General features: G+C 44.3%; 3 protein-coding genes across 3 annotated transcripts; all 3 read right to left on the bottom strand.

Moving 5' to 3' along the window:
• Positions 1 to 565: 565 nt before the first annotated feature.
• On the bottom strand, positions 566 to 3,804 carry sumo3b (small ubiquitin like modifier 3b). The gene is made up of 4 exons (XM_068746011.1): positions 3,693 to 3,804; positions 2,900 to 3,028; positions 2,713 to 2,784; positions 566 to 1,559 (listed from the first exon to the last, which is right to left on the bottom strand). Exons 1-4 carry the CDS (start codon positions 3,711 to 3,713, stop codon positions 1,494 to 1,496), a joined length of 288 nt encoding a protein of 95 aa, XP_068602112.1. The 5' UTR covers positions 3,714 to 3,804; the 3' UTR covers positions 566 to 1,493.
• Positions 3,805 to 8,403: 4,599 nt separating this feature from the next.
• Positions 8,404 to 11,199, bottom strand: pttg1ipb (PTTG1 interacting protein b). Its single transcript, XM_068746407.1, has 7 exons — positions 11,076 to 11,199; positions 10,745 to 10,800; positions 10,555 to 10,663; positions 10,116 to 10,218; positions 9,665 to 9,730; positions 9,308 to 9,354; positions 8,404 to 9,018 (listed from the first exon to the last, which is right to left on the bottom strand). Exons 1-7 carry the CDS (start codon positions 11,182 to 11,184, stop codon positions 8,975 to 8,977), a joined length of 534 nt encoding a protein of 177 aa, XP_068602508.1. The 5' UTR covers positions 11,185 to 11,199; the 3' UTR covers positions 8,404 to 8,974.
• Positions 11,200 to 13,185: 1,986 nt separating this feature from the next.
• Positions 13,186 to 57,193, bottom strand: myo10l3 (myosin X, like 3). The gene is made up of 41 exons (XM_068746500.1): positions 57,173 to 57,193; positions 46,000 to 46,098; positions 38,906 to 39,064; positions 38,008 to 38,195; positions 37,777 to 37,911; positions 37,464 to 37,588; positions 37,345 to 37,358; positions 37,138 to 37,222; positions 36,729 to 36,835; positions 36,364 to 36,493; positions 35,731 to 35,849; positions 33,620 to 33,766; positions 32,702 to 32,802; positions 32,351 to 32,417; positions 31,756 to 31,848; positions 29,098 to 29,166; positions 28,264 to 28,346; positions 28,059 to 28,167; positions 26,985 to 27,065; positions 25,229 to 25,353; positions 25,020 to 25,134; positions 22,305 to 22,411; positions 20,829 to 21,212; positions 20,714 to 20,744; positions 19,813 to 20,640; positions 19,081 to 19,204; positions 18,515 to 18,758; positions 18,326 to 18,421; positions 18,045 to 18,138; positions 17,710 to 17,765; positions 17,474 to 17,616; positions 17,191 to 17,385; positions 16,928 to 17,085; positions 16,342 to 16,465; positions 15,177 to 15,474; positions 14,896 to 15,103; positions 14,688 to 14,824; positions 14,430 to 14,553; positions 13,890 to 14,345; positions 13,617 to 13,808; positions 13,186 to 13,377 (listed from the first exon to the last, which is right to left on the bottom strand). Exons 1-41 carry the CDS (start codon positions 57,191 to 57,193, stop codon positions 13,273 to 13,275), a joined length of 6,276 nt encoding a protein of 2,091 aa, XP_068602601.1. The 3' UTR covers positions 13,186 to 13,272.
• Positions 57,194 to 58,621: the final 1,428 nt, after the last annotated feature.

A 58,621-nucleotide genomic window follows, 5' to 3' on the forward strand; every position in this document is an offset into this window, starting at 1 on the left:
TATCCAGCCCTGAAAATCCACCTTTCAGGGGGGCAGAAACGGAGATGGTCATCACGACTCTCTCCGGATCAACCCCCCACCCTCTTTTTTGTCCACCTATGTTGTACATATTACGTGTCTTTTTAATTTGTTATTTTGCATCTGTGGAGTAATTTATTTTTATTTTATTGGTATTGTTAAATGTTTATGTACTAAGGACTTTCAACGGAAACAAGACCGCAAGGACTTTTTTGAAATGCTCCTCTTAAGACAGGATGTTTGACTTTATTTGTACTGTAATACATGCTACTGTTTGACTGTACTTGTACTCTAACATTGTATCTAATAAATATATCCATCATCAAGACACTCTCTATTGCATCACTAATATAAAATGGTAAAGCAGAATGTTTATTTTCACCTTAAATTAAATCACACCACCATTTGGTGACCATCTCAACATGAAGCGAGACGCTGATCGCTTAACCTTTCAGCTGCAAGTCCTTTCATGTCAAAGATGCAGCCGTGCAGCTCAACTTAATTTCATCACAGGCCCACACACACACGCAACTCAACAGGATGAGTATCAAACTATATTTTATTGTATTCAGTATAGGGACAACAAATGTACAGAAGAACTGGAATACCGGTTAACTGGAATCACCTTGCGCATGAAGATGTCAATTTTTTTCCCAAATGGAGATTCTCACTGAACGAGACGTTTACCGACACCCAGGAGTAAAAAAACAAAACATCTGTTGATTCCGTTTGGATAAACAAGTTAAAATTAAGCCCCCACTACACAGAAATAAAGGCATCAACCCGGTTATCAAAGGACGCCATTCATTGGGCTTCTTGGGCCGAACACATTGCTGTATTTTATTTGCTATTCTGCTTGAGGGAGACCGCATGGAGGTAAACATTGTGTGGACCTCATCACAAGAATTATTTCATTGCAAATGTTGAAAGTAAAATCAGAATGGATAGATTTTTTTAAACCATTTTATTTAGAATAAAAAAGGAAAACCTACACGAGAAATATATGGAAGCATCCTTCCTGTCTAAAAATAGCACGGGCTCCGCTCCTACTCGCAATCATATCCAGTATATGAATTATAAATCGCTGATTCCATCCTGAATTTCAATTTTTACAACAGTTTGGAAAGCATCGACAGAAAGAGAAATAAAGATTTTGGCATGTATTTCAGGTTTGTGAGACATGTAGGAGATCCTCTCAACAACAAGAACGCAGCGTTTGTGTTTCCATTAAGAGCCGTGTTTATTCAGAGACGCGTCCCTGACCTGGACAATTAAAATCATGCACGTGTGAGATTTTCTTTTGAGTTATCAAAGGCCCCAAATGAAAAAAAAAACCTCTGCCTTCTTTAATGTTGTGAGGAGCATGTGATTAAGCACGGAGAGAGAGAGAGCGAGAGAGAGAGAGAGAGAAAAAGTAAAAACAGAAACAAACAAACATCATGAATGCGTGGATGTTCTTCTGATTCACATCCCACTTAGGAACAGCCTCCTCCTGTCTGTTGTTGAAATACATCGATAGTGTCCTCGTCCTCCATCTCCAGCTGCAACGACATCATCTCAGCGTTAGCCAGTTAACAACAAACACATTTATTCAACAGGAAGCCGACACGTTTCCCCACCGGGGCAGAGCCGAGCACCAAACCCCAAACACCTTTTGGTACTTTCTGCTCCTTCCTCCACCGAGCAGTTCCTAATCAGCGAGACGCTTTGTTTGACACACGTCCTCCAGTAACACGGGGGACATGTGACCGGTGTGCTGCTCTGTGTTTCCCCGTCTGCGTGTCTTGGAAGGAAGGTAGCTCAAAGTTTGGAACAATCCAATTGAAACTATAAGAAAGGGCCGAGCCTTCCTTCCCTGGAGACGGAACAGACGAGTACGAGGCTTATTCGGATGGAATTTATAAAGAAAGGAAGTCCCATGATGATTCTGTGCCCCCCCCCCCCCCCTTTCAGATAATCGACAGCAACAACCGCTCTGTGCCTACGACGCACGCGGGTGTGCTCGACTGCGTCCTCCATCAGCCATCGATGGGAGCATCGCCTAAAGCCCACCGTCGGCAGTGACCTCTGTTAAACCTGCTCCTATTCAAGCACCGCTGGAAGCAAAGGAAGACGCGACACGCTCGGAGTTTAAATAAAGCTTCTTCACCTGCTTATGCTGAGCAGCAGACCAGAGACCCAAGTTAGCCGCTAGCATGACGACCTTCTAGGATGAAAAGTGACCCAACACGCCGCCTCATAACAAGTTCTAATTGTGTTGTCCATTTGAAACGTGTACAAGAAAGCTAACTTACAATCTGCATGATGTTATGCTAATGCTAATGTGGTGAAATACCTTCAGAAGGTCCTCCGCCTGCATTAAAGGAACAAATCCACACCTTAAAGGCACCATAATCCCATAATCCGCTCAGCATAAAACTCGGTTTGCGTTGCTTTCAATCACTTTAAATGAGTGACAAGTACCCAAGTACTGCGTGTACACAAGTCACAGGCGTCGGCAGCTCTGTGCAATACTTAGAGGGATCAATATAATTAGCATACGCTGATTTTAATACTGCATTATTGCTCATTAACACATTTTCATGTTATAAATCAAATCTCTTATATCCCAACACACCAGACAAAATAACACGAAGTGAAATAAAAAGTAATTATTTTGTACACAACTACATTAAACATGAATCTACGACCAACCTGCGCAGGTGTGTCCGTTTCATTGATCGGTTGTCCATCAAACCTAAATCTTATCTGACGAATCGCAAACCCCTGAAAAACAAACAAACAAACAAACAAAGTGACGTTTTCCATCCAGGTCGCGTCAACAGAACAAGCAAGCCGCGTAATGAGTACCGAGACGCGTACTATTACTGCATTGCCGTACCTGTCTTTCGCAGTACGCCTTCATGAGTTTGTGCAGGGCGGTGTGTCTCTTGATTTTGAACTGGACGACGGAGCCATCCTGCCCGGCCACCTTCAGGTTGATGTGGTCGTTCTCCGTCTTCACTCCTTCCTGCAACGGAAGCGAGAGCGTGACGCGGTGCGGGGCTCCAGCCGCGGCTAGCGCCCGCCCGGGGAGCGTTAGCATCAGCGTGGAGCTAAGCGCTCCTGCGCCGCCACACAGGAGGACCAGGTGGGGAACGGCTAGCGCAGCAACCCGCTCTCTTCCCGTTCCCGAATCCGACCACCGGGTCCCCGTTAAACGCAGCCGGGCAGCGAACTTCATTTAGCGGACACAAACCGCGTCCCCGCACCCCCGCCCAAAGCGCCGCTAACGCCAACACTCCATGGTGCCCTTTTCCCAGGTTAGCATTTTAAGCTAACATTTGGTCCATGTTCAAACTGGCGCAGAAAGAAGCCCCACAATGGCGCAAACGGAAGGAGGAATAAATCATTCATTTTACGGGTTAGCGCTCACACCGATGATAACAAACCCGACCTGATTAAAGTGTAAACTCAAGGGAAGCTGTTGCGGATATTGGTACCGGCGGGGGGCACGGAAACCACGAAAGTGTGCGGCTAAAGGAAAAAGATCCGCAAACTGGTCAACCTTTGTTTCTCCGTCGACCCGCTCAAATGCGCTATCTGTAGCCTGGAAGCGGAGCTAGTTTAGCCGAACGTGCTAACCGTAACTCGCGCAGCACGAGCAGCTAGCGCTAAAGAAGCGCGGCACCGACCTTTGGCTTATCCTCCGACATTGCGCTCCTTTCCTGGGGATTTATTCGTAGCGTGGAAATAGCCTCGCAGCGAAGGGTTCTCAGCTCCTCCGGCTTTCACGATTGGACCGCGAGCGCGCACTGAAGTTTAAAACGTAATTCGATCAAATCGGTCACGTGCTCACTTTTTATTCGCGGGCGCGGTTACGTGCGCGCACCAGGTGCTTTGCGCGTGTCCGCGCAAAGTATCCTTTTTGTTCAGGAAGAGATGGTCTTGACTTCCATTACTCTGATTGGGCTTTGATGCCAGTTCAATATCAGATAATCTGATAAATACATACAGAGAGACATTACTCACATGATAAATACATACAGAGACATTACTCACGTGATCAATACATACAGAGACACTACTCACATGATAAATACATACAGAGACACTACTCACATGATAAATACATACAGAGAGACATTACTCACATAAATACATACAGAGAGACATTACTCACATGATAAATATATACAGAGACACTACTCACACGATAAATACATACAGAGAGACATTACTCACATAAATACATACAGAGAGACATTACTCACATGATAAATACATACAGAGACATTACTCACATGATAAATACATACAGAGACATTACTCACATGATAAATACATACAGAGACATTACTCACATGATAAATACATACAGAGAGACATTACTCACGTGATAAATACATACAGAGAGACATTACTCACGTGATAAATACATACAGAGAGACATTACTCACATGATAAATACATACAGAGACACTACTCACATGATAAATACATACAGAGACACTACTCACATGATAAATACATACAGAGACATTACTCACATGATCAATACATACAGAGAGACATTACTCATGATAAATACATACAGAGACATTACGCACATAAATATATACAGAGAGACACTACTCACATGATAAATATATACAGAGAGGCATTACTCACATGATAAATACATACAGAGACACTACTCACATGATAAATACATACAGAGACATTACTCACATGATAAATACATACAGAGAGACATTACTCACGTGATAAATATATACAGAGAGACATTACTCACATGATAAATACATACAGAGACACTACTCACATGATAAATACGTACAGAGACACTACTCACATGATAAATACATACAGAGACATTACTCACATGATCAATACATACAGAGAGACATTACTCATGATAAATACATACAGAGACATTACGCACATAAATATATACAGAGACATTGCTCACATGATAAATATATACAGAGAGGCATTACTCACATGATAAATACATACAGAGACACTACTCACATGATAAATACATACAGAGACATTACTCACATGATAAATACATAGAGAGACATTACTCACATAAATATATACAGAGACATTACTCACATAAATACATACAGAGAGACACTACTCACATGATAAATATATACAGAGAGACACTACTCACATGATAAATACATACAGAGAGACATTACTCACATGATAAATATATACAGAGAGACACTACTCACATGATAAATACATACAGAGACACTACTCACATGATAAATACATACAGAGACATTACTCACGTGATCAATACATACAGAGAGACATTACTCATGATAAATACATACAGAGACATTACGCACATAAATATATACAGAGAGACATTACTCACATGATAAATATATACAGAGACATTACGCACATAAATATATACAGAGAGACATTACTCACATGATAAATATATACAGAGAGCCATACTCACATGAAATATATACAGAGAGACATTACTCACTTGATAAATATATACAGAGAGACATTACTCACATGATAAATATATACAGAGACATTACTCACATGATAAATATATACAGAGACATTACTCACATGATAAATATATACAGAGACATTACTCACATGATAAATATATACAGAGACATTACTCACATGATAAATATATACGGAGACATTACTCACATGATAAATACATACAGAGACACTACTCACATGATAAATATATACAGAGACATTACTCACATGATAAATATATACGGAGACATTACTCACATAAATACATACAGAGAGACATTACTCACATGATAAATATATACAGAGACACTATTTTTTTTTTTCATTTTCTAACCGCTTATTCCGCTATCGGGTCGCGGGCCAAGCTGGAGCCAATCCCAGCAGTCAATGGGCGAGAGGCAGGGGACACCCTGGACAAGCCGCCAGTTCATCGCAGGGCAACACAGAGACAGACAACCAGCCACACACACACTCACACCTACGGGCAATTTAGTGGCACCAATCAGCCTAGGCTGCATGTCTTTGGAGGCGGGAGGAAGCCGGAGAACCCGGAGAGAACCCACGCAGACACGGGGAGAACATGCAAACTCCTCACAGAATGTACAGAGACACTACTCACATAAATATATACAGAGACATTACTCACATAAATACATACAGAGAGACACTACTCACATGATAAATACATACAGAGAGACATTACTCACATGATAAATACATACAGAGAGACATTACTCACATGATAAATACATACAGAGAGACATTACTCACATGATAAATACATACAGAGAGACATTACTCACATGATAAATATATACAGAGACACTACTCACATGATAAATACATACAGAGAGACATTACTCACATGATAAATACATAACATAGAGAGACATTACTCACATAAATATATACAGAGACATTACTCACATAAATACATACAGAGAGACACTACTCACATGATAAATACATACAGAGAGACATTACTCACATGATAAATATATACAGAGACATTACTCACATGATAAATACATACAGAGACATTACTCATGATAAATACATACAGAGACACTACTCACATGATAAATACATACAGAGACATTACTCACATGATAAATACATACAGAGAGACATTACTCACATGATAAATACATACAGAGACATTACTCATGATAAATACATACAGAGACACTACTCACATGATAAATACATACAGAGAGACACTACTCACATGATAAATACATACAGAGAGACATTACTCACATGATAAATACATACAGAGAGACATTACTCACATGATAAATACATACAGAGAGACATTACTCACATGATAAATACATACAGAGAGACATTACTCACATGATAAATATATACAGAGACACTACTCACATGATAAATACATACAGAGAGACATTACTCACATGATAAATACATAACATAGAGAGACATTACTCACATAAATATATACAGAGACATTACTCACATAAATACATACAGAGAGACACTACTCACATGATAAATACATACAGAGAGACATTACTCACATGATAAATATATACAGAGACATTACTCACATGATAAATACATACAGAGACATTACTCATGATAAATACATACAGAGACACTACTCACATGATAAATACATACAGAGAGACATTACTCACATGATAAATACATACAGAGACATTACTCATGATAAATACATACAGAGACACTACTCACATGATAAATACATACAGAGACACTACTCACATGATAAATACATACAGAGACATTACTCACATGATAAATACATACAGAGAGACACTACTCACATGATAAATACATACAGAGAGACATTACTCACATGATAAATACATACAGAGACATTACTCACATGATAAATACATACAGAGAGACATTACTCACATGATAAATACATACAGAGAGACACTACTCACATGATAAATACATACAGAGAGACATTACTCACATGATAAATACATAGAGAGACATTACTCACATAAATATATACAGAGACATTACTCACATAAATACATACAGAGAGACACTACTCACATGATAAATACATACAGAGAGACACTACTCACATGATAAATACATACAGAGAGACATTACTCACATGATAAATATATACAGAGACATTACTCACATGATAAATACATACAGAGACATTACTCACATGATAAATATATACAGAGACATTACTCACATGATAAATACATACAGAGACATTACTCACATGATAAATATATACAGAGACATTACTCACATGATAAATACATACAGAGACATTACTCACATGATAAATATATACAGAGACATTACTCACATGATAAATACATACAGACATTACTCACATGATAAATACATACAGAGAGACATTACTCACATGATAAATATATACGGAGACATTACTCACATGATAAATACATACAGAGACATTACTCACATGATAAATATATACAGAGACATTACTCACATGATAAATACATACAGAGACATTACTCACATGATAAATATATACAGAGACATTACTCACATGATAAATACATACAGACATTACTCACATGATAAATACATACAGACATTACTCACATGATAAATATATACGGAGAGACATTACTCACATCACAAGTCTGGTAAAAGCTCCTGAGGAAATGGTGCCTCAGGTTCCCCCGTGTGTGTGAGGGCAGCCAGATGTTCCCGGCACACATTGTGTGATATGTAAATACACCACATGTTACGTATAATATGTATGTGCGTATATATATATGTCAGCAACAATCTGTCAAACATTCACACATTTGGTGATGAAAACAGTAAATATACGAGTTGATCCAAGCGAGGGTGAAGAACGTGAGCTTCTAGAGACATAAAAACATTCACATTCATTTTTTTATTTTGAAATTGACAATATTTAATCAACAGAATCGAATGTGTCGAGTTTGTTCTTCTCATTGTAAACAACATATAAAATAGCAAGAAATTGGAATGTGCATTAATGTACCGCAGACATGATTACTAAAACTGTACATATTAGAATATAGTATAAAAAATGAAACAAGATACAATAACGATCCATCAGAATTTTTTTTACATTTTACAATATGCATTATAAACAAAACAATAGCATTGTGTTTAGAAATTAGGGTGGATCATTTGTTTTGACAGATTTGCACTTGCAACTAGTTTTCAGCATGAACAGACAAAAGTAGCACAACATCCTCATAATCATTTAAATCAGAATTAAAGAATAGGAATAGATATTAATCTATCAGAGACAAACATGTAGGAAATGAAATGTTTAAATTTCAATGTGAAAATGATTTACAAACATCGTGACAACACACAAATCCAGACAGATAATCACAATCCGTATGTGTATCATGTATAACATTAGTAAGATCATCTGAAGGGGTTTTGTAAGGGACCACGGCTGATATTCTTCTTATTGGCCATCCATACGGGCATACGGATTGTTCTTTGTCAAACCTAAAAAGAAAATGAAGAGGAAATTCAGTGGCGCAAGAAAGTCCCAAATCCTCATCTCTGATGACCGAGGGCAGAGTTTGTGTAATATACATGTGTCCACCAGATGGTGCTACTGAATCAAAATTGCTTTGGGTTTTCCCCCCCTCTTCTTAATTAAGACTTTCATGCCGTTTCTTCGTTTCACAGCTAATTTCTTCATTGGCTTTAGCTCATCTTCCTCCCAAATGTTGTGTTCAGTCATTTCATCTTTATTTGAGTGAAAACAAGCACCGCGGCTTTTTCAACCCACCGTATTTCTGCCTGATTTCATCGTGTCTCATCTGCATTTCTGTTCTCCTGTTGGGCAAGAAACAAAGACAAATGTGTTTGACGCCAGAGAACACTGGAAGCACTCGCGCCTTCAGTGTCTGAACCCGAGCGGAGTTCTGCTGGTACACGACTACACGTTATCCATCACAAGAAAGCTAACGAGAACTAATTAGTTCAAAAGGGGGTCGATCATTTAAATTGATAATCTACATTAAAATGACGCTGCTTTGCCATCCTCAATACATTTGACGAGCTTGGATCTATCTTTACTAAGCGACTGAAACTCGTCTTGATACTTTGTTATCTCTAATATGCATGAATTAAAATGGACACTGACCTCTCCTTCTGACGAGCATTTCTCAAACGGGTTTGCCGCTCCACCTTCGCATCCTCTCTCTTGTTCCTGGAACACCCACGTGCTTTACCATTAGATTTTGAATCATATTAATAGTATTGTATACTATTTGTGTATGTTTACATTGCAGTAGGAATGGCAGCAGTGATACTTTGGTTTAAGCAGAAGTAATCATTCTATTATGACTGAATTGATCCCCGTCGCCTTCTCAAATGTTCAATATTACTAAACCAAAGGATCTCAAGAGCCCGGATCTTGTTTTGGCAGCATTATTTTTAAAGTTAAACTGTGCTCACACACACACCGGCAGGTTTTTGGAGAACTTGGTATCAGCCTCGCTTTGCACAAAAACAAGCCGTTGCGTTTTCATCCGCCGTCTCCTCCCCGCTGAACCGGTTTCCGCCGGCAACGCTTCACGCGACTTGGAACGTACCCGATTCGTTCACACTTGCAGCAGCAGCAGCAGCAAACAAGAATCCCAATGATGATGATGCCAGCCAGCACCGACATGGTGATGATCAAAACCTGGAAGTTCACTGAAAGACAAAGGCAGAGGGAGGCGTGGAGGACGCTGCTGAACGAGGACAAGATTCTTTATTTGGTGCCAGTTCAGCAAGTCATAAACCATTATGGCCACTCAGCGGGGAATGATCCACATAATCAATCAGTAACTCGTCACGTTAAAGGATTGATTCTACATTACTTTAGCTACAAAATAACAGAGTAAATAGCAAACAGACCGAAAGTGAAGACTTTAAATATTCACACTATCTTAAGAAAAAAGAAGAAAACTAAAGTATCTGCAACTGGAAAAAGGTTTTAGAAGCTAAAACTCAGCTGACGCTTCATTGTTGAGCCCTTTCCGGTCTTACCCCAACACACCCCCCACCGTGCATCATTCAGGGGACACACACTTTTGGGGGGCAGGATCTTCCCTCCTGGGTAGTCGGTGCATAATTTGGATGGTTCGCACCACAAACACTGCAACAAACGAACAAGAACAAACACCCAGCAGCGCTAAGTTGCTGTTTCTAGCGACACATGACGTCACTGAAGACTCACCGCCACGTCCCGCAGGCATTCATCACAGCTGGAGTTCGATCTCAGCGCACAAGGACCTGCAACGGACACGACTTATTGCGTCACTGGGGCGTGACATGACGTCATCAGAAAGAAGATTAAGTCCTAATTTTCCTCCAACAGTTTTAAGAGTGAAGCCGAGCGGCGGGCGTCGCTGGAAGAAAAGCTTTCCCCGCTTTTTAACCCCTCGAACACTCATCACGGCGACAGGCCGCTAACTCTGATAACGTAATTAGCTGCTGTCACGTGACCCGCCTCCTGACTCCGACCGGACAAAACAACTCGGAGCAGCTGAAGCTTAATGGAGACGTACGCGGAGCTGGAGCTGGAGAAGGAGTCTGCGCCTCTGTGGTCAGAGAAAGGCCGAGGAAGAGGAAGAGGAAGAGGAAAGCCGCCGCCGAAGCTCCGCCGCCGCCCGACATCGTGAGACGGTGAACCCGACGGGCTTCGAGGAATACGGAACAAAGTCACACTCAGGGGGCGGGACCCCGAGGTTACGACGGGTGACGTCACCAACTCAGGGGGCGGGACCCCGAGGTTACGACGCGTGACGTCACCGACTCCCGACGCTGGTCGCGAGCGAAGCTCCGTTGGAATGTTCAGGTCTTCTTTTGGAAAGAGTTCGAGAAGTAAAGTTGAAACTTCCGTTTGTAATTAAAATGTTAAATGTAACATTAAAAAGTCAACACCTAGAAATCTATGTCGGTTCGCTGATGATATGCTTCAAAATGTAATCCGATTCTCCTCCTAATTCAATGGGACTCTTTGGTGTAATCCTGCTGGCAACCCAAATATTTTGATCTATTATATATATACATATTATAGAATGTTTTCTTGGAAAGATTCTACACACAAATAAGAGGTCTTCCTATCCCTCCCATTCCTCTGACTTTGCATCAATGCAGCAGAAAATGTGCAGATCTGAAGAAGACTAATCAAACAACAAGCACACAAAAGAATGATGACTATACGTTCTAATGGATGCAGCAAAAACATTGCCTGGTTTAATCAAGAACAATAAGTACACATTTCTGAGTCGTTGTGTGTAGATTAATTGTCACAACTTTATCTCCAAGGTTTTCCCTGTGGATTATGTGAGTATGAGGCAGACACAAGAGACACAGAGAGGTTTTGAAATACAATAATTTATTAAAGCCTCTTTAAAGTCTGATATAAAACAATATCTGATTTTTTTCTTCTTCTTCTTCAAAACAATCAGAGATGTCAGAAACACAGTCATCGTCAAAGCGAGACCAGTCTCTGGTGCGGCCGCCGGCAGCTGACCAGATGGCATAAGTGAGTACGACTGGAGAGCAATGGAAGACGGTGATGCAGTGAGGTAACTATTAAGCTCAGTGGCGAATGCTAGACTGCTGTGATCATTTACAGTGGAGGAGGGGGGGCAGCAGGATAATACAAGGAGATGAGCATGGATGGTGTAGAGGGGGGAAAACTGAAGAAGAAAATGAGAACATTCTGAAATGTGTCTATTTTTGGGGAAACATTCTGTCATGAAAGACTCAAATAAAAACAACATAAATGCTTAAATCATTTCCAGCACACTCGTCTCCTTGTTTAATAAGCTTCTCCTAAGTCATTAATACATCAATAAATAAATACATCATCGCCACATGGCATTTGACACAACCTAAAAAAAAACATGGCAGACAGAGACAGACAGATAAGCAGAACAAGCAGCATCCGGCTTATCTGTCGCATCGCAAAGGCCTCAAAGGAGAACGCCGTTAAACAGCTGAAGGTTTCCGTTTCCTTGTGGAGGAGAAGTGCGTTTCTTGTGATTCCTCGTGACTGCGTTGCTTTGGCTAAATGCTGGACTGCAGTGGTTCAAGCATTGCATCTCTAGCAATACGGTCTCTGTCCATGTTTCATTTAGTTTATTTGGTGCGTTTAATTGACATTTTAATTGGCTGAAATCGATGACCGCTGGCCTCGGTACAAAACACTAAAATGTATGTTTCGTTCCTGAAAAGCTGCATCGGCACGAGCCCAGACTGGCTGAATAAAAGATGGAGTAAGGCGAGATTTAGGAGATAAACTCCACGGGACAGGTGCGTATTAACCTGAGGGAATCTCCATCCAGGAGAACATTCATTATGATATCTGTAGAAATAGCACTTTAACTATTACGCTATTGAACTGAGTTCTGTTTTAAACTGGGAGCCATGGGTTTGGTGGGAACAGAGAATGCAAGTTTATCTGGGTTTCCTGAAAATACAAAAAAAGATTCTATGAAAAGATACCTGAAGCACATCTCGAGTACGGCGTGAGAAATGACCGGCGTAGCTGATGGGGGACGAAGACATGCTAGTGGACGGTTTGAAGGGAAGCGACACTGGAAACAGCTGTAAAGCTTAAACTGGTGCAGAAAAGAACCCTTCTGGACATTGCTTGTTTGTGTTGCCAGTCAAACGCTCCTCTCTCTGCAGCTTCTCTCTGGGCACCGTCAGGTGAACGGATCGATGATATATCTGCGTGTCCTGATGAGACAATCACCTGATCCAGTTAGTTCCATAACTGGACACAGACTTCACGCTACAGCGCTTCTTCACGATCATGTTTATGTATGCTTTCATGATCTTTGCGATTTCTCCAACCTGGCAACGCACAGACAAAATGCACTGTCAGCGCAGAAGTGAGGAGAAGTAAAGGTGTGCAGATGTGTGAAAAGTTTTTTGTTTTTTTCCTTAAACAAATTCCAGATAAATGCACAACAATCAACCAATATTTAGATCAATTTGTTGATCATTTTTTGTGTCTTATTTTCAGATATCTGACAGAGAAAATGAACCCATGTGTTCAACATATCAGCCAAATGACAAGAGAATGACGGTACCTGCGGCGTTTCAAAGAACATTTCTCTCTCATCCACAGTTATCTTGTAGGTGCAGGCCTGGGGGGCACCGAAGAAGATGATGTGCTCGTAGGGGAAGGTCTCCAGAGGTTTGGGCTCGCCTCTCTTGTAGACAGACACATTTTCAGCGCTCACACTCAGCCAGAGGTCATGAGGAAAGCCTCCCTCTTTGCACTGGAGAGATGTGCATGCAGGAACATGTGGACATCACCGTGTGATGGATTCAGATTAAATACAGATCCTTCCTGAACTTACCTCCACATCAAACAACGTGGATCCATAACCAGGCCACTCCTTGATGACGGTCATGTATTTGAGCATGGCCTGGTGCTGGTCCAGACCTTTGAGGCGGGACCACTTCTCCGCGACGCTCGCCCTGGTGGCAGACATCTCCTCCTTCACCCACATCTCCAGCATCTGCTCCTCCTCCATTCGCTGCTTCTTCATCGAGCCCGTTTTCAACCCCCGTCGGAGAGTCCCGTCCAGGAAGCTGGTCCTCCGACGCTCCAGGGTTTGGCCGGAGCCAGAAGCTCCACCCACTTTAGTAAACTGAAGGATGCGAGTCCGAAGCCGGCCCACGGGGTAGACGCTTTCCAAACTCCACGGGACCCGTGCTTTGTCTCCATGCAGAAACTGCAGGCGAAGGGCGGCGAGGTGCTGCAGGGTTTCTTCTCGGGCGGGGAAGTGGCCGCGGGTCAAACTCTCATGGGCCTGAAGAAAGAGCAAACCAACAGTAACATCATCACGTCATCAAGAACGCTCTCAGGAAAATGCAAGTAAAGTGAGGAAACCCACCTGCTCAAACATGAAGGCAAACTCCACCCCTTCCTTCGGCATGCTCTCCACATCCAGGAAGCAGTAGAGTTTGAAATAGAGCTTCCATCGGCCATCATCTTCACCTTCCTCACTGCCAGCCATTCTGGTGGGGAAAGACAAAAGACTGTCAGCCACATATTGATGTTGAACCTCACCGCTGGTGAGCCTCAGCCGATATCTGGTAGACTGGACCCTGAATGTTATTAGAATACTATCAACTGTAGAAGCAGAACTTGCCTTTCAAACTTAGCCAAGACGTCTGCCACAAGGACTCTGCTCTCCACAGCTTTGTCAACGGTGTCGTTGTGTTCAAAGAGCGCAAACATGTTCCTGCTGTCCTCCATCGCCAGACCTCTGATCAGCTTCTCCACCACCTGGACAAGACATCCCTGAGTGTGTCGAAAGCTCTTCCTCTTGTGGCGTAAGACTAGACACTGCAGCTTACCTCTCCAGCAGTGGTGTGTGAGTTGATGGAGATTTTGCAGGAGCCTCCTCCATGGCAATAAACTGTGGTGGTCATTTCCTGTCTGGTAAGGAGCGCCGTTATTTCCTCTTGAGAGGGAACAAATTCTCTTGCCTTGGTCTTCTTCAGAGACTCGCCAACGAAATGGGCGAACATTTCGATCTCCGTACCAGGGAACAGTTCCCTAATCCTGAAAAAAAAAAAGATTCAGTTCCACCCAGTAGTTTTAAGAATGGTTGCATGCTCCCAAAAATGGCGTCTACCTCTTGAGGTGAAATTTGAGGTAGCGCAGGATGCCTCGGCTGGGCAGGAAGGTGCAGCTCATGCATGTTAGGAGATGCCAGTGGGCACGGTTGGCAGGACTGTTGGGATGTGGGACGTGATTGGTTTGTTTGATCAGCTGACAGTAAACCTCATCTCTTAAAGATCTCAAGTCCTGACATGTCTGGAGGATTCCCTGGATGATGGGTACAGGGTCTGATACTGCCTCCATCTCCTGCAGAGAGTTGAAAATCTTCACGGCTTCGTCCTGCAGGCTGGTGTAACCCTTTTCCCTTCGCACTGGGGCAGAAAGGCAGAGAAGGGATTTTCAAGGGAAAGCATGTTTAAACTGACATGCTAATCTATGGGATGCTTTTATTTTGAAGTTCTTCCGTGTAATAGCACAGCTATAGGTTTTATTGCTGATGAAATCTAGCCACACCTGTATTTTGTTTCTAAGCAATGTGATTTTTGCTAAACTGATATTACAAGAGATTTCACAACTTAAAGGAAAATAATAGTGATGTAAACACAAACGTTCATGCACCAAGACGGCGGTTCTCAAGTTGGGTCCCTTGAGGGGGGAGGGGGGGTAGCAAATAGGGGAATCATTTATTTCAAATAAGCATAAGCAGAAATGATGACAATAAATAAATAACAAAGGCAGAATGTAAGACTCGTACATTTATATTCCCTGTGCTAAAATAAAAGTTCTTTGCAGATGGGGGACCCAAAAAAGATCAGCAAAAAAAATTCTAATTTATGCCAGTTAGTAATTCATATGATGCGGATTCTTCGGAGGAGCCCTTCAAAGACCCTCTCTTGCTCCTTATCAACAGTTATAATTATTTATAATAATTTATGTTGTTTACAAGTTATTAAAGTTTTTATTTCCTGCTTTTTCACATGGCATTATGGGAAACGACTAATTATGTTTGCAGGATATTCAAGATATCAGTGTGTTTCCTTCAGTTTTTTTTAAATCAACTAGATAAGATATGGACTTGCCGCGCAGACCTCATCATTAGTCATAAGATAAAAGTTAAAATTAAAATAGCTGTGATATCGGTTTGAAGTAATGAAGTGTTCTTCTCTGATGACATCTTATAGGTCAAACTCAAAAATGTAACAGAAGCAATAGCAACAGCTTGGATTCGGAACACTCACGGTGAACGCTGACATCTCCATAGGGCAGGGGTAGAAGAGGGGAGTGCAAAGGATGCTGGGTATATCTCAGGATGGGGTTTCTCCAGTATGTCTGCTCCACCGCCTCCACATTCAAACTGCTTTCCTGGAGGGGTAGAAAACTGGATTAGTGATCTTAAAGCAAAGTCATGAATTAAGAAATCAAGCGCAGTTTTTCCTCAAATTGCATTAGCTAAAGGAAAGTTAATCAAGTCAGATTGGGGAAAGATAACAGATTAGACATGCTGGTAATCGACATTTGTGTTGCACTGAGGCAAGGAAACAGCTAAAGTGAGCAAAGGACGTAAACAAAAGTGTTCTGTGGCAGGAAAAGCCAAGAATTAAAGGTGACGGCACACACACACACACACACGCACAGTGAGTTCAAGTACCTCACTGAACTACAGTGTGTGTCCCTGCCAAAGGTTCGCATCACTAAAAAAAAAGAACATTAACAGCCATATGTTAATGACATGCAGGCAGGACAATTAGTGAAAGTGGGATACACGACACTGAACACAGACTAGCAGTTACAAGCAGCCTGGTCGGGACAGCGGGAGCTCAATACCTTGATGTCCCTGATGAGCTGTTGCGTTGGCGTTTCAATGGGAGCTTTGCTGTCTATCGCTCCTTGTATGGCATTGGTCCAGCGCATGGCTTCATTTAGCATTTTGGCGTAAAGGCGGTACGAGTGTTTGCGTCCATGGATGATTATGTTCCAGTAGCCTGCGAGAGTGAGCCAGAAAGAAATCCAAGACAAGAAGAAAGGTGAAGAATTCATGCAGAATTCTACTTTAATATGACTGAGGATGGTTTTGCTCCTAAACTGACCGGTGTCCTTGAACACTTTCTCGTCTGGCTGCACCACAGAGCAAAGACTGTTGAGGACCAGAGTTCCCAGCTTTGCGGCGCTGCGCTCTGACGACTTGTAATAATCCAGAGAGTTGGTGGTGAGAACAAACCAGCGCTTCTTCAGCTTCAGAGAAGTGCTTTTAGCTCCCGTCTTCATCTCTTTATGTAGCCAACCTGAGAAAGGATAGATAAATACTTTATACACAACACTTGTTTTCTTGTTAATCTTGTTTAAAATTCATCACAGACTCAAACGATTGACCTCTGACTAAGAACTCCTGTCCGTCAATCCTGGAGTCGCCCTTGGATGTCTGCAGCAGGCCGATCCAGTGGTGCATCTCTTCAGGCATGTCCGCGTTGCAATGGATCACCCGGTTAGCCGTGATGATCACAAACGAGTTTGGTCTGTGGAATCGGAACACACACACATTGCTTCGCACAGTGCACACCGTCACACTCTTTAGAATGCACTTTTTGGGTTCTTTTGCAGGTCCTCACCTGTCGGGGTTGTCTGATGCACAAACGGAATCAATCAAGCCGACATCAAGCGTGCCCTGGGTGGAGAAACGAGGGATGAGCGTGTCGGCGAAAGAAAAATGTAGGTGTGAGAGGGTTTCAGATGCCGTTCATCGATCTGAAAAGCTCGTCGTGATCCAAAGGAAGTCAATTCACCTTAACTTGTGTTAATTGTACATGGAAATGCTACACCAGTGTGTGTGTGTGTGTGCTTCAGCTAGAGCTGCACTCATTTCTGGAGCAGTTTCATTCATTACAGCTGGAGAAATGGAGTTGAGGCTGGGGCCCACGTGGCAGAGAGGTAAAGCAGCACTAACCACTGCATTCTTGGGGTTGGCCTGTTCATGGTGCATCTCCAGGAGCTGCCCCGGGCCGGCGCTGTGGACCCGACTCAGCACGCTGAACCAACAACTGGATGGGGTTAGAGGGAGTTCACAAAGTAGGATGTCAGCAAAACGTATAATTGAAAATTATACCATGAATTTCCTCTGGCAACCACACGGGGGAACTTTTTCTCCACGCATCATTTCAACAGGGAGCTGCTGAGTAAGTAAAACGCCACCTATAAAGCAGCCACAGTGAGTCACTGCTTCTGTACCTGGCATCCTCTGGAGACTCAGCATAGATGTGGTAGGTCCTCTCCTCGGTCACAATATTTAGTGCATTTTCCTTCTCATGATTGTCCACGATCTCCCTAATAATAATAATAAAACATTACTTGATGAAACAAATCTCTTTATTTTGAGTGATAGCAAAAACAAAAAACACATTTTTTTTTAACGCTTACTTGGCTGTGCGGACATCTATGGTTCCTTTCAGTTTCTCCTCGCTGTCGTTCTCAAAGTACATGAGCTTCGATTCCCTCAGAACAAACCAGCGCATCTTCCAGTTGCGGCGAGACAAGGTGGACATCCCGCCTCCCTTCTTGTAAAGCCAACCCGATTTGACCGAGTCTTGCTTGGCCCTAAACCACATGAAGGTCTCGTCCTTCAAGACACACCAGCGACGACGCCACGGGATCATGAGGCCGCCTGAAAGGTGAATATATGTATGTTGAAAACACCTCACAGCAAAGCCCAAACCTGAAAACACAGTGCCTGCACACACAATGCATGAAAGCAACGATAGCTAGAACAGAATCATCGAATAAAACAGAGACAAGCATTTCTAAATGTCACAAAGAAACCACACATGCAGCGTTCAGCATAAAGCATCTGATTTGGTGCATAAAGCATCTGCATGCCTGCTGGCCTGTGATTTGGTGCATAAAGCATCTGCATGCCTGCTGGCCTGTGATTTGGTGCATAAAGCATCTGCATGCCTGCTGGCCAGTGATTTGGTGCAGCTACCCACTTTTCATGTAGAGGTAGCCGTGGAAGTAAGGAGGCCTGCTGCCGTTCAGCAGATTCACTCTGCCGTTAGAAACTTCCTCGTCCGTGTCCACGTAGCCGTCGTTGTCGTCGTCGCTGTCGATGAACTGGAAAAACAAACACAAACAGCGTCGACGAATGAAAAAGCTGCACAGTATTAATGGAGTATCAAAAGAGAAGCTGCTGAGTGTGAAGGATCTGAAGGCAGATTGTGTAGATGCCAGTTCAAGTCCAGAATTTGCTTGACCTTGTTGTTACTGTGTTTTCAATCATCCTTGCTACAGAGCTAAGACACACTCCCACACACACACACACACACACACACACACACACACACACACACTATCCCTCCTTTCCCTCTGACATTTAGCTGACCTCCTCAGCAGAACCAAAACAAATAATGACACTAGTGCTTCACTCTGATCCCAACTCAACCTGAGCCGTTCAGTGTGTTGACAGATGAGTCAAACTCGTGAACATGTGTGTGGATTGCTGGTCGGGGGGGGTCGAGCTGCTGAATCATATATATAAAAAATACCTGCTAGTAGTTTAAAGTAGATCAAACATGGAAACTGTTTCGTTACAATCTGATGGATGATTATTTTTCGACTCGACTAAGCGATATTTTTGGGTTCTAACGTCCAGTTTGAACAGGAATAACTGTGTTTAATCTACGTCTGAGATGGTCACAAATTCCTCCCACATGGGTTCTCACCGAGTCTGAACTGCCTCTGAAGGAGTCCAGGCTGTTGTGGGTGCAGGAGGATTTCCGTAGCACCTCCTCATCCGTGATATGACCATCGTTGGTGCTCGCCCCCGAGCTAGCGCGAGTCTCCTCAAACTCCTCCTGGTCGTAGTCTGACTCTGTCTCTGCCAGATTCACGTGGGATGGCTCCTCGCTCGCGGGCTCAAACGTTAAGCTCCTGCTGGCACTCTGGCAGGAGCACCTCTCTCCATTGGTGACTGCGGCAGGAGGAGGCGTCATGGAGGATGGAGAGCGAGCTGTAGGAGGGACATGACTCAGCCTGTTCGGGGTGAGAGAAGAGGTTTTCGCAGGTGCAGGAGAAGAGGCTGTGTAAAGGGCGTCCGCTATTCTTTCTGCAAAGGCGGGTGGAGGAGGGGGAACACTTTGGAAAACGTCCTTGTCCAAAGGAACCACAGCCGGAGGAGGGAAGTCAGGCAAAGGAATGCACTCGTCCTCAGCGTGGAAACCCTCGTCCACTTCCTCCTCAGCCAGAGGGGCTGTGGATTCAGTCAGATCATGGAGGTTCTCCTCACTCGAGAGGGATGGCTCCAAACCGCCAAAGTCCAGGAGCTCCAAGAACTCCGTGGCCACACGAGAGGCCTCCTTCTCCAGCCTGTAGATCTCAGCGTCCCTCATCTGGCGCAGTTCCTCCTTGGAGACACCTGAGAGAAGGGAGACGCCGTCTTCCTGCTGCTTCTGCAGACGCTCGATTTCCCTCTCGAGCCGCAGGATCTCCTCCATCTGACGACTCTCCTCCTCGGAGGTGTTGGGGTAAGACGCCGTTTGGGCCAGCTCCTCCTATCGAGATGAAACCTATTTAAGTACCATCACACTCGCAGCATCACATTGTGTCTAATTTAAACCCATTTACCTTTTGACAAACACCATTTACCAGCGAGCTCCTAAAAAACAAACATATTTAGGATGATCAATGAGTGGTAGATAATTATGACATCACGAAAAGCAGATCACGAAAAGGGGATTACAATCTCTCATCTGCATCTGCCATCATCCTCCGCTCTTCTTCTTGCAGCTTCACCAGCCTCATCTCCTCCTTCCTCATCAACTCCTCCTCTTCTCTCCTCTTTTTCTCCTCATCCATTAGCCGCTGCCTCTCCTCCTCCTCCTCCCTTTGCCTCCTCTCCTCCTCCATTCTTCTCGCCTCCTCTCCTCGCCTCCTCTCCTCGTCCTCTCGCTTCTGCTTCTCCTCCTTGAGTTGGCGATGGACGGATCTTCCCAGCCGACCTCTGTGGTGTCTCTGCAGGACGATGGCGGCCAGGCGCAGGCGCAGGAACACGCGTCTCCAAAAGTGAGCGCGGTAGTTCTTCTGGATGGTGACGGCGCTGGACAAAACCCTCTTGTATTGCTTTCTGGTGGGAAAATCAAACGCACACATTCAGTCTTGCACCACTGTGGGCGGCTGAGTGTAGCCTTGTTACAAATCAACTACGCACTGTGCATGAATTCAATGCACACTCATATAAACACACACACACACACACACACACTGCTCTGACTTTCTGACCCTCATCCTGGCCTGGTCTCCACAGTAATCTGTCCACGATAACGTTACAAATAATAACACAAAGGCATGACTTGTGTCTTTGGGGAACTTCCTGAGCCTGTCCTGAGCAGGAGAAGCTCTGAAGGGAAGCCGTCCATATTTCAGCACGCAGGTGGAGCGTTGCTGAATTACAGCACATGCCTTGGAGGTTTTCTAAATGACCGTGGTGACGGATGTTCTGTCAGAGAAGCAGCCTCTGTTCATTTTGAAAGGCGGATGCATTCAGTGGATAAATCCAACACCAATAACTCAAACCTTTTTCATGCTCATAGCTGAACGTGCTTTTCCAACTTCACATCATTTCACACTTCATTATCTTTTACATTTACTCGTCAGGTGCTGGAGATGTTGTGTTGTATGTTTTTTTTTTATCCCATTAAAAAGTTCTGGATGTCTTATGCCTAACTTTTTCCAAGTCTGAACAAACCAAAGGAGTGTGAACTCTAATTCCTCTGACTCCCAAAATACGGATTCAGTCTGAGAAAATGTTCATTTGATAGAGTTCTGAGAAATGACACATAATCAACAATGGGGGGTTACAAGAGATGCAAAATGCAGTACAGTAGTCTTTTGCACAACAAGAAAATCGATAGTGCAAGAAATTTGAAGTCGGTGCAACTTCAGCTTGACGAGTTTTAGCATCTTTGGAAATGTTGGGATCTCAAAAGGCAAGTCAGCAAGTTTTAAGAAGTGCATGCACTGACTAGAGGATCTATAAAGTAGATACGGGATCTAAACCCCCCCCCCCCCCCACCACGGTAAACGCTTGTGCATAGGCATGCACAAATGCACATAACCCCCCCCCCCCCAAACACACACAGGCTGTACACCTCTAATGCAAAACAAACACTGCCAACTGTCGCTGCCACTCACCCCTCCTCCACTCTCCACCACTCACCTTGCCACATAGCTGAGGATGTGGGCGCGGATCACCATGCCAGCCCTGCGCCGCTCCTCTTCCCTCTCCTTCTCCAGTCTTTGCTCCAGGGCCTCCTTCAAGAACACCTGCAGGAGGAGCAGCACCACAACCGACCGGGAGCACCAGAGGAGGGGGGGGTGTGAGGGGTAGGGGAGGAAGGAGAAGGGATAGGTTAGTTCCGCGGGGATGTGCAGGGCCCCTGTCGTCTGCTGGCAGCGCCCTGTGCCCACTGCGGAGGAAGCTGTGGTGCAGCTGAGGCTAGCAGGCTAACCGCCCTCCCTGACTGCTGGCACAGATTCTGCAGGGTTGCTGCTGCAGCGCCTCATTGTGCTAAGGCGTCCTTCCTGAGTGTTTCCCTGCTGCTGTGCTTGGAGCTCAACTGGCGTGCAAAGGCAGAGAGGCTCAGAGAGGGAGGGGAGAGGCAGGGAGCGATGGAGGGATGAGGGGGAGGGATGGTGGCTGGTGTCCAGATGGAAAGCCACGCCCCCCCCCCCCCCCTCATCGCCCTTCAGAAGGAAGGAGAAAGAGTTTATTTAACTCTTCCCTCACTCCTGGAGATCTTTCGAAGGCTGGCACGCGCTCTCTGGAACAGATAACAGCCTGAAGCTCCAAACATGAAACTCCGTAGAGGAACGATGTGAAATTATGAAGCAGAAGCGGATTTGATCCGCCTGAGCATGTGAGCAGGCTGATGTGTATCTGGGTTAACTTGATAATGCCGTATTTGTCTCTGGCGTCGCCCCCGTGAGGCAGATCTCTCAATGACTGCGTGTGTGTGTGTGTGTGTGTGTGTGGGCGTGTATTTGCGTCCCAGATGTTCTGCTAATCAAATGATCACACAGCTGCAGCCCTGCCTGTGAGAGACTGTGAGAGGAGGAAGCTTCCACTTGGTCTACATCCTTCCCTTGTCTTAAAACAAATGGCTTGTAAACACACACACACACATACAAAATCCATGCAACCTCACCTAGGCCCGAGTTCTGGGCACACACTTCCTCTGCACACAATCAGATCATATATAATTACACACAGATTGTTTCTCCAAAGGGAATTTAGCCCCCCTCTCCACAGCCCACACTCCCACTCCACAGCTCGCAGAGACCAAAACTATTACGTTGCCATCAAAAACAGTAATGTGGGACCGGCAGACTCAGAAAGACGACGCACTTTTGGGGATCCTCAGTTTAAACAGTGCCCTCTTTTTCCCATCCTTCCTATGCAGACAAAACAGACAAAGTTATAGCCAAAGGTCCAAAATGCTGACCCTGGCTGCTTACCGAAACTTCACATAGATGTATATATATATATATAGTATAAAAGTATAATAGACATAAACACATGTGCTTTTGCGGCTGTGCACTGAGCACGTATTTATTACAACCAGCATGTTTGCCATGTGTGCAGATGACACTAGTTCAGACATGGGCAAACCCAGGCCCGGGGGCCATATGCGGCCCGTTGGTCTTTTTAATCCGGCCCGCCGAACTTGTCCAAATTATATCATTAAATATAATTGTATTATAATTGAACCTCATTCATTTGACCTTTTCCCTGTAATGCTACCTGTAAAAGGCCAAATCCTTTAATGCAATAGCTTTCATGTGTCATTTATATTAGCTCACACAAATACTCCATCCATCTGTGCTTGGTCCGGCCCCTCTGTCAAATTTTAGAACCTATTGTGGCCCGCGAGTCAAAAAGTTTGCCCACCCCTGCACTAGTTCATGGTCTGTCAGCCAAATGGGTATTAAAATCAAAGTGTCCTTTAGGAAACCAAGAAAACTTGAAACGTCTCATTGATCTCAGAGCATCAGAGGAACCACATCTTAGAGCAGGAAGTGCCGTTGGACCTCTGTGGATGTAGCTCATTTAGAGAAAGCCTCGGAAACCGTTTTATTCATAATCTCTCTCTCTGCTGGGTGTCTGCGCCGCATTCGACAAAAAAGGGAGGAGCTTCCTCTGTCCAGATCAAACAAGTCATTAAAAGTCAATCATTCAATGAGAGACAGAAGAGCGAGTTTCGAGTGTGGGAGTTGATGACGGAGTTTGACAATTAGAGGCGGAGAGAGAGGGGAAGAAAACGAGCCAGCAATAAGCACAAAGAGCTGGACATCATGGCGTCTCCAATGAAGGAGAAGCAACTCTCCGTCACCGCCCCCACATCATTCACTGGGAGTTTGGTTTTTGGAATGACTGAGTGTAAAGAGACTAACAGTGTTCCAGTTACAATAATGGATTACTGTAAACCTCTGCAGTTACAGGAACAATCGTTGGTGTCAGGCTTTCTGGGAGAAACATGTATAACCATGCGGTCGTCAACAGGAACGCAGTAGATTGACCACAACCGGCCTGAAAGATCTTTGGGGCCTGAGTCACAAGCGGGGCCGTCCTAACTGTGGCACGCAGTAACAGTGTAGGAGGAGGAACAGCAGTTTGACTTCTTAGGAAAGACCCCGTCCCAGTGGACACCATACTGGACCCACATGTCCTGACTTCCTGCAGCTCTAATGTGAATTTAGACGGATAAATTAAGGGCTGGGGCTAAGTTGGGGTAGCGGCTGTGGTTGCTCTGAGCATCCAGGGCATGAATGCATGTAGAGCTTAAGTGACTCCTATAAGTGACAAAAACAAGTCGGGGCATGTGCGTGCATGTATGTGCACGTGCGTGTGTGCGTGTGCATATGCGAGCTCCACCTTTGTCTTCCCCAGCTGCCACTCTTTCTCGCCGTTGTCGCGGAGTAGGAGAAGCTCTGAGCAGCCCTGCCGCTCATCGTCTGAGTGCATTTTGTTCCTCAGGATCATCTTGTACCTGTGAAAACAAAGACAAACGCATAACAATGATCCAAATAAACTTCATTCCCTTGTCCACCATAATTTGAAATCATTTCTGGCATCTTGCAGACCTGCCATAGAAGTCCTTAAAGGTTCTGCGGACCGGGAACCCAGCCCTGCGGATCTTCACAGTTTCCAACATCCCGGAGTATCGTAGCTGGTTCAGGACCACATCTGGATCGAACTGGTTGGGCCTCTGGAGAAACAAAAAATCAAAATGTCCATTCCCCTCAAAGGTCAGTAACACTAACAACTCAATATTTACTTGATTATGCAATTTTCCAGCAACTGCTATAGATATAAATTTGACCCACACGCAGGCTTTACTCAGAACAATTGATGCTGTGATTATCTCTTAGTGGGAGATGTGGGGTGGCTGCACACTGGAGCCCGCACACCAATTAAAACACATTTAACTGCTGAGTCAAGTAGAATGTGAGCTAGAAAGCAAATTACCGCAGGTTACTGCAAAAGAAATATACACCATCAGAAAGAAACCTAAACGGTGTCGAGCGAGACCGATCCAGATCCAGAACAACAAGCCTGTTGTTACAGATGATCCTCAAGCCCTGCTTGCACTGCACACCTCTGCACTGGCTGCCTGCTCAGAGGGATCACACCAAGGCCACCGTCACCCAGAGGACACAGCCGGGCAAGCCTCACCCACGACCACAGCATTCCCTGAATGCGTCGGCCTAATTACCGGCTAATGCTACTATGCATGGAAACAGATACACTAAAAGGGGGGGGGCAACGACACCCGATGATGGTCGTAACCAAACACACATAAACGTGCCCCCCCCCCCCCCCCCCCCCACCAGAGAGCTCTGAACTCTGGCCTTTAGCAGGGGATTTAGGCCGCTGGCAGAGGTACGTACAGTACGTTGACTTGTTTCAATGAAAATGAGCTAACCCTTCCCACTGTGAGTGTGTTTATGTAAATGGTGCAAACACACCGTAAGTGTGTGTGTGTGTGTGTGTTTGCAAGCAAGCATGCACACACACACACACTTGCCAGAGGTCTGTGCATGCGATCCAGCTATTCTGCAGGATCTACAGAGGCGTGGCTTGTCTCATCTTGACCTACTGAGGCCAGGTGAACGAGCGTGAATGAGAACAAGTGGGTGAGAGAAGAGCAGGTCTGCAGAGAGGAAGACAATGCAGTCTTCATGCTAATGAGTAAAGGAGAAGGTGCGGAGTGGCGCAAAGGGAATGGGAGGCGGCTTGCTGAAAGGCGTGGACGATCAGCACACTGTGAACATTAATAAGTAACGGCGACAGAGAGAATATCACACCGAAGCCGATGGACGCTCCCACAGAGAACAATCATAGTCATAGAACCAGTTTCCTCGTGATACAAGAGCCAATGAAAACAGCGGGATAACAGCGCAGGCTTTGGAAGAGACTTGCAGTTATGTGGTAACGAGCGGTGGAAGAAAAGAGGCCTCGTAAATAAACGTCTGGCTGCACTGTGGTCTTACTTTAGCATTCCACTGGTGCAGCCAGATCAGCGGCGCATTAGCCAAGCCACTGACCCCTGACCTCTGGTGAAGTGGCAGGAATGTGTTCTTACACCGCCGTTACAACGTTTCTCTTTGCACCAAAGCAAGGGAGCAGCAGCGGTTTATTGGTCATGAAAATAAGTGGCAAAAACAAAAGGAGAGTTGCTCTTCAAGTGGGACGTTTGTATGACTTTGCGGTAATGAGACTAAATATTAGCTCTGAGTAATGGGAGCTATGAATAGCCCCAAGGATGTTTAACTTTGCAGGCGCTGACCTTGACAGGGCCTGGCTGGGTTTCTGACTTTCTGCATTTACATGACCTACCTTGTCCATGTTTGGTTTGATGCAACGCACAAAAAACGGGTTAGAAGCACTTAGTGTGGCCATCAGGGAGTGAAGAGAGTCCTACAATGCATCAGGAAAAAGAACAATCAGATCAAGAGAGCAGGGGAACTGGATCTTCAGGTCAATTACATGTCTAATTAGTTCTTCTGGACAGTAATATCAGCTACAAGTCAGCGGTCAAGTTGAAATCCAGACAGAATACGTATTATTATTTGTTCAGGGCTTCTTGTGTTTTTCATGGATGGTATCTTTTCCTGACAGAAATCAGAATGCTTTAAAAACTTTTTTTAAATGAGTTTGAGCAGCTTAAAATGAAGCAGCGTCAAGAAAAATGTTGTCTCATTTTCTACAATATTGTTACAATACATTCTCTCAGCCTTTGCACTGTGCAAAATGTTCATCTACAAATCTCGTCACTGGATCAGAAACATTTAAATGACAAAGAAAAAGCACAATACTGAACTTCTCTCCAAAATGTTGTCGAGAAAAAGAATGGAGCAGCAGAAATGAGAAATACTCAAGTAAAGCGTAAAGCAAGAGAACCTCAAAAATGAATGATCTGTTGACATAATGAATCATCTCTGGCTGCTCATCATTCCGACCACGTTTGTCTGAAATCACGTCCACAAAACAAAAACCAGAGGATCCTTGAACCTCTCAGTCTTTGTCCGCTTCTCCCCCCTCGCTCCCTCAGACAGCCCGTCTCTGGCGAGGCCTGGCCTGGCAGAGCTGAGCGCCATCGGCCCCTGGTTGGCCCCTCTCTGCCCAGCCATCAACCCTAATCCCCCGGCTTTAAACACTGCAGGCCAGGGCAGCCTGCCAGATCCTCCCCCTAACCCTTCTCTCCATGCTACAGTTAGGACATGCAAAACTAAGTCCCCCCCCCTACTGCTGCAACCACATATCATACATCCCATCAGCCATTATTGTCTGCAGATCAAATTCACTGACTGCTTTCTGCCCGTCTCTCTGTTTATCCGTGATATTTTTCTCATGCTGAACCCGCTTGCTCAGAGAAACTGGGATCTGGGACGGTAGAAGTTTCAGTCTCACCCTGAACTGAGAGCTGACGGTGGGCTTACGTCGGGCCGTGCCCATCTTCAGGGTCTCGTCTCCACTTCTGCTACCAACGCGCTCGAACAGGTCAAAGATGAAGTCAAGCCTGCAGGCAGACGGTGAAAGACCAGGTGACTGTCAGTTACACGCATGACCTGAACCTTACAGGCAACACGCCGAGGACAGAGTGTGGCATGTTCACCTGCTGTCTTTGAGAATAAACAAGATGTCGTCCCTGAAGGTGTCTCTGTTCTTCTCAAGGATCCCACGTACATCATAAAGGACCTGCAACAGACGTGAGAGCAAGTCAGAGCCCAAGTTTCTATCTATAGCGGGCGTAAGAACCAGGCAAGGAAGGAAAGCAAGACTTCCAGCTCGAGTAAAATAACAAATAACTTAAGAAAGTAATTAAATTAATAGCATATACATATAGTACAAATATACATGTAGGAGTTAGACCAAGTATAAAAGCAGAGGCAATCAAATGGCAACTTGCCAACAAGGTATAACCCAAGGCTAATAGTTTGAAAAGAAATCTGTCTGCTGGTCTTAGCTTCAGCCAAAGGAGACGGCTCACTAGCGTGTTTTACGAGCAAACAGTTTGAGTTATAAATAAATGTTTTACATGTGACCCCTGAGTTCACAAAGTGAGGAGAAGTTGTTGTTTTTCCACATCTAACAAAAGGAGACTTAATTTGAATCAACTGGATTTCCCTGACAAGAAGATAAAGATAATCAAATCTATGGGACGATGGGAGATTTCTCCTCGCTAAACTTTCACACACACACACACACACACACACACACACACACACATCACTCCTGCTCTGTCCACTCAACCATGATGTTCTTTTATTTTCTCTCGCCTTCCTTCAGAAGTCATCCCTGCCACCCTGCTAGCAAAGGCAGGAGATGGTGATGGTGAGGAAGGGTCGGGCAGATCCTGCTACGACGTCACCCCCACAGGCAGCAGGGAGGAACGTGAGCCTGGTCTCGTGCCGCATCGGTGACAGTGTGTGAATGTGTTGTTGATTACCTCTCCGGCATAGTGCTTGATGCCAAACTGGTGGTCGTTCACTCTGGGCTTCACATAGTATGGGTTTGTCTGAGGAGGAGAGGGCACTGATTGGACACTGGTTGTGCTGATGTCAGCACTGAGCGCGTCTCGTGGTTGACGTGACACAGCTCCTGTTGTTCTAACCCAGGGGTGTCGAACCTGTGCCGTGGAGGGCCGAGAGGCTGCAGGTTCGACACCCCTGCTCTCACGCCTTGCACCTTTATGACAAACGCCTCCGGTACAGGTCGGACAGTTCTTAGAGCAAGTCGTAGAAAACGCCTTCTGGGTTTTCCGAGGACTCTCTTTTCTCCCGCACACAAAGCTGCTCAGGCCAGGAGAATGTGGGATCACATTTCAGCATTGTTTTACTTGCATGAGAGTGCAGCTCAGGGGCGTGCACGAGACACACACAGAGGTGTACACTGCTGCAGCAGACACGCCATTCGTCTGCCAAGAGGGATGCGTCACTCTTTGTGGCTATTCTTCAGCTGCGATTCAGCTTTGATGGGACAGAAAGCACCGCTGCATGCTCAAAAGAGGTGTGTGTTTGTGTGTGTGTTTGTGTGTGTGTTTGTGTTTGTGTGTGTGTTTGTGTTTGTGTGTGTGTTTGTGTGTGTGTTTGTGTGTGTGTGCGTGTGTGTGTGCGTGTGTGTGCGTGTTTGTGTGCGTGTTTGTGTTTGTGTTTGTGTTTGTGTTTGTGTGTGTGTTTGTGTTTGTGTGTGTGTTTGTGTGTGTTTGTGTGTGTGTGCGTGTGTGTGTGCGTGTGTGTGCGTGTTTGTGTTTGTGTTTGTGTTTGTGTGCATGTTTGTGTTTGTGCGTGTGTTTGTGTTTGTGTTTGTGTGTGTGTTTGTGTTTGTGTGTGTGTTTGTGTTTGTGTTTGTGTTTGTGTTTGTGTGTGTTTGTGTTTGTGTTTGTGTGTGTGTTTGTGTTTGTGTTTGTGTGCGTGTTTGTGTGTGTTTGTGTTTGTGTTTGTGTGTGTTTGTGTGTGTGTTTGTGTTTGTGTTTGTGTGTGTGTTTGTGTTTGTGTTTGTGTTTGTGTGTGTGTTTGTGTTTGTGTTTGTGTTTGTGTGTGTTTGTGTTTGTGTTTGTGTTTGTGTGTGTTTGTGTTTGTGTTTGTGTTTCTGTTTCTGTGTGTGTTTCTGGTTGTGTTCCTGTTTCTGTTTGTGATTGTGTTTGTGTTTGTGTTTGTGATTGTGTTTGTGTTTGTGTTTGTGTCTGTGCTTGCGTTTGTGTTTGTGTTTGTGTTTGTGTGTGTTTGTGTGCGTGTTTGTGTGTGTGTTTGTGTTTGTGTTTGTGTGTGTGTTTGTGTTTGTGTTTGTGTTTGTGTGTGTGTTTGTGTTTGTGTTTGTGCGTGTGTTTGTGTTTGTGTTTGTGTCTGTGCTTGTGTTTGTGTTTGTGTTTGTGTTTGTGTTTGTGTTTGTGTGTGTGTTTGTGTTTGTGTTTGTGTTTGTGTTTGTGTGTGTGTGCGTGTTTGTGTGCGTGTTTGTGTGTGTGTTTGTGTTTGTGTTTGTGTGTGTGTTTGTGTTTGTGTCTGTGCTTGCGTTTGTGTTTGTGTTTGTGTTTGTGTGTGTGTTTGTGTTTGTGTGTGTGTGCGTGTTTGTGTGCGTGTTTGTGTGTGTGTTTGTGTTTGTGTTTGTGTGTGTGTTTGTGTTTGTGTTTGTGTGTGTGTGCGTGTTTGTGTGCGTGTTTGTGTGTGTGTTTGTGTTTGTGTTTGTGTGTGTGTTTGTGTTTGTGTTTGTGTTTGTGTTTGTGTTTGTGTGTGTGTTTGTGTTTGTGTTTGTGTTTGTGTGTGTGTTTGTGTTTGTGTTTGTGCGTGTGTTTGTGTTTGTGATTGTGTTTGTGTTTGTGTCTGTGCTTGCGTTTGTGTTTGTGTTTGTGTTTGTGTTTGTGTTTGTGTTTGTGTTTGCGTTTGTGTTTGTGTTTGTGTTTGTGTTTGTGTTTGTGATTGTGTTTGCGTTTGTGTTTGTGTTTGTGTTTGTGATTGTGTTTGTGTTTGTGTTTGTGTTTGTGTTTGTGATTGTGTTTGTGATTGTGTTTGTGTTTATGTTTGTGTTTCTGTTTGTGATTGTGTTTGTGTTTCTGTTTGTGATTTTGTTTGTGTTTGTGTTTGTGTTTGTGTTTGTGTTTGTGTTTGTGTTTGTGTTTGTGTTTGTGTTTGCGTTTGTGTGTGTGTGTGTGTTTGTGTTTGTGTTTGTGATTGTGTTTGCGTTTGTGTTTGTGTTTGTGTTTGTGTTTGTGATTGTGTTTGTGATTGTGTTTGTGTTTATGTTTGTGTTTCTGTTTGTGATTGTGTTTGTGTTTCTGTTTGTGTTTGTGTTTGTGTGTGTGTTTGTGTTTGTGTTTCTGTTTGTGTTCCTGTTTGTGTTTGTGTTTGTGTTTGTGTTTGTGTTTGTGTTTGTGTTTGTGTTTGTGTTCCTGTTTGTGTTTGTGTTTGTGTTTGTGTTTGTGTTTGTGTGTGTGTGTGTGTTTGTGTTTGTGTTTGTGTTTGTGTTTCTGTTTCTGTGTGTGTTTGTGTTTGTGTTTCTGTTTGTGTTTCTGTTTCTGTTTGTGTTTGTGATTGTGTTTGTGTTTGTGATTGTGTTTGTGTTTGTGTTTGTGTGTGTGTTTGTGTTTCTGTGTGTGTTTGCGTGGACTCACTGCATGTCGGCTGTGCAGTTTCTCCAGAAGGGTGTAGTCTGTGCCTTTGGGGAAGCGACTTTCCTCATTGATAAGAGCCAACATGCCCAGTTTCTAAAGGGGGGAGACAGACGGGAGGACAGGGTGAGACACACTTGCACTCATCCCATTAGGACACATCTGAAAGCTTTTATTGTGCATTCGAGAAACGATGATGTTTAACGATGATGGCTTAACACTTCTAAAGAGCGCTGCTCCGGCAGCAGGAAGAATCCCACAGAGGCTAAAATCTTCCACGTGTCTGATGTTGACCTCTAAAACGTTGCCGCTGTACGCCCTCCTCTTCAGCAGAATCTCAATGTGAGCCATCATCATTATAACTACGGTGATAAAATAACACCCAGGAGCCTTAATGGTTCACCTCATCCATACTTCCAGTTGTGGGTTGGTGCACATTTCTGTGCACACAACACGCAAAATGAGACGACATAATGATAGAGTGGTGGATGGAGGTCTGTGTAAGCATGGTGTGGCGCCTGGGTCGGAGACTCTGGCTAGCGGTTAGCGGTCGATCGAGGTGGTGGCTTCATTCAGCCCGGGTCTTACTGACTGTTACCTTTTCTATGAGATCCAAACACTCTGCATTGTCCATCCAGTCTATGGCCTCCCATTGGATTCCCTCCCTGTGAGGACACACACACACACACACACACACAATACACACAATACACATGCACCATATTTCACTGATTTGACACACAACAAGAAAACAACTGTCTGAAGGGAGAAACAGATTTGATTCCAAGCTTTCGGCAGTTTGCCTTTGTTGCCATAAAGAGGCCCAACCCCTTTCCGGAGCTCTGTCTATGTCCAGCCAATTAAAAGCTTTACTTTCGACACATCCACCAGCGTAGCAGCCCAATCTGTACAGATGTGTGTCTCTAGTTCTTTGGGTAAGTATCTTTACCTGTTGTATTCCAGCTGTTCCAGTGAGAAGATGTGCTTGTTGAAATACTCCTGGAGTTTCTCGTTGGCATAATTGATGTTAAACTGTTCAAACCTGTTCACCTGCGGGACGAAGAATACAAACCATCAGTTATTTAGCTTTCCTTCAAACATCTTTTATGAGATGTAAAAACACACACATTTTAAATAGTGGTTTTACTGACCAAAAAAAGTTAAACTTTCTGATTAAAAAGAACTCCCTCTCTTATCAAATGTACAATCCAGAATCTATGAACAAGCAAATTAGACTGCTGCTTCCGTGAAACCTCCTTGAAACTGATTCTGGCATCGCACAATCCAAAAGTTGTGTGTTAAAACTTAAAGCAAGGGCAGAGAAACCATCTGCACAGGCATCACTCTACACGGTAAGAGTCGAACAATCAGAAGAGGCAACAAAATTGTTTAACGATCCCATATTATACTCTTTTTTCACATGTTATCGCAGTTCCCAGACAATTATATGAAGTATCTGTGACAGTCTTTGGTCAAAATAGCAAACAGATGCTGCAGGACAGCGTCCGTCATTTCTGTGTCAAACAGATGCTGCAGGACAGCGTCCCTCTTTTCTGTCTCAAACAGATGCTGCAGGACAGCGTCCCTCTTTTCTGTCTCAAACAGATGCTGCAGGACAGCGTCCCTCTTTTCTGTCTCAAACAGCTTTGTCAGAAAAGCCTCTGAAAACGAAAACTAAACTAAATTCACCACATATTCCCCTGACTAATTATTAAAGTAGAAAACGGCTGTGCATGAACAGCACATGCTTCTGCAGCGTCACATTTGATGAGATTATCAGATTATCTGCCTGATAGGGTCGTAAAATTGGGACAAAACTCTGCTTTTACACTGAATACAGCCTAAAATGGAACGAGTGAGCCTTGACCTCAAAGTTCTCAAAGCCGAAGATGTCAAGAATTCCGATGGATTTAAAGTTGTCCTTTCCTTTTATCTTCTGATTGATCCTCTTGATGATCCAGGAGAAACACTGAGAATAAAGTGCCATTGCAACGGAGTCTCGCGAATCCACAGCCTGCAAAAAAAAAATCAGGATGCAAAGAGTCAAGGTTTTCACACGCACCAAACCAGATAAGAGATATATAGCGGGGAACGTCTGCCGCTATATATAACATAGAGTATACAATGACATACATCTATGTGATTGTATTAAAACAACGTCATGTCTGAGCGGTTGGATAGCGTGTGAGAGGCCTCAGTGGCGAGCCGATGAAACACATACTGGTTCGGAGACAGAGGTCTCTTATGTCAGCGTCTGTCTGCAGACAGCAAGTAAAAGCAACTCTGTTGTCACAACAGACGCCGTTATTTGTTGTCTGACTGTAAGTCCAAAAAAACCTTGACGCCAGAAATATTAGGACATTGTACAAACACGCATTTAGATCGTCTCCTGTTTTATTCCCTTCTTCAAATCTGAAATGACACCAATGCTGTTACACTTCTCTTCTAAGCTTTCACAGGGTCAGAGAGGTCAGACAGTTCAATGGGGGCTGAATGACGGAAGCTGTTCAGCATGTATCTGTGCATATCACGTCATGAGCATTTACTCTTGCTATATATTTGTCTTTTTACATTTTTCAATACATTTTTATCTGGTAGCTATAGTTACTTTTAAATATAAGATTCCACATAAAAATGTACATTACACTCCCTATACTTAATCTTGTGACCCTAAGAGGTTGAGACCCATTGGACTAAACTACCTACCTATACTGTGAAGACTGTGCGACGATGTCGTCGTCAGTTTTGAAGACCACATGGATGACCAGCTACAGAGATCTAACGTCTATAGATGGGTGACAGCCAATCAAAGTCATTCTACTGAAAGGACCATGTGACAAAATGTTCCTCTCAAGTCCAAGAAATAACTCAATTAATCCCAAATCACTATTTGAACAAGCTCCAATTCGGAAAGTCTGCCTTCCAAGCGAGACATCGTGTCCGCGTGCGACTATGAAAAGCTTGAACTCGCCAGCTACACGCTTCCTCTACAGCTTTGTGCTTGGAAACAAAACAGGTTGGTGGCAGTAAGTACTGTACTTGGGGCAACAATGCCCCTGGACTTCGGAGCAATCCATCAAGCCCTGTCACCTTCTGCAGCTCGCTGGTGTGAACGGAGCGCTGGTGGCTCCAGGATCTCCGTCACAGGGTGAAAGAAGAATGGCTGTTTGTCCAGGATGGGGTGGGGGTGGAGGGCTAGTGCGGGCAGTCGTGGGGTGGGTGACCCCTGGACGCTGTGAGAAGTCATTCTTGCAGACTCCAGGGCTGGAATAATGAGCTCTATTAAGAGACAAGGCCAGGCGGAGTGAGCACCAGCAGGGTGACAGCACAAGCTCTTTGTCCGCTGGTGAAAAGCTTTCTTGTGACTTTCGTGCCCCTGCGATAATAGCAAAGGTCTATTCAGCATGTTTGCTGATATTTATATGCATGAGTGGGCTGAAGGCCTGAGCTGAAGGCCTGAGCTGAAGCCAGAGAGGATTGTGTCATGCTCATGGCGCACGGTGAAAAGGATAACACATGCAGAAAGAGACATTAATTACGGGCCGCAGCATCCAGACTTGCAGCCGAGAGAGACCGGAGTGAACTATTGCACCAATGAGGAGAAGACTCACTTCACCCCAAGTCTTTGGCTCTATTGTGCTTTTGACTCAGATCACTATCATGATGGCTTCATTGTGCCAGGAATCTGGCAGACAAAAAGCAGGAAATGACTGGGAGTCACGCAAGGGATCTGGAGAGGCATGTGAGGGAGACCAGGAGGCAAAAGGCTGTGTGTGTGTGTGTGTGTGTGTGTGTGTCACTGGAACAAGGGTGAGAGAGGAGTGAGGACAGAGGGGGGCAACAAACAGACATTATTAACTTTTGAGTGTCTTAAATTCAGTAGAAGTCCCTAAAATCAGATAAATAACAGCAGGATTGTTCTGCTGAAGCTCGCCATTGTTTGCTGGATCATCGGAGGGGCAAGTCGGGGCAGATTACCTGCTCCACGGTGAGCGGCGAGCAGATCTCTTCTCCTCTGAGGATCATGGAGCGCTGGGTCAACACCTCAGACAGCTGGAAGGAGTCCAGTCCGAGCAGCTCGCTGACATTACTGACCACTGAAACCAGCACAGATGCATTAGCTGCAGCGTTCGTGTCACGGAAACAGAGCACAGTCAGTTCAGGTGACTCTCACTGACAACAGCGCTGTAGACTGTGGCTGCATACAGCCCATAGGAAACTCTAGCCTGTCTGGCGGGGCTGTGGCGTTCTGCAGACGAGGTCAGATGCAGCAAACAAAGGAGCCTGGAGCTCGTGTTTCAGCCTGTTCACTGGGAATACGCCACAGCAGCCCAGCATCAGCAGGAAGGTCACGTTCTACTCTGCAAACTAAGTTCTTCTCCAAATTATTCAAACAAAAACAAAAGACCCGTTTGATTTAGGGTTTTGGCGTAGGATTTCACACCGACACCAAAATCTCCCGTTTTCCTGAAAGTAGCACGTAGATCGTTTCCCAGCCGTTTGATGAACATTAAGCGTTAGAGGCTGTCGTCTGCAACGTTTCCTCACGCACACATTCCACACCCATGTGTTAAAATGTATTCATATTATTCACGTCAATCCTTCTCTTACCCCCTTTAGAGGTGACCTGAGCGCCACCAGCAGTCATGAATTCAACGTTGCCCATCTGAATGACAGCAGAGAGGAGCTTGAACACATCTCTGATTTCCTCCTCTGTGAATTCCATGACTTTCAGGGCCTCCTGCAATGCAACACAGACAAAGACGAGACGACATGTAACAACACGGACACGGGAAGCACAGCAACTCAACCTAATTCAGCTTTTCATCCGGGCTACAAAACACAAGTCAAGTTCACGGCCTTTCTATCCGCGTACTAGGGGAGCATCCCTGTCCTATCCACAAAGGGTAATGGCTCCCTCTGGGGTTAGAACAATCCTACTGGAGAAACTATCCATCCTGCTGAAGTCTCCTCACCATCACGCTGTCAAAGAGCTGCTTGTCGTCCAGACTGGTGTCCTGCACACAGCCCGACTGGCTCAGGTAGTGAAAGGACTCCGGACCCTCAGACAGGAGGTACGTGTCTGCAACACACGATACGAGGGCGCCAAACGCAGGGAACTTAGTGCAACCGACAACGTGGAAAGCAGCCAAGTGCATCATTTATTTAACGTCGCCAGATGTAGCTGTTCATGCTATTAATGCTTAAGTATACCTGAGCGTCACACGGACTATAGCAGAGTCGTGTTAATTAAAGGGTCATTTTGTAAAATTATATTTAATGTGTCCTATTAAATTATAATCAATACAATGAAGCTGATATTTATATATCTGGCTGTAAATAATATGGGTGTTTCTTATTTGCACGATCTCTGTGAAAACACACCGCTGTGGGCTTTGTCTGCTCCTGCTAGCAGGGCGTAGAAGATGTGGAAGCTTCTCTCCCCGGGATTCTGCCGAACCACACGATTCTGGGAAAGAGATGAGCAGAAGAAAAGTTAAAAAGTATTTCATGGCTGGGTTGACTTTGCTCATGTCTGTCACTTTAAATGTTGGTTGAATTAAATCAGTCTGAAGCTCAACACAGACTTACCTTCTCTAGCAAATCTGATGACTGAGAGTAAAGGAGAGCAACAAAAGCTTGAATTTCTCTCCGGTGCCACAAACATCTCATTTATCATCGGTAAATCTCAGTGAACTGATGAAGGATACAGTCGGTGATACAACCTCCTTGGATGTTTCCATTCTGGGAAAAGTGGAGCTGGATGAACTTCCCAAAGCGACTCGAGTTGTTGTTGTACACGGTCTTAGCATTTCCAAAGGCTTCCATGATGGGGCTGCAGACGGAGGGAAAGCAATCATTTATAAAAGCTAAAAAAAGAGAGACTTCCCTTTGTGAGCTCAGTGTTAACGACAGATGTAGCAAGATTCAACACGGCTTTCTGCCCAAAACGTTCAAAACTAAACATTTGAACTGAAACCTGTGAAGACGGCAGGCAGACGCGGGAGGTTGTGTAAGCGGTACCTGCTCTGGATGAGGGCCTGCTCCACCCTGGTGCTCCTCTCCGCCGGCGGCGCGCCAGCAGAGTTCTGACTCATCACTGAGAGAAACTTCAGCAGCAGCTTGGTGCTCTCCGTCTTCCCAGCTCCGCTCTCCCCACTGCCGACACAAACACATCAGAGCCCACCGTCCTGTCATGTTCAGTCGTTCTTTTCTTTCATGATGTGGACTGAATGAATGTTACTCCCTGCTCACCTGATGAGAACACACTGGCTGTCGTGCCTCTTCCACAGGCAGCGGTAACACTCGTTGGCCACGGCGAAGATGTGAGGAGGCAGCTCCCCCATGTGGTGCCGGCTGTACAGCTCGACGGCGGTGCAGTCGTAGAGGCCCCTGATCTGCTTGTAGGGGTTTACAGCTGCCAGGATAGAACCAATGTTGGTCTGAAGGGAATTACAAAAAGACAGGAAGATGCATATTATCTGTAAATTATGACATGGTGGGGAAAAAAAGCTTACTATTTTATACTATCATCTTTCAGAGAATATTCAGCTTCTAAATGTCAGATAAGAGCGTATAATAAAAGTATAATAACTTAAAACTATCCATTCAGCAGAATCATTAAGGTTCAGAGTCTGGGACACTCTTAATCTACTGCAGACGACCTAAACGAGGATTCTGTTACGATAATGTGCTCTGAGGAAAAGTGCCCAACAAAAGTGTTCATTTCACAATTACATTATTCTGCAACATGCAATCTGGCTGAGCTCTGGGATGAGATTAGGAACATAGTTTCTGAATGAATAGTCTGTAGGGCATTGATTCTGTCAATAAAGTGCAGGTTGTCCTTCAGTACTCACTCTCAGCATCGTTTGCGTGTGAGAAAATGATGCTGAGAGTGAAACAGGGTCAAACAAATATATATAAATCTGGAATATTTTTAGTTCAGGTCGGAGCACTGGTCAGCGTACTCAAGAGTTATGTTAGGCTGTTGTTCTTTAATGCCTTTTAATATATTATATTCAGTTACAGCAAATCTAGAATCAATTTCCCATAGAGTGTGAAAAGCTTTTTAGATTCAGCTGTGCAGCTGATTCCAGGTGCATGGTGGTACATGGTGAACGTGCACACACAGAAGAAGACGCCGCCTCACATAGATGTTGTCTTTTTGGTAGCGCAGAAAGAGGTTGTGCATGATGGCGGCTTCGTGAAGCTCCGCCAGTGTGGACATGTCCTCGACGCCATGGATGCTGCTGGAATGCATCAGGTACACCGTCTCTCTGCTCAGCTCCGCCCTCTGGAGGTAGATCACCTGGAACGACACACACACGTCGTCTTGAAAGCTCATACGGCTGCATTGTAAAGCAGCACTAGCGAGGACACACTGCTGTGAGGTCTGTTTAGAACCAAGAAAAATGTCCGTCCGTCCCCCCCCCCCCGCAAAAAAAATGTTTGTATTGTCTCTATTCGATTCACTAAAACAACTTGGAAATGGCAGCAGGAAGCCATCGAGCTTGAAACATGGCTCCGGGTTCAAACAAAGGAAGCAGGCAGACAAATGTAGGCAGCCAGCTCTGAATCAAACTGCTGGCATGACATGACATCAGAGTGTCTCTGTGAACAGCCCTCATGCATGCATCGGATTTAAGTGGCGATAAAGGAATTAACGAATTCAACATGCCTGTGCCAGCTATCGGTGTGCCTAACGGGTCGAACCACCCAGTCCATCGCCTTTTTACCTGCTCATTCATTCAGCAGTGATGTAAATAGAATGACTGAACTGGTGTCTCCATTGTGGCAGATAGTCAGGATAACAATGTTATAGACCAGCAGAGATCCACAGAAAGTCTCACACACTTCCAGGCTATTAAGACTAATGGAGGAGATGAGAGAATTCAAACTGTGTTGGTCACTCGATGATTGAGTTTGGATCAATACTGATGATGAGGAGCAGAGATTGTTCAGCTGCAGAGCATTTCTGACAACTTTTTTTTCTCTCATATTTCCTTGCGTCACTACTGGGAGCAGACGTTGGGTTTGTTTAGTACAAAGGGGCTCTGAGGAAGCTGCTTATTGAACATGGATCAGTTTATCGCACATAATGGTTTCGTTGAGTCTTTGAAACTAAGAAATGTAGCGTTTTGTAATGAATTAGTAAGACTTTGAAATGTTGAGGTGTCTTAAGGCAGCGGAATGAGCAGAAAACACTGCACATAGCTGATCTGGTAATTGCTGTTTGTATTTAGAAATCCTGCAAAGATAACATTTCCATCCATGCAGACTCGTGTTTAGGACAAACATTTAAACTGTTTCGCATCTAAACGCTCCACCCGTGACTTTGTGTGATGTTTGGCGCTCGGTTTATAGATGATAGAGTTTGTGAGAACTTCCTGCTGCATATAAAAAGAGAGTGACAGGAAGTTTGAGATTTCAGTTAAGCTGTGGGCTATCAAAATAAAACAGCAAAGATACGCTAAAATGTGCTGTTAATGGAAGAAGATCCACAGAGCGAGAAAATTGTTCAATAAAAACATCAAACACTGCAGCTTTAATCATGTCGATAACCTTGCTGGAAAGACTACGATTCGAGTCTTCATTGTCAAATTAATGATCACATTCCTCCTTTTTGTCACATGGGCGGTGCGTACATGCAGTACATTGAAATACACTGAATAGTTTTTGAGTTGCACCTCAGAAACGCTGAGCCTCAATGAGCATACATTCACATAGTACCCGCGAAAAAACTAAAAACAAGAAATGAAATCAATAATCACAGAATCAATACTTGTGCAGAACATTTTTGTGCAAATATATCAAATGGCTATTGAGCTGTGTACCAGAAACAAAGTGTGAAGACAGCTGGACAGAAGCTATTCCTACAGTGATCGCATGGTGGGAATAACAATTTGATGGGGTAAATAAATACGAATAAATACATATACTTATAAATAACATATGTGATGCATGAGACATGGATCTAAAGGCAGAATGCATTACGTCAGTCTGAGCTTGGTCCCACTCTTCATGTTAAAAGCACTGAACATTGTGCTCTAGAAAGGCTGACAGTTTATGAATCACTGCATTCATCCAATATGCAATACATTAACTAAATAGAATTTGTACAAAATATGAAAAAAAACCCTCATGATTATGTGAGCTGATAAAACAAATGTTATCTTGCAGCCCATATCCATTTCAGCTGCACGGCCTTAGAGGATGGGCGTCGGCACAACAGCGAAGTCGTCATCACTCGTTGCTTCATGTGTTTGCAGGGGGGGAGGGGGGGGTGAAAGCAGCACGTGAAATGAAATCATCCATAGAGCAGAAGCGTTGAGATTTATAGCCAGATGTCCCTTAACATTTATCTCTGACCCCACCCTGTCTCCTCCAGCAGGGCCACCGTGAGGGATAAATCAAACACACCTCTCATTTCCTTTTACATCCTTATTCAGGATTCTCATTTTACACTTGATTACATCACTCACTTCTTGTGACTGATGCCACTATAGACGTCACTATAGTGACGTCATACGAGATCACAGCGTGATTAACTGATATCTTAAATCTAAATAGCATAAATGTCAGGCTTGATAGAATTATTAATACTCAGAGCAGAACTATATATCCACATTTAGGATTGCTATCATTAGTGAGTGATAGATTATTAGAACTACAGTGATAGATAATTATTACCAACATTTAATTCAGACTCTTTTGTCCTTTAGTTTAATCAACAATGAGCTGTAAATGCTAAATAGAACCACCCGAGGCTCACTAACTTCACTTTGTGTTCAACGCACATCAAACAAAACACAGAACTCTGAAGTACAACTTTTGGCCTTTTTGCAGTAAACAAAAGAGTTCATGGTTGCATCGGGCTCATTATGTTAAAACATGGCAAAGGGTAACAACTAGGTCCAAGTTACGGCCTCATGTTTCAGAGGAGGAACATAAATAAGTCTGCTTTAGTCATAAACACATTGAGCTGCATGCTTGGAAAGCCCCCGCACCACTCCTTCAGAAAAAGACACACAAGAGACAGGAGAACCGCCTGGTTAGATCGGCGTGAGTGCAGCGAGGAGACTGTTGCGGCTTCCTTCCCACCATACCTGTCTTCTACAGAGACCTTTCGGGATCTTGGGATATTTCACTTATCAGGTTTCACTGAGGGGTTTACATGCCTGAGCAGAAATGTCTGAAAACACAACACATCTCAAATGAAACTGTTTAAATGGTTTTGCATTGCTTTATAATTCACATATCTTATTTTAGTAAGTATTTCCGTCTCTGTCCCCACATCTACTGCAGGAATATTTAAATCGTCCTGTAGACGCAGGTAAAAAGAAGATGGAATATTAAAGCGCATCATACCACGACTCAGACGTTGCTACCAATCATTTACAGTCGTCCGAGCTAAACCCTGATGCAGCGGACGGTGATGCAACGTGTGTGTCTGGTATTGATTTCAACTTCCGAACAACAAATTCAATCGCATTTCGGATCTGCTCTGAGTTTATATTTAAAGCCACAAATCTAATTAACTAACTGTAAATTCAATTTGGTTATAGATATATTTTTTACTAATTCCTGCTTGTGTTCAGTCAGTCGAGGCCTGTTAATTATTACGCTGAATACAGCCTTAAATGCAACGAGTGAGCCTTAGCCGAAGGCGTCAAGACTCCCGGTGGACTTGAAGTTGTCCTTTCCTTTTATCTTCTGATTGATCCTCATGATGATGCAATGAGTGTCTGTTTCGCGCAGACACAGAGCATCAGTGCTCATTATTTCAGAGGTGTAATGATGACTGGAGCTAATGGGAAGCCACTTAAAACAACATGTGATTCATGATTGATCACTGTAAAAAAAAATCAATGCTCTTCAAATGGAGCCTGGTGTCGACACCAGCGCACAACTCTGCTGGACACATGACACAAAAACAAAAGCAGGCCGACGAGACCAAAAGACATTTATAGTACATTCAGATATTATAAAGATTACACTGTCAAAAAAATTAAGTTAAATATTTCCAGCAGAACAGCACTGCAGTCGATCTGAATAGAAAGTCGATTAACCGATCAGTTACCGGAACAACATTTAACATAATCAGGAACTATTTTTGTATATTTGTCTTTCATTTGTTTTAGTTGATAGATAATTTTGTTTTGACCGGTAATCCAGAAAGAGGCTGAGGGGCACCGATGACCTATTTTAAGCCTCACAGAAAGCCTGGCTCCAGGCCACAGACAACTTCTCGCATGGTAAGGGTCAGTCTAAAGACAAGTTGCTGAAAGCAAACCAGCAACCCGGAGAGTGAAGGAGAAGTTTTGTTTGATGCATTTAATGACTGTTTGTGAGCAAATAAAAAAAAGGAATGTTTGCTTATCAGGGCACAAGAAGGATCTAGTGCCGAAATTCAATCCAATCTCATGGTAGTAATACTTTAGGAGTTACCACCATGTCAGGGTGTAACGGCTTTGTTCATGACTATATTATTATTATCCATCCATCCATCTTCAACCGCTTATCTGGAGGTCGGGTCTTCCCCATGGTCTCCTCCCGGTGGGACATGCCCTGAACCTCCCCAGGGAGGCGTTCAGGAGGCATCCTGAATAGATGCCCGAGCCACCTCAACGCGGAGGAGCAGCGGCTCTACTCCGAGCTCCTCCCGGATGACCGAGCGTCTCACCCTATCTCTAAGGGAGAGGCAAGCGACCCTACGGAGGAAGCTCATTTCATCCGCTTGTACCCGCGACCCTGTTCTTTCGGTCACTACCCAAAGCTCGTGACCAGAGCTGAGGGTTACGCCTTCCGGCTGAGAACCATTGCCTCGGATTTAGAGGTAAGTGAGAGCTGGAAGTCGCGACCCGATGAAGCCAACAGGACTACGTCATCTGCAAAAAGCAGCGACCCAATCCTGAGGTCACAAAAACTGGACCCCCTCAACGTCCTGGCTGTGCCTAGAAATTCTGTCCATAAAATGTATGAACAGAATCGGGGACAAAGGACAGCCCTGGCGGAGTCCAACCCGCACTGGAAATGAGTCCGACTTACTGCGGACCAAGCTCTGTCACCAGTCATATAGGGAATGGAAGGCCCGTATCAGGGGGCCCGATACCCCCTGATACGGGGGGCAACCTCAGCCCCAGAGATGGGAGAGCCCACTCCCGAGTCCCCAGGCCCTGCTTCCTTATGATCAAATCAATTCATCCACTCTTTATTAAGGGTTTTGGTTGAAAACAATTCAGACTGTGTTCTAATTTTTTTCATCTAACAGTCATTTGAATTGAAAACGTTAATATTTTGCCATCATTTTATTGCTACTAGATGTGAAATATGATCTGTGGGTGAGTGCGTGTGAATGGCATTAAGCCTCACAGACCAGTTCAGTCTCGTTTTATTGTTCCGCGCGTCCAGGATGACAGCAGCGAGCTATTTAGTTCAGGTGACAGAGCCTCTTCCTGCTTTTCTTTACATGTGCTCCCCACTGGGGGTAACACACACACACGCACTGTTAATCCAGCTGGTGCCATCTGGCCACACACACACACACAAACACAGATGGATGCATGCGCTCCAACACAAGGCGTTTATCATTCAGCTTCAGTGTGTGTGCGTGTTCCAGGTCCACTCAGTGTCTGCGGTGTGGCGGGGATGAGACGCTGATGGATGCTGATACGATGGTTGACAGCAGCCAGGCCAGCCGGTTGTAGCAGAGGTGGAGCAGGCAAAGAGCTGCACCTTAACGGAGGACAATGGTCTATCTCTGCCAGCACGCATTCAATAATCCACCTCGGACACGGTGCATGGCACAGACGCACTCGTGTCAAACCGCCGGCACACTAGAGCTGATTGAGTCTGGAAAAGCAATCAGCAATATGAGTGACTGTGCCATCCAGGAACAGAGGATTATGGAAGACAGACAGAAGACATTCAAGAATCTCACAATATCAGTGATATAATAGTAATATACAATAAATAAGAAGTGGCGTCTGGCTCATATCCAGACCCCTGTGAAACCTTCGTCGCTGTGACGGAGGGTGTTCCCATCTGTCAGACTCATCGCTGACAACCGACCAACCGATGGAATCACCAAATGAAGAGTTCGAACGAAGCACGAAGACCAGGGTGTCAAACTCATTTTGTCCGAGGGCCACATCAGCATTATGGTTACCCTCAAAGGGCCAGTTGTAAATGTAACATCGTGTAAATGTAACTAAATGTAATGTAATGTAAATAAATGTAATTACTCCTTAACATGCTGCTAAATAACTGTATTTACTACTACTGTACATACTTAAATTATAAATATTACATATGCAATTGCATAGTTCTAAAAATATATCGATACCTTACTGCTGTAAAAATATCCACCGAGGTTATGTAATCGCCGGCGTCTGTCTGTAATTTGTTCTTCAATATCTCCATTGATTATTGACAGGTATTTAGGGAATTTAACACAGTCATGTAGGGTGGGGGGGGGGGGGGGGCTCTATCTCACCACTGAATATCATCTGGGTCGTTATCCAGAATGGAGTCAGCAACAAATATTTAATTTTAAAATTAAAACCCCATTTACAGATTAGAAATCAGTTACAAATACACATAAACTCTGATTCACTTTTACTTTCCAGCATTTTACAAAAACAAATGTCTGCACAACGCTCTTGCGGGCCACAAAAAATGACGTGGCGGGCCACATTGGCCCCCGGGCCTTGAGTGTGACACATATGACGTAGACGATTGTTAAGTTCATCCCTTCAGCGGTGCCGGAAGATTGTTTCTGATCTACAGTAAACTCTCTGACCCACAGATGTTTGAAACTATTTTTTAACTCTCTCTCTCTCTCTCTCGCTCTCTCTCTCTCTCGCTTTAACAGGATTTCCTCCAAACACAAAGGCCGCTGTGTACAGCCAAACAGATAAGCTGAGGCCACAGACTTTGACACAAGCATCCCATTCCTGTCATTCTTACTTTATTACAAAAGGTGTTGACCCCACCACTGAGCCCTAACATGAAACGCATGTGCACCCGGTCGCTCCGGAGCCATACAGCAATCGTGCTATTAGAAGGTGAATGATGAGGGGCGGTGTCACACGTACACAACGCCAGCGCCGCGTTTACGTGAGCCAAAAGGACTCGTCTTGACTTGTTTCTGGACTTTGAGGAGTTTTGTCCTCAAACCAATGAAAAAGGCCTCATGCTGGTGAAGACAGCATGAAGGGTGGGCGGAGGGGGGGGTCTTCCTACCTTCCCGTAGTCGGTGGTGAGGACGAGGGACAACTCATCACAAGAGCTGACTGTGGAGGGGAGGAGCTGCTCTTTGTGTCTTAGCCAGACACGGGCCCCCTGCAACACAAAAGCCACAACAACGCCATTAGCTCATATTGGAATCGTTTGTTTAATAAAGAAGCTGCTGGACATTTTCCTCATAAGAACATGTTAGGAATGTGGCATGTGCATCTTGTTGTTATACAAACAGTAAACAGTAAGACAAGTCAAGTTCATCTCGGAAATACGCCAAAGACAAACGTGTAAAATGAGTAGAGATGCAAAGTCAGCAGAAATGACTCTGAGTTTCTTCAACGGCTCCTCTACTTCGCCTCAGAGACTCCCTAACCTTAACCCTGGCACAATTACATGCTTATTAAATGGTCATTGCTTTTCAGGACAGCAATGTTTTTTCTTTTTTGGCCAGGTCGAGTTACAAAGGGCGTGTCAAAAAACTGAAGCTACTATTCAGACATAGACTCAGAAAACCTGTCAAGACAGCTTTTAGTTTCACTGAGATGGTACGTTTCCCGTATGAAACAACAGAATAGGATGTGAAATTGTCATTTGCCACTTTAACAAATCATTTTAAGTCACACTCAACTAATGGGGTTTGCTGTGTTCAGTCTGGCACAACGACACACAGAGCTGGGTCTCTTCTGTTTGTGTGTCTACAGGAAGTCTGTGACCTCCCCAGACATGCTCGTTAGCAGCTCAGCAAATAGGAGCAATAACGGGAATCTGTGGCTGATTGCTCAGACCTGACTGTCATTTCCCTGCAGAGCTAGAAGATGCATAACAGAACCACAGGGATTTTAGTGGTGGGTGAGAATGAGAATGAGAATGAATGTCTGTACCATCAAAAGCCTTTAAAAGGTGGCTAAATTCACATTAGTTATTATTTGATTTAAAAAAGTTTTCTTTGTTGCCAAGAGTTGGATGAGAAGATTGACAGAGCCAGAAGACAATTATCTTAGCTTAGCTTATTTTAGCATAAAGACGCGGAACAGTGTGAAGCAGTCTTATTTTTCATTAAAACCACACCTATAATCACCTTCAAACATTACAAATTAATATATTCAGTCTGCTTTATTTAAATAGCATAAAAACTACAGTATAAAATGTCTCATTCAGGGTTATTATTAGAGTCTTTCAGCAGGAAAGTGCTGCGTCTTCCTCCTTGTCTGTGGAATCATATATAGTCTTCCTCCACATATAGTCTGAAATATTAACAACTGAAATTGAAAATTTTACTTCAGATGTAAGATTTATCTGAAATTTTTAAAAATAATTTTGCCCCAAAAATTATTTGACCAATTAAACATCTGTAATGATCACATGTGCCACTATTGAGGATGGAAAAAAGGCGGAGTTGTGTCTCCAACGGAGCATAAAACTGAAGTGATCAATATGCATGGATTCAATTCAGAAACCTTATACAAGGTCGCCAGTTCAGACATCAATCCTCATTAACAATTAACAAGGGGCTGCCACGCGTGCACAAACAGCGGCCCACTGAGCACAGACGTGTTTGCCACCGGGGTCGGAACAAAGGTCGGGATGCTTGTTGTTAAATGCATTAGACATTTACATGAACCTGCTTATTACAGAGCAGCACCTCAGTCCATTGAATCAACTTGCTGAACAGCCCGCAGTGATGATCAGCCTCCATTCTTTTCTTCAATTTGCAATTCAGGCTTCCCTTGTGGACAAAGGGTCACTCAAACCACTTCCATCATCCGGGATTTTTTTCCTTTCAGTGCGCTAATGGAGGACCAGCTAAATGTGGCTGCTTCTCAAACCACAGGGGCATTGGGGGGGGGGGGGGGGGGGGGCTATACAAATGAGGAGGAGGCTGTGGGGGGTGAAGAGGGGGGGAAAGGAAGGGTGTAAGCACCTGATAAAGTCCCGCCTCCCATTGTCTGGAAAAGGAGGCAGGAGACAAATAAAACCGAGGTATTCCTCTAAACACGTGGCCACACATTAAGCCAGCCGCCATTTAATATGTGGCGAATGGTGACTCGCATACCGGTGAGCAAAACTGCCTGCCTGGTACCAGCCTGACGTGTCTGACCAAGTCAGGGGGGGGGAAGCTGCTTCACGTGAGTTTGCTGAAGCCCAGCGAGGAGATTTATCGTGTTTATGCTACAGATTTTAAGACGATCAGTCGCTCTTACGTGACCAGAATCACGGCGACAGCAGCAGAATTAAGCAGAACTTTGCCGCTGCTTGTCTTCTTGCTATTTGTGCAAACGACAGGCCAGATGACAAAGTGAAGACAGAAACATCGAGCAGGTTGTAACAAAGGGCAGAACCACACGAGATGTTACACAGGATGATACGGCAGGCAGGCTGTGACATGCAAAACAGTGGGATGACTTGTAATATTCATTTCCTCAGCACGAGACCTGGTGAGCTCAGCTGCTGTCAGAGGTTTTCCATTCGTCATGGAAACGCTCACTAAAATGTTGAATAGGTCAAGATGGAAAGAATTGTCCATACGGCATGCTCATGGTATAGAGGTCCAATATTTAGGCTTGGATTAAGAGACCATATAATAGACATAATGACTGGTTCATTAAATGAGTCCAATGGATAAGGCTAACCCAAAGTCAGCAACAAGCTAGCCCATAAAGAAGTTAATTCTGGCCGAGCTTGCTGAAGCAGCATTTGTGAGGATCGACTTTCCCACAAGACACATTGTGCAGAAGCTTAAAAAATGCTGGACTCGTCATTTTCTTTTTGCTTATGTGTCATAATTTCAACTTGAAGGCTTTGGTGATATGTGATCAATAATATTCCCTGTTAATTGCATATCGGAAAAGTTGCATTTTAATGTTAGTAGAAAAATGAAATACTTTAAATTCTGTGTCAAAAACGGCGGCTCTGCAAAACATGAGATGTTATAAATAAAGTGGAAAAACAAACGAAAAGAAAAAAGGAAAAGGTTCCATTTCATGTTTCATGAAAAAAATATCCAACAGATTTACAGTTGGACAGACAGAACCCGTTCCTACATCACACTCCTCAATTAATTTATGAGGGAGTATAATAATAATAATAATACTGATAGCAAAAAGACGTTTGGTCACCAAATGGTCCCAAAATTATTTTTATTATTACGAATGAATGAATAAATTATGGATTTGATCACAGAGTATTTTCATCACTGGGATTTGTATGGTTTAGTTTGCCGTCCTAAATTAAGTAGATAAAAGTCTCCGCTGACTTCAGCACACAAGGAACCCAACACCAGATGTGTCGCCCCATTAATTGTCTCACTGTTTGTTGGTATGGTGCGTGCATCTAAAGAGTCTCAACAACAGATGGGCCTCACCGCAACTCCCCCCCCACGTCTCCTTCATCACCAGGACCTCTGTCGGTAAGTCAGAAAAAAGGGCAACCGCCGAGCTCAGAAGTTAACCAGGCGGAAACATCCCAAACAAAGGCCAGCTGGGAGGCAAAGGGACACGCGCTCCAGCTTGACTTAAGTCTCCACACATTAATCACCTGCTGCAACACAACCAATCACTGACCAGACCAGAGAACCGGCGTGTGTGTGTGTGTGTGTGTGTGTGTGAGTGAGTGCGCTTCTTGCATAGCAATCATTATAAAGTGGATTTAATCATCCGGCCCCTTTAACTCCACCATACCTCCAGTAACCAGACGTTTTAATAGCTCCAGTAAAAGCTAAGCTGAACTGCTGACATGGCGTTTCCAGCTCAAGCTCATTTCAAATTCTTAAAGCTGTATATCATTGCAGCGCCACTGAGGCAGATCCAGCTGACTATGGTAAAGCAATCCACCCAACCAGAGCACAGGTCAACGTCCCATCATGCTCTCTGACACAGCAACCGCTCGGGCTGAACGATGCGATCCCAGAGTTGGAGGCTTGAGTTTCCGCTGCTTGGATAATGGCATCCAGCTCAGCGATTTTGATAATGAACGCACCTTAAATATTTAAGGGGATGTCACAGGACCGGGCGCCACGGCTCTTTCTCTGCTGTGCGGTGTCACCTGAGTGTCGGCGTTATCGAGCAGCCACGACAAAAAAAAAGACAATTAAGTCAACCTGACTCGAACACAGGCGAACAATTAGTCCTGAAAAGCTGAGTTTCAGGATCATGATGTGGTTTCAAGGAGTGGTGAGTGTGTGCCTGTCCACAGGGCAGCACAGTGAACGGCTGCTGGTGCTGACTGACTGGTGGCCAGGAGTGAGGCCTGGCAGAGCGGAGGATGCCAGGAGAACATGGAACGCTTTGGAAAGAAACCCGAGACATTGCTGCTTTCACTCGTGCCTCTTAGATTTCCTCACTTTTCATGCATGATTTATTTATTTTTTATTGTTTTTTTTGAAGTTGCAATTATGTCAGTTCTCCCTCCCCATCCATCTTTCAATGCTTCTCTTTCTTGCCCCAGAGGTCAAAGCAGGGCATTACCCATCAAGTCCCACATCTGCTTGAGGTTTCTATCTGTTTTCCTCAACACTGTCATTAAAGTGCCTCGATATAACATGCTGTGATTAGGAGGGGTACAACCCATTTCAACTGTGGTCCATCACTTCACACCTCAAGCACCAGGACATAGCGGCATCATAAAAACCAGAGGTGTCAGGGCGTGTCATTAACCCTTTGTGACCTCACTAATGGTGAACAGATGTCAGTCTGGCTGGCCCAGGTTTAATATGGACACATTACATATATTAACACTTGTATATTACATGTTTATGGGCATGATAAGTATGCTGTGGATAAAATTAAGAATTTATATTTTACAGTTAAATAATCAAGCTCTTTTTCCAGTTAACCACATTTGTTGCTCGAGCAGAAAGAGATTTGGAGAAAACCTAAAGAAAGGGGTCAGGCCACTGGATTATTTCATGTTGCAAGAAATGCCTCCAAAAGGTTTTCTTTTTTTGAATGGATATGCTTTATACAAAGAATAATGAAGTTTCATGAATACAGATGAATAGAAAAGGAGAAGACGCCACACTGAGAGATCCCAGCTACATCTCTGATGCTGTGTGAGTGGATTGAAGCTGAATCTACCAAGTAGCCGGTGAGCTTTAATGAACAGGCTGAGAGCAGCTGGAAGGGGAATCTGGCAATGGAGGTTCCTACATTTTAATGTGGGGGGGGGGGGCTGTATACCTCAAAAGACAATATATCAACCTATTAATTATTTTTATTTCATTAACATTTTGATTTTCTGCACAGTTGTTGATGTATTGTCTGTTTTTCTGCTGTGGGCAGCTCCACTGAGGTTTTTATTTGGTAAAATGTTCCACGCACATCTCCTTGTTATTCTCTGGAACAATCGGGTCACTGTCTTTGTTCTACTTGTGTAAGTAATACCGAGCGATATTAAGATTTTCTCATTTCTTTGTTCCCGTGTTTCCACCGTACCGTCTGCCAGCCTGCTGCACATGGTGTACACGGGGGCCAGAGCCAGCGTGGGGTAAGGGCAGCGAAGGGTGGGGGGGGATCAGATGATTAAAGGCAGGCCTTCTGCATCTGTGGTTCAACACATATGAATTAATGATGGGGGGAGCAGCTGATCAGAAATTAGCTAATGCAGGAGGAGGAGTCCCAAGGGGGAGAAGGGCTCCCCCGGTCTGGAGCAGGATGACCTGGAGGCAGCCTCAGTAGTTGATGCAGTAAAGAAACCAATGCTTTGTTGTCATATTCAGAGAATTTGCGAATAAGAAGGTAAGAATTTTCAGGTTAAAAATGCAACCAGGTTAATGGAAATCAAGCATACGCAAAACAGCAAACGTTTACCGGTTGGGTACGTCAGATTACAGTGGAACCTCGGTTCTCAAACAAACAAACTAAAAAAGAGTTTAAAATGCCTCGGAAGTCAAACAGATTTTTGGAATTCGAAAACACAAGTGGAGCCGAGGCAAAGCAAAAACACGTGAACGAAGGCGGAGTCTATCCGAGTAGGTTCAGTTTGAGTCGGCTTGCCATAGGAGAAAGACTGTGCTAATGTTTCGCTTTGTTCTCTTTCGCTCTTAACCATGGATCCAAAGAAAGGCAGCAGTAATACGACTGGAAAAGAAAAGAGGAAAGTAGTGAGAACAAAATACAAAAATAGCGTCCGTTTTTGGGGTATTTGGATGGAATGGAATGGAATGCTTTTTTTATTGTCATTGTCATCACAGTGCAACAACGAAACAAGTTCGATGAGTGAGCATCGGGCCGCAGCAATAAATCGCGCCACCAAACGACGCTCTTCTTCGAGAAGGTACAGAAAGCAGCAGGTACGCATTAAAACACAGATATAAGGGAATGACACGCTGCACTGGGGAGGAGCCAGGCAAGTCCAGAGAATTACACTGCGACCTTGACCTTTGCTGTGCAGTACGGTATGGAGAAATCAATGGTTTCAAATTTTCTTAAGAAAGCTGAGCAAATGAGAAAGAAGAGGAAAAACACCCCAGAAGGACAGTTACCCAGTCATTTTTTGGAGGAGGACTCCATTTCAAAGGAATAACACTTCCCCCTTCCTAATCTACTTTCCATGATTTATAATATAGTTTCGGTTTTCAAACACATTACGAAAGGAATTGTGTTTGAGAACCGAGGTTCCACTGTATTTGTTTGTCTACATGTTTGTTAGTACAATCTGTCCGTCTCTGTCTGTATCAAGGGCACCCTCCCCCATTTTAGGCAACTAACCTGCCCTATTGCTATTGAGCGTGTTGAAGAGAATTTGCATAGCAAATTATATCTTGAAAGAAGAACACTTGAAAATCTGCCAAAGACTCCTGCTTGATACTCTTATCCCGTATGAACACACCTTCCTTCTTCTCCTGCTCTAGAGTGATCCGAGTATTTCAGGGTTATGAATATTTATACAACAAAATGAGACAAAGAGGCGACAAATGATATGATTACTGTGTTTGACTGGATTGTGCTCTAAGCTTCTTGGTTCTGATGATGATGATGATGATGATGATGGGGCGTACCTCCTAGTACCATCTACATATCCGGCCCTCGCTGTACTTATCTGTGGATAGCAGGAGACATTTAAGGAATGCAGCTCCATCAGGAATGAACGGTATGATCCTAACAACAGCCTCAAGACAAACAGCACAAACATGAGTCTGATCAAATAAAATAAAAATATACTGCGAGGTGTCTGGTGTTAAAATCACAAGTCTAGCAATAAACTTAAGTTTCCCTCTTTTTAAAAATAGTTTCCCACTTGAATTTTATTTGATCATTGGAGCCTAGTGTGGAACTCGTAGGAAAACGTTCTGTACAGGCGGAGTGGAGACACTCCATCCAGTAATAGGCTGTCTCTGTGCACGGTAATCATACGGGGCTAAAAAAGGAAAGTCAACATCTGGGCTGGGAGCTGTAATCGTAGGTCGCCTGTTATTAAGCTGCCAGACAAGACCTCTAAACGGAGCGGATTTAAGCTACTCTGATCACCAGTCCTCAGATTCTGTCAGGTAGGCCAGTCAAGGTGAAGGCCGGCAGAAAGATCGGATACGGTGTCTGTGCATAAGGGTCCTGCTGCAGAAATGAAATAGCATGAAACTGCGTGCTTGTTACTTACAATGAGACAGCTCTTTCTGAAAGGCTTGGTGTTGGAGAGACATTAAAGGTGAAGTCAGCAGGAGGTTATCATGACCCCCCTCTGTGACCTCTGTGAGACAGGGGTCAGATTACTGGTAGAGTCACAAGATATGCAAACACAGACCAGCAGGTGAAAGAGCTAAAGCAACACGAAGTCAAACCGAAAAACAGAAAAGCCAAACTTAACCAAAACCAAATTCTCATTGTGAGCAGTGGCTTCCCGAATCTGGAAACTCCTCCCCTAACACCAGGCGTCTGTGTCATTATGAAGAGGGATTATCCGTGTTATTTGGTGTGTGCTCTAATTACAGATTAAACCACCTCCAGACGGAACCGAAGCTGCAGGAGTTCTGCTGACGCAAACCCAAACCACAGCCTTAAAAATACTTCCCTTTGTTTTGTTCATGGAAAATAAAAAGGTGCTGTTAAATCAGCGCAGGATCTCTAGACTTATTTGAAGCCCCCAAATTGAATGTGGTAATCACACAAAAATTATTGTGAATTGAATTACAATTTAAGGCAGCTGACATCCAAAGGAATGCAGGATCCGACATTTCCGGACCTTTCCTTCCTTTCTTACATCCGAACTCTACTTCCTGGCTGCCTTCATTGCTCCATCAGCCGTCTGCATGGCTCGGAGCGAGGAGAGACGATATCGGAATCTCTCAAGCGGCAGCTGGAGGACGTGACAACCGGGCAGAAAACATCCAAAGTAGAAAAATAGTCCGCCCTGCGGTGCAGGTTGGCCTTTCTCACGTTACCTTTTTTGAACGCAGAGAGCTTATACCAAGCAAGCCGAGCCACGGCTTCGGCTTCAAAGGCCCCAGACGTAAATGGAGCAGAGGGCTCGGAGGGATGTTTCGGGATGGGGAGAATGCGTCTGCGCTCGGGGTGTGAAACCTAAATCCACGGCGCCATGGCTCTACAGTGACAGAATGACATGCCCTGACCTAGAATTTCAGAGGTCAGGAATGTGGATTCCCTCAGTCAGAGTGTGTTTGGTTGGGAAAGGTCCTCCCGTGGCTTTACAGTACGCAGCAGCTGCTGCTAAAAAGGAACCCATCACCAAGTTTAGAAAGGCGCATAGCTGGAATTCAGCTTCGTCAACAGGATGCTGCACAAAGGCGCACAATGTCTACGGGGGTTGGGATGTGTCTGCAACGGAGGGATCAGACGGCGTTCTCATTCAGGGAGAGGAAGGCAGATACAACTATCTGTAAACAAGCACACGATGAGCCACGCAAGCCTCGATCTGCGAATATCGTCTACGCAGGTACCGCAATCCCAGCAGCCTGGCAGACGTCACAAAGCACAGACAAGAATTCTGACCCACTCCAGGTGTTTATTGGGTCACGTCCAGCCAGGCAGCGGCGAGGGTTTTATGATGCTGCCTCAGCTCCTGAGAGGAAAGGCTACTTGGACGGCCTTCCTCTGATATCCCGCCACCTCTGAGGGCCTGAATGAGACGAACCTGCACCTTCAGAGTCTGTGAGTTACACCTTAAATCACTCTGTGATTAAATCTGCTTGTCATTGGGGTCATAACAAATGATGTCATGTATTTTTGCACATGTAAAACGCAGCCTCCATGTGGACTCCAGAAACAAGTAAAAAATCGTCATGCTGTGTCTGTATCATCCACCATCATCATCCTCATCATCATCATGATGATACATTCAGACGCCCCTAGAACACACACGCACCCTCTAATGATGGAATTACCTCACGCTGCACTAATAGAGCAGTTTCCTGTAGAGATTTGCAGCTAGGTTTTACAGCACCGGTCAGAACCGGACAAACCTTCTTATATATTTAAACATGCAGTTATACGTGAATGCTAAAAAAAACACATTTATTCATGTATTTGTATCTACATGACGTGAGCCATTAAAATCAGTCTGATTGATTTTCTGGATGCAAAACGATAAGATAAGATTTATCCCACAGGGCACTTGTTTTCAGCGAGATGAGTTTAATCCTGATCTTAATTTACTTCCAGAATTCCTGCTTAATGAAATCCCAGCCGGTCGTCCTGAGGAGTTCAGAGCGTTGGATTTATTCCACAACCCCAGAGACGTGTGAATGAACAGGACATTTAAGTCAAGTGTTATTAAGAATTGTAATGACTACTAGTAATACTACCAGTAATACTACTATAATAAAAGGTTTTCAAGCCCAATACCAGTCGGATACGGAGGTGGAGCCGTCCTCAGAAGTCTTTGAAATTTGTGCTGATTTTTCTATTAGTGTATGATGTTGTCATGTTTTACAGACAAAACGTGGCAGTTTCAGACTGATTACATTAAACTCATGCAGACACTTTATTCTTCCCAAATAGATTATGTCATCTAAAGGACAAGGAAGCTCTTTCAGCCACGACGAAGCGACGTACTTCATCACTACTTTAGAAAAAAAGAAAGAAAAAGGAATCGGGGATGAACTCAGATAAATCTCACACAGATGGCACGGGACGAAGGACACGCACAAAATTACAACAATGATCTCTGCTGAGCCGAAATAACAACAGTCCTCTGGACAGAATATCATTCTAATAAAATCAGATTATTACCCAGAATCCAGTTCACCTCAATCTGTTCCCTTACGATTGGTTTACGCAACAGAATATTGAAAACTATACTTTGTGTAAGTCGTCCTTATGGCTTTTGGAGGGTGATGCGTTTCTGAATGCAACAGTATTTTGTATTGGTCGACTCAACTGAGACGCTTCTTGCCAATAAATGGCAGGAATTCAGAACGTCTCCCTTATGATGCAGAAACAAACAGAAATAAGTGACTGAAACTCTAAAACTACTATTTAATAAAAGTATTTTATCCATACAGCCATAACTCATTTAATACTACAGCTAAAACTAAATGAAGTACATAAAATACTATTGATGTAATACAAATGTAATAATGTTCATATCCGTTTACCTATTTTTCTTAAATCTATTTCTTTTTATATGCCATATTTGGAATAGGATTGAATGATTTTATATTCATTGAAAAGGAATGGGCATTTTGAACAACCTTAAAATGTTTATTCATGATCTCACTTTTGGACAGGAAGTCATAAAAGTGGAGCAACATGTAAACAGCGTCCAGCACGGAGTCAGAACATCAGAGTGGGTCAAGTTTATACTGGAGGGGGCTTGAGATCCGCATCCCACTGCGTGTGCGTGTGTGTGCGTGTGCGTGTGTGTGTGTGTGTGTGTAGGTGTGTGTGTGTGTGTGTGTGTGTGTGTAAGTGTGTGTGTGTGTGTGTGTGAGAGAGAGTGCCCTGAGTCAGAGGATGAGAAGACAGAACTATAGACAGTCCTGAGACTCGAACAGTGACCAGCTGTCTGGGCTGACACATCCACCTTAAGGAAAGTCAGGAGTACAAATATTATTCTAAAAAGAAATTAAATATGAACGTGATCTGACGGAAGGCAAAGAAAAGGGGCCAAAGTGACGCTTTGCAGTTTACCGAGGCTAGAACTGATCTGAGAGCGGCCGGAGTGAACAACAAAGCGGGGGCTGATTCGCAGCCTGGTCCAAAGTGTGTGGAGACGCGTCCGGACTTACCTCTGAGCAGAGCGCATCCATGTTACCCCTTTGTAGTCTGCGTCCAGGGTACCACCGCTGCGGAGGAGAGGAAGCTGCGCCCCCGAAGGTCTCCCATCCGCTGCGTCCGGATGAAGCGGCTCCTCACGCTGTCATAGAAGCGTCCAGGGGGTCAGAGAGGAGCCATTCACGCACTCACGTGTTCACACTTCAGAGGAGTTCGCTGTGCGTCCTCAGCGCCGCTGCCCTGTTTGCGCTGAGCCCCGGCACATTATGCAAGGGGGAGGAGCCTGCAGCGTCCGGGACCGCCCACCAGCACCCGCGTCACTGTGAGGGTACGATGGGTTTGAAGGTGGTGAATGAAAGCTAATCCTCATCATGCCGAATTGTTTTTTCTTTTTTATTATTATTACTTTATTAACACAACTCACGGTACAAACTCACTGCAGATCTCACCCTTCGACATTACACAAAACATTCACATCTTCAGAGATCAAAATAGAAGGACGTCTAACAGTGAGGAATATAAAAGCACTAATACAATTATATGTGCAAAAGGAAGGAAAATAAATAAATACAAAAATAACCACAGACACAACAAGAATATACAGGTAAATTCAAAATAAATTACAAACAAGGGGTTTGGGAAGTTCTGATATAAATGTGTACAGTTTATTTGCATGGGGATTATTTATTTGTTTGTTTTCTGTAACAGGGACAGCTCATTCTTAAGAGCAGCCCATGATGGGGGTGCCTCATCCCGAATTCACGTCTGTGCTAGACTGAGGATAAGGATTATTTTGACTTCCTCCTTTGGTGAACAATAACTTGAGAAGGAGGAAGATGAGGGTGAGGTTCTTTACATGTGTGCGTTTCCAGACGTGCTTTGTTGTGACAGAGCTCAAATGTACTGGTTTTATTTTTATTTTTTTTCCGTTCCAATAGATGTGACAGAAGTTCCAAACCCTCAAGTGTAATCGGTGGTTTTAAAAGATCAACAACATCTGCCGATTTGGTTGATGCGATATGGAAATAAAGTGCATTTTGTTCAGTTTTTCAATGACTCAGTAACAACAACAAAAAGAGAGACATCACACACACATACCAAAAACATAATCATCTTAAAATCAGTGGGTCCCCATCAGAATTCAGTAATCCCCCACCTCATGGATTGGCACAGCCTCCAGAGCCTCCTATTGGACGGCGGCCCGCTGTTCAGTCAGAGCTGATTTGCTGCTGAGTCTGTGACGGACATTCAAACGGTCAGACTCTCTCATTCAACACACCCCACCGGTTTTCAGTGGGCTTCAGGTCGCCGCTCATCACTGGTCAGTCCGTAGCTCCAGAACAGCCTCCATGTTGGCCCAGCTGTGACATTCTTCTGTGGGTGGATTCATTTAACATTTGGGATCAGTTGAATAAAGACATTCTGGATATTTCTCTCAATTTGTTTTCAGAGCTAATACCTCT

Source organism: Brachionichthys hirsutus, chromosome 12 (assembly GCF_040956055.1).
Source record: "Brachionichthys hirsutus isolate HB-005 chromosome 12, CSIRO-AGI_Bhir_v1, whole genome shotgun sequence".
Lineage (NCBI taxonomy): Eukaryota > Metazoa > Chordata > Actinopteri > Lophiiformes > Brachionichthyidae > Brachionichthys > Brachionichthys hirsutus.

Excerpts from the sequence above, each read along its gene's own strand:
- sumo3b (XM_068746011.1), bottom strand. The coding sequence starts at position 3,713 with ATGTCGGAGGATAAGCCAAAG. Across the intron at positions 2,785-2,899 it reads AGGCGTACTGCGAAAGACAG|GGGTTTGCGATTCGTCAGAT; the intron begins GTACGGCAATGC and ends TTTGTTTTTCAG. Across the intron at positions 1,560-2,712 it reads AAACGGACACACCTGCGCAG|CTGGAGATGGAGGACGAGGA; the intron begins GTTGGTCGTAGA and ends ATGTCGTTGCAG.
- pttg1ipb (XM_068746407.1), bottom strand. The coding sequence starts at position 11,184 with ATGTCGGGCGGCGGCGGAGCTTCGGCGGCGGCTTTCCTCTTCCTCTTC. Across the intron at positions 10,664-10,744 it reads AATGCCTGCGGGACGTGGCG|TGTTTGTGGTGCGAACCATC; the intron begins GTGAGTCTTCAG and ends CGTTTGTTGCAG. Across the intron at positions 10,219-10,554 it reads ACGGTGGGGGGTGTGTTGGG|TGAACTTCCAGGTTTTGATC; the intron begins GTAAGACCGGAA and ends TTTGTCTTTCAG.
- myo10l3 (XM_068746500.1), bottom strand. The coding sequence starts at position 57,193 with ATGGATGCGCTCTGCTCAGAG. Across the intron at positions 32,418-32,701 it reads GAACAGCTGGAATACAACAG|GGAGGGAATCCAATGGGAGG; the intron begins GTAAAGATACTT and ends GTGTCCTCACAG. Across the intron at positions 14,554-14,687 it reads GTCTTGGCTAAGTTTGAAAG|AATGGCTGGCAGTGAGGAAG; the intron begins GCAAGTTCTGCT and ends TTTCCCCACCAG.